This window comes from Thermobia domestica, chromosome 15 (assembly GCF_964235325.1).
Source record: "Thermobia domestica chromosome 15, izTheDome1.hap1.1, whole genome shotgun sequence".
NCBI lineage: Eukaryota > Metazoa > Arthropoda > Insecta > Zygentoma > Lepismatidae > Thermobia > Thermobia domestica.
In genome coordinates, this window is record NC_137468.1 from 180,059,940 (window position 1) to 180,132,028 (window position 72,089).

Sequence of the window (72,089 nt, forward strand, 5' to 3'; positions counted from 1 at the left end):
AATCGATTAAGCTATTCATTGGATCACACTAGGCCAAATATTACTTATAAACATAGTAATGTTAGAGTCGTCCTGTGCATTCCTCCACGCTATATATATCTTAAATAAAAGCTAATTTTTGAATTCTCCTTCTCTACGATAGATAAATAGAGCGTTTATCTCAGCCGAGTTCGTTAAAAGAGTCAATCCGTTAGTATCTACAAAGGTGACGGTGGCTTTAACGGTGGACATCCATATTCAATAACCCATACATAAGTATATACGCTGAAGTTGTTTTTTTTCCTCAAGGGGAAATGGAAAATATTGATTTAGGCTAAAATATTTCTGACGTGAAAATATTACTTTTGGTTAAACCTAAAATAAATTGGTATTTTTAAAACCTCAAGTACTGAAAACAAGAGAGGGTATTTTTGACACTGATAAGTATAAAGCAAAATTTTCCAATCATGCACTTTCCAAACTTTTTGTTCAAACCTGTCCATGCCTGCTTAATGTAATTTTCAAGCATTGGCATAGAAATAACACATCAAAACCGCAGGAAACCACTCCCAGACAACTCTAAATAATAATATTAATCGATAATTAATACTATTCGTTGCCGGGCAAATAATCAATCTAAAACATTATTGTTGAAAAGTTTAAGTTATTTTTTCACGTTTGAGCCGCGGTGGCTCAGTGGTAAAGTGTTCACTTTTGGTGCATAGGGTCCTTTGTTTGATTGTAGCACGCGCCAAGTGCCTTTTGTAATGGACAATCACCACTTGCGTGGGTTTTCTCGTGGTTCTCTCCTTTCCTCCCACTTTCTTCATCCCAGCATTTCATTAATTTCTCATCATCACCGTTCCTTTAGCATAGCTGGCATAATGGTGGGATGTAAAAACTTAAAGATTTCGTTTCATTTCATTTTACATATTTGTATTTGTACTTGTACTTGCACCCAGAAGTTTTTTTTTTTTTTTATCTGGAGGGGCCGAATAATATTAGACATTATGTTTCTGTTGTGCCAATCGCATGTTATTCTGCAGCCGAAAAAAAAACAAGTAATGTTTAATAACTCACACCTATATTCTCACGAAAAATGATAAAATTAGAATGTTTTTTTTATATCAAAAAGGAGGTATTATAGATGATGACTGTGGTCAAATCTTTAGACTGTGTCAAGCATTTATTTGCTAAACAAGTATATTTTTTATTAGGAAAGTGTAAAAAATATAGGTCGAGTTACGAAGGTTTAGGGGAGTCCGGAACTTGTCGACCCTATGTATGCTTTCCAGACTTGCATCACTCTTATAGGCAAAACATGCAAGTGACAGAAGGGATCATTCAAATTGATTTTCATGCAGTAATAGACAGCACATTTTATCCTGTTTTCGCTTTTTTTCTGTTTTTATGTTATGCAAATTTCTCCTTTGTTTTAAACGACACATTATGTAAAGTCCTTTTTAATACAACTAAACAACAGAGAGAATTTCCTAATGACCTAATTTACCCCTTTATGTAACTAACTCTTACCTTGCCTAAGCTTTGATTCAACACTTTCCTATGTATCTCAAAATCAGTTGTGACCATTAAAAAGCAATATCAAATAGTTTCTTTATAATGCTCCGTTTTTGAGATATCTTGAAAATTTACGGGCACTTTACAATGCTACAGTTTGCATTAGCAATCATACAATCTGGCAGAGACCGATTGTTAGGTTTTCTAAAAGAAATTCAATTCTAGATGACGATCTTTGACAAACCAAACAGAATACCTAGGCAAGACCTCATTCACTAAGAACAAAACACTATTACAAAAGTACAAGAAAAAACTTTAAAAATCAGCCATTTTCACAAAACAATCATTATCGAAACGCTTTCTATTTTATCTTTTTCTAAATGTTTCAGTCTCGTGTGTTTTTTTTTACACCTTTTCCCTTTCGTACTCTATTAGTACTCTTTTTCTCAACGTGTTTTAGTTTCATTTTCATTGCAAAGAAACCCATTCCTGATCTTGAGACGAAACTTCTAATAAATTTGAACCCGTCATGAAAGTAACACTGAACAACATGTCAAAACTGTATACACATATGTAATATCATGGGATCTAACACATTTAGTTCGAAATCTAACTCCTAATCAACAGCTGAGTGGGCACACCATTCAATGCAGTTGAAATTTATAAGGGATGCTACTTTGTCTAGCATTCACGTATGCGAACATAGAAACTGCTAATCTTAAATCAACACCAAATAATTCATTCTACTCTTACAATCAACGTAAAACAGCTATGTTCGAAACTCGTTTCTCATTTTTTTTTAAGTTGACATTACTGTATAAATTAGGAAGACAGCGGAAGAGAAGTGTTACTCGATCACAATTTTTTAACGAATGGAAAGACAAAACAATAAAACACGCAAAGCGGCTCTTACCAAAGGACGGAACGTCTAATAATGTGGCGGCATTTAAAAATATACTTTATTCATTGAGTAATAAGGTTGCTTTCATTCTGTTTACATTCTCAAAAACACCGATCGCGGCGAAGTCGGCTTATGTCAAAGTCCAAACCAATACAACCGCGATATCATTTAACAACATACTTTAGGCAAAGTTGTAATAAGGTCTATTTTACATTTTATTAGTCAATTTGACGGCGTTTACAAAGGATATTGGGTTGGATACCTATTGGAATCCTTTTTTTATTATTACGTATGTACGTACTGATTAGATCAGCGAATAAAGAAATCTTTAGCCGCGAATATAAGGACTGGGTCGCATTTTTTTAAAATCCGCGAATAGTGAAAACCCGAATGAAGGAAGCACGAATAAGGAGCTTTTTACTGTATTTAAAAAAAAAACTAATCAGAATAAGGTTGTAGTTGAAAGGCACAAAAAGGTGAAATACTAATCACGACAAGAATTAATCTTACAATTCAGAACAACAGATACCCAGTAAAGTCTTCAAATTGAGTCCGTGGCTCACTTAGTACTCAAGATGTGTTTCGCACCATCAGTGTGATGATACAGAAGATACAATCGAACCTCATACACCTCATACCTCATCCATTGTCACAAAGGAAGGTGAGACGAAATTGATGTCCCTTCCCGACAGAATAAGATTCAAATATGCCCACCTTCGAATGTTGAAGACAACTCTGTTCCTCTGATCCTCCACAGCATTGTTTCCCAACTTCATAAATATTTTGAACATCGCTATAGGGACAATCTTACCCGTCTCCCCGAATGTTTAAGAGAGACTTGCGCGTGTTGAATTCGAGTAGATATGACGCTCATATCATATCACGCTAACATCATATCTGCCAACAACCATATCTGAAAAAGGAATGCTTAGCATTATTTTATCGAAATATCTACGTCTGGCAAGATAGCCCCCCACTTTCGAAAATTGAAACAATGACTAGGTCATTCCTTTGTACTACGTTTGTACCGTTTGTACCGAAAATATTTTCGTTTGTACCATTTTCCTTATAGGGTTACTTGAGAGGTCAACTGGCGGACTAACTTGGTGCCAAGATAGCCCCCCGTATCACAGCCCTAAAAATTGAAATACATCATTCGAAAGCAAATCGTTTGTTCCGTTTGTACCGAAAATATTTTCGTTTATATAATTTTTCTTATAGGGTTACTTAAGAGGTCAACTACAGGGTCTATCTTGGCGCCAAGATAGCCCCTCCGTATCACAGCCCTAAAAATTGAAATACATCATTCGAAAGCAAATCGTTTGTTCCGTTTGTACCGAAAATATTTTCGTTTATACCATTTTCTTTATAGGGTTACTTGAGAGGTCAACTGAGGGGGGGTTATCTTGGTGCCAAGATAACCCCCCAGTATAACAGCACAAAAAATTGAAATACACCATTCGAAAGCAAATCGTTTGTACCGTTTGTACCGAAAAAATTTTGTTTGTACCCTGATAGTTTTCGAAAAAGAGGGGATGGTATTTGGGTGCTATCTTGTACACATGATAGGCCCCGTACTTTTTCCATGCCCATTAATATGTGTTTATTATGTGTTTATGTGTTTATTCATGTGGATTTATGTGTTTATTATGTTTATTCATGTAAATTTATGTGTATTTAGAACTCTGGTTGTACATATCCAAATTAAGAAAGAACCTGTTGAGAATAACTCAACGTTAAAATTGATTCGGCGAGTGGGAAAACAGTGTGAGTTCAAAATAAGCCATTTTGAGGTAAAGGCAAAATAACACTAAAGACGTAGAACTACAAGTTGTAATGAAGAGCAGTTTAATTTACAAGGTCTCGCATGTTATAGCAGCATGCTATAATGTCGACTGTACATTTGTTGCATTAACAAACGAAAGTTCTTTCTTCAAATATTTCAAAATGCGTTTTGTACACTAGTAGCGTTTATCCACTCACCGATTCAATTCAATTTTCTCTACTTCCGCCTTTTTCCGTAAATAAATACCGTAAAAAGAATAACAATGTGTGTACAAATTCAGAAAGAAACTGGATTTACAGAAATAATCTTAAACAAGAAAAATGAAAAATGAAATGTTTACTCATCTAAACTGCGTCCCTCCATTTTTCAGCTTTACACCAACTGAAGAAATTAACTGTTTATACCCGTCACATTGATGGCTCGAGAAGCTTGCCGCTTTCATAGATAATAGCCGAAAGCAAGTAGGCCATTGCAGAATAATACGTATTTACTTACGGAAAAGGGCAGAAATAGAGAAAATTTAATTGAATCGGTGAGTGGAAAAACACTACTAGTGCACAAAACGCATTTTGAGATATTTGAAGAAAGCATTTTCGTTTGTTAATGCCACAAATGTACAGTCGTCATTATAGCATTCTGCTATAACGTGCAAGGTCTTGCAAATTGTACTATTCTTCATCACAACTTGTAGTTTTACATATTTAGTGTTATTTTTGCCTTTATTTCAAAATAGCTTATTTTGGACTCACACTGTTTTCCCACTCGCCGATTCAATTCTAACGTTGTTACTTCCGAAAACTTCTTTTTTTATTATTTGAATATGCACAACCAGAATTCTAAATACACATAAATTCACATGACTAAACACGTAATAGTAATTAATGGACATGGAGAAAGTACACATTACGGGGCCTATCATGCGTACAAACCCCAAATGTCCCCTCGTGCCCCCCGTGGATACGGATCTCAATCAAATCAAAGTAACATAATAAAAACTGAATTCGAAGTAATTTAAATAACTGTATCAAAAATTAATTTTAAACGGTTCAACTGTTTTCTCTTGGCGTGATTTCAAGATTCTTGTCATTTTTATATAATAGACGTGTTGTGTCAGTAACGTAACATTGCGGTTTAAGAACTGTTTTAAGTACAGAAATCCTTAAAACAGGCATCGGCCCCAAGAAACCCAATCCTGTGTGCTTCCATAAAATTCAGTTATGTTGTAGGTACAACTTACAGGAAATACGTTTTGAATTTTGTACATCAAAGTCTAGAATTTCCATATAGGCTTATATTGTAAAAAATATCTTAAAATACCTTTAAGTAGACCTTCGTTATTTAAGCTGAAATTACCTTTTGCAACGAAAATAATGAACTAAGACAGTCAGGATCAATTCTCACCTATTATAAAGTATATTTAAAATTTACTCTAATTATTACGAATTTATTTGAAATACATATGACCATTTTAGCATACCATTTCCCTAGAGAACTGTATAACACATACTTTTGTTTAAAACTAACAGTTGTACAATATTGATGTACGAACAAACACAGAATGACTAATCTGTACTGCTGGTGCGCTCTCGTGTTCATTAATTTCTCAACTGAATATTCAATTGTCTATGTGCGATTGCAAGAGCGGATCCAGGGAACAGGAAAGAACCGGCTCTTTCGGGCGTTTAAGTACTTGACCTACATCCCCATTCTGCAGATTCGATTTTAATTGATAGTTAGCAGTTTACGCTTTATATGTAAAATATCAATGTGAGTCCAACTGCCATATCAAAGTGCTAAACATTTACATTGTTTGTACTCTTTTTAATTTATTCATGCCAGAGGTACAAATACACTAAGGCAATGCACATTTGCCGAACTCGACTGAAGACGCGCTCGCCATAGTGAGAACCAGCGAAACTACCCATCCAAAACAGCAACTGACTGAAACAACCAACAAGATTATAAAGCAAGAGAGTGGTTCGCGAGTGAGCGACGTACAAGATTGACATTCCCCAAACATTATCACTCCTAAAGAATCGTCCCTTCCAGACCACAGTGGTTCAAAAACAACCATGACTCCTGAAGAGCAATTACGAACCACGACTCCCGAAGAATCATGATTCCCGAAGAACCACAACTTCCAAAGAACAATGACTCCCGTAGAACAACGGCTCTCGAAGAGTAACGACTCTCGAAGAATCGTTACTCATTTCTAGTGAAGAACGACTCAGTCACTCATCCAAAAGAGTTAGTCAGAAGAGTTGGCTTACTCGCGAGCGATACATCAGTATTTAGGACATGATTTCACTGCAATTTTTACTTTGTTCTCGTTCTATGCAATTACATCTATGCACCAATACAAATATTGTCTATGAAATTTATGTTAAATATGCCCGAATAGATAAAACATATTACATTGTATTTTAACTCACACCAAATTTATTGTTAATAAGTATAAATGGCATTGAGTTAAAGAATATATTTAGGACCTAAAAATAACCCACAAACTTATCCTATTTCTTTGAATATGTCCTTCTCGTCGATAATTTTATAGAATTATAATAAAATTGATTATTGAATAAATATAAGAATGATATTAAGATAAAATGAAAATAATATATTGTTTTGTGAATTGTAATGTTTTTTTTTATATATGAAGGCTACTCAAAAAGTAAGGTAACTATTGTATATGAAATTTTTAACGGTCCAGAATTCTTTCTTTAATTTGTAATGAATTTAAAGAAGTTCCATGCTTCGGGAGACATACATACAACGATAATGTATAATTTGTATATACTTACTAAGTATTGTTCAAATTTACGGGCCAAAGTGCTATTTTAAAAGTCACAAGCAATTAAGAAGAAGAAGAAGAAGAAGAAAAATATGTGTATCATATCGAAATATTTTTAATTTTGTTGCTATGACAACTTGTTTATCTTTTTGGTATGGTTGTTACGGTAACTAAGAAAGATAAAACGGACCGACGGGTTATCTTGTAATGTGTGAATATATAATATTTTAACGTGACAAACACAATATATGTTAAAAGTGAATATATGCGAATATATATATATATATATATATATATATATATATATATATATATATATATATATATATATATATAAGTGTAATTCATGATAATCTGGTGACCTGTATAAATATTCAATATATACATTGGGAATCACGGAATGTAACGTAGCAGAAGAAATAACGTTACACGATATTATTGTTCTAAATATATATACAGAACATAAAGATTATATAAGAGACAACTTTTCAGAAGAAGTACAGCGAGCATCTGAATAGCTCCCACGACATCATATGAAAGTTCAATTAGGGGATTTCAATTCTAAGATAGGATGATAGAATATTTCTAAACGGATTATAGGGACTAAATTCTGATTGAGGAAAGTAATGACAGCAGCGTTAGATTCGCATACTTTGCTACATCCAAAAAACTTTTCGTGAAGAATACAAAATTCCCAAACGTGGACATTCTTGAATATACTGTACATGGACCTCTCCAGGTGGAAGTATCCATAATAAAACTGACCAATTTTTAGAAGGTAGAAGAAGACAGTATAGCATAATAATAATAATAAAACAAATTTGACATTAATAACACTTCTGTAACAGTTTCAGTAATATACATCAAAGAATAACAACTTAATACAGTCAAGTCCCGATTATTAGCGGAATTGGGTGGCAAGGGAACCATGTACAGTTAATATATATTAATTTCGATTCGAAAAAGTTTGCACATTTTAAAATTTAGATCTTATGGTGCGGAGCAAACTTAATATTACATATAGTGTAATGTGCTACAGCACAGGTCTATAATAGCGCCACATTACAATCTTTTGTGACTTGTCCTTAACTTTCGGCGATTTTTTCGTCATTTTTGGCATGTTTCAATAATTTTTCATTACTTTCGTCATTCTTTTATTTTTTTGTAATATGCTCGAGACTATGCACCGAGGTATGCTCATTATCTCATGGGATAAGAATTTAAAAGCATAGGAATGATAACTTGAACCACAGATAATGGTCTTTCTTCACATGTTGCAGGCAATGGTGGAATACTGCAACCGTACGTGAGGTAAGTTGAAACTATTCATTTTTATGAAATATTTCCAAAATTGTTGTGAGTGTAGGTAGTTTTAAAAATCATTTCTGACGTTTAAAGTTGTAACTTTTTTGACGGTCTGTATTTTGGCGGAAAGAGACAGCAATCCTAAGATGTCCCCCACTATACCGAATATGTCCCTCAACTTCACTCTCCAATTTATCATATACAATTTGTTAATTTCTAAGTAATAATTTACTTGGAAGCATTAATTCCTTATCTTTGCAGTGAGGCTCAGGACAGGAAAAATACACCTTACTAAATAGTAGGCCGAGTTGCGGGAAATAAGTTCATTTTATGCTGAATTGTTTGCCGCGTTTATCTAATTCACTACATTGTTTAAATTTATACTTTATTAGCTGAATACCTGTTCTTCCACGGGGAGAATACGCAAGGACGCTGATCCTGGGGGGCCGGGTCCCCCAAAGCTCATGTGGGCCCCCTATTGTATTTATGAATATGCAGTATTTGGTATAATTTGAGTGCAATTTGTCTTAAAATCTTCATATATATACCTTCTGCACCTGACTGGGCCCCCCTCCAAATTTACAAAGACATTGGTGCCCTTGAGAATACGTTTCATTTTTGACATAAAGGGTACCAAAACTGTCACCAATAAAGTTAGTTACCATAAAAACTGTAAATTCGACACTAATATCGGTCATTTTCTATTCTTTTTACATGCCATTATTTTCTCCCTTAAAAGTACTAATGGGAGCTGAATTTGATTTTAAACTAATCCGAAGTGTCCGTTAGTACATCGAATTTCTTAACCAAGTAATGCCGGAATCTAGCAATCTTCTTTATTAAACTAATAAACTCAATTTCATAAATGCTGCGGTGTTTGTCAGCTTCCGACAGTTTCTTACTGAAGAACGCGACGCTTTGATACTCCCCCTTGCTGTTCTCTTGTCGCAAACACCCAGCAATACTTTTTCCTGAACCATCCACGTTTACTATAAAACGTTGTTCAGGTCAGGAGTTTTTAACACAACATTCTCCACCAATAAACACTTTAAGTTGTCACCAATCTTTTGATGTTCTAAAGTCCATTCAAATTTCTTATTGACAGACTTAAGTTCACTTAAGGGTCCCATGAGTTCTTGCATTTCAGGCGCGAACTTAGAATAGTAACTAAAAAGCCCGAGAATTTTCATAAGACCTCTACGATTCCTTGGTGGAGGAATATTCTTGATTGCTGATACTCTTTGCGGATCAATTTCCATTTGGTCCCCTGATACTACATAACCTAAGTAATTAATCTTAGTATAGAAAAACAAACACTTATCAGGCGAGACCGTTACATTGTATTCTCTATATATATCAAAAACCTTTCTTATCGTGTCTTTATGTTCCTCTACAGTATCTGAAAATATTAATACATCGTCGAAATACGTTTTTACGAGATCCTTTTCCAAATCTCCTAAATTTGTTTTCATAACACGAGTTAACAAGTTACTTCCAGTTTTAATTCCAACTGGCACTCGTGTATAACGATATAAACCTTTTGGATTAACTATTGTTGTAATGTCTCTTGAGATATCGTCTAGTTTAATTTGGTTGTACGCACGTCGTAAATCTATGCGTGAATAAAGCTTCTTCCCTGACACCCTGTTAGACATTCCTCTAAGTTTGGAGCAGGAAAAGGATCATTAACAATTAAAGAATTAGCCTTAACGTAATTTCCGACAATTCTAAAAGTATTGTTTTTGTTCTTAACCAGGAAGCAACTGCTAGCGTAGTTGGAATGGCCCACTTCCTCTAATATACCCTGATTTACCAACTCTCGAATCTGTTCATCAAAAATCTTTTCCTTTCCTTTAGGGATTGGAAATGGATTTCGTTTAAATGGTTTATTTTCTATTAAATAAATGTGACCAATGAAGTCTTTAATGCATCCAACTCGTTCTGTGATAACATCTGAATATTCATTGTTAATCGAATCTATGAATGAATTAACTTCCTGATCGCGATATCTCCAGTTTTCTTCATCTGATTTTTCCCCCTGTGTGTTCGACGGGTTTTTCACCTGTGGAGATCGTTTACATTTGGTTTCTCCCTGTTGAGCATCCTTATTAATATACTTTTTATTTCTATTAACAAGTTTATGGAAGTTTTCGGCTTGTTCAATATCCACATCTGATGCCTCAGACGAACTTTGATGTTGTCCTGTTCTTATCTTCGAAGCAGAAGGAATATCTATATTGGTTTTATTAACCTTGGATCTCTGACTCTCATCCTTATTCAGCAGATTGTACTCTTCTTCATCTTTGTCTTCCCCTTCCTGGACTTCTTTGAATGAACCTTCTTTTTCAAACAACTTGAAGATTGATCAACCTTGTCGCTTCTCTCATCAACTTCATTGTTCTTCATTATGGCTATCTGCTCTTCCTTTTCATCTGGTTGAGTTTTAACTAAATATCCACCATTGCCATCAGTCGAAATCATAGCCATGTCGACACAAGTTGACCTACTAGGTATTTCCTCCGATTGGGTGGTTGGAAATCTTCCTAGTTCCAATTCTTCACTATTAACGCTAGGAGATCTTGATTTATTACGCACCGTATCCACTGGAGGTCCCTCGGTGTTAGAAGTTCTGAACAGATCACACTCTATCCAATTCTTCAGCTCCAATAATTATGATGAAGTAGGAACTTCAATGGTAAGCATCTGATCTTCTAAGTTATTCAGTTCTAGTTCACATTGAATTCCCCTATCACAATATCCATAAGAATTGTAATCCGCTCTAATAAAGATCGAAGAAACACTCGCTGACTTCTTATATACTGATTTCTTTCGCGCTGGTCCTCTTATAAATTGTCTCTGGTCTTGAGGATCTACAGATCAGAATCCACCTTTAAACACGTTCTTCTGAAATGTTAATCGCACTCTCTTCCTTCCTCCGTTCAAAACTAAGATATGGTTCTCATAGTCCAAAACAGCATATGTTGATCGAAGGAATGGCATTCCTAACAAACACTCACATGGGAGTTGCTCTACAACGCGAAAATTCACTATTTGGAAATATCCGGATAAGTTAACGTTCAACGTGATTTCTTCTCCCGTAGAGAAATGTAATCCCGAAGGGGCATTAACTGTTTTTTCATCCACGGACGTATATGTTGTTCGGCACCACTTCGACGACCTAAAGGTCTTGTGACAAGATTAAAACTAGAACCTCCGTCTACACAAACACTGGTTAAATTATTATTAATCTTGCCAATAACGAAAGTCCATCCATCTAATACTAATCCATCCATCTCCGAAGGAATTTTCTGGTTAACTTTCTTTTCCATAACTTCTGAACGATCTCTATTGCTATTCAATTTCCAGAATCCTGATGGTATCGAAACCTCGGAATTTTCATTCATTCGATTCGATTTTACATTATTAGTGGAAAAATTATGATACTTCTGATTATATTTACTCACTTTTGACTTACTATTTGAAAGAACCATTTGATTTTTACTTTTCAATCCCATAGCTCTATTATATTCGACTTGTTCGCGAGTACTCATTATAAATCTTTCGGCTATGTCTAACAGCTCTAATCTATTATTAGGAAAGTAACTCCCTAGCATCCTATTTCTTTGATTCGGGTTCATTACCATTAATATTATTCTAACTAATTCGCATTCTTCCATGTTTAAATCTAGAACATTCATTGAGATAATTACTGATTTTACATATTCATTCATAAGTTCCGATAACCTTTGTTTCTATAAACTCTGTCACTCACTAAAGAATGAACAGTAGTTGGACTAATAAACCTAGATAGTAAGTTATTCTTAAAAACATTCCAATCTAAATGATCATTTAACGACGATGTAACCATTCTTAAAACAACCCCATTACATTTTGGAATAAGAACTGATAATATCATGTTAAATGAATAGCTGCTCTCCATTAAAATTTCTTCAATCTTGAACAATTGTTCAAAAATTTGTAAGCTATTATTACCATTTACGTTCTAAATACTCATTAAACAATTCTCCAAATAAGTTAATGATCTCGCATGGGTATATTTTAACAATAATTTATGTTCATAATTCGCTTCTGAATGATGATCAGCTAAATTTAAATTAGATTGCACTGCTCTATCAATGTTTCTACCATCTAGATTTCTAATACTTGGACCAAAATTAGAATTGCCAGCATGTATATTATGTATTCCCACTCTTGGAGTAGAACTGAGAATATTGGAAACTCTACTATAATAATTACCCAATTCTAGGTATCGATTTCGAGATCTAATATCATTAGAAGAATTTAAATTAGGAGGAGAAGTCCCCATCTCTCTTCTTATAGGCGGTTCATTAAATATAACCCTATGTTCAGGTCTAGAAAAATTCAAGCTAGGAGGATCCGACTGAAACCATAAGTCCCCGCTGAACTATTAACTGAAGAATCTAAATTGTTCCCAACTGGTGTAGGAAAAAACCTAACACCTGTATTATTTTGCATCGGCGGCTTTAAACTCATACTCAATGAGCCGAAATTTGAATTGAAACTTGGGTGACCAGTTGCATCAATAGTAACAAATTCAGAGTCTGGCATATCAATGCTGATGTAGTCACGTTCACTTTGAATGCTCTCCATATCACAATAATAAATAAAGCAAAACAGCACAATATATAAACAATACTTATAAATGATCATATAAAGATACTAAATTGCAAATATTACTAGGAACATAAACTAGAAATTGATACGAAAAACTTGGAAGAGATCTGATTCATAAACCACAATAATGATCGACCAACTAATGTTCCACAAATCAACAACACAAATCGGAGTGGCGATATATTTTTGATAAGTATTTGGAAAAAATAATCCTCAATACGTTAGAATAGAATTTATATTCAAAAACACTAAATAACTCAAAATAATTAAATTTATATAAGTTAGATAATAATTATTAACGCCAAGTAGAATAATAATGTTGGAGGAAAATGAGAAATTTAACATTTATCTAAACAAAATTGAAAGTCTTTCTCATTAATCATCAAATGATTGAACAACATTCCTAAAATTTTGAACAAAAACACACAAAAAATTGTTTTGGTGAAATTAGAATGTAGGAGGAAAGGACTATCTCAATCTTAAAATAGGACAAATTATTTTCAAAGTTCGATTCTAAATAAATATTCTTAACTAACAATCAATATGTCAATATCCTAGCAATATTACAAAATTTGTAGAATGGGAATGTTGGAGGAAAATATTAACAACACTGTAAAAGGTGAAAACCTACTAACAATTTAATTTAAAACAGTCAAAACTCCTAAAAATTCCAAATCTTTTATCTTTAAATTCAACAATAAATTCAAGTGGAATAATGAAGTTGGAGGAATCTGAATACTCAACAAAGTTTTTAACAAGAATATTAAAGTCAAAGATAAATTACAAAAATTCAATTTAGTATTATCTAAATCAGTTATATTTCCTATTCTTTTAACTTTATAACCATTAGTGGAATAAAAATGTAGAATATTTTCTAAGCATAACATCACCATAAACTTACTCTCTTTTACGACCAAAAAAAATTATCTTAAGCCAAGATCTAGTTCCTTGTGAATTGTAACGCCCCCTTCCACCTAGCCTCGCCTAGTCGAAACCACATTGAGAGTTTATAAAAAAAGACAAAACGAAAATGAAACAAACTGTCAATCTGGGCTCAGATAACAAAGCCTGGCAGAGAGGGCTTGGGAGCGGGAAGTCGAGCCGTAACGCGTAATCAACTTAGCAAGTACTGGTTGGAATTGCAGATTCAATATTTCTCTTTTAAGGAAGGTAAACACCTCAAACACAAACTTAATAAACATGTACAACAAAGTTTCAATTTTAAATATAACAACTTTATTAACAATGGAAGGTGGTGTATATGCACTAAATCGTTAGGATAGCGCATATACACTCAGATGAAACGTGCAATAAACAACTATCGTAACAACTATTTCTCTGTCGGTTAATTTGAATACTTTTCAGAAAAATTATTTTAACTTTAATAACAACATCAAATCATCTCAATTCAATTTCAATAATATTATTACTAGAATCAACAGTCAATAATTATTTTCCTCACAAAAACTCGACTTTTAATAATGATAAATCTCATATCCACTTTTACGAATATCAACTACTCAATAGCAAATTCTTTCTAAAATTGAAAATTTTTCTAAATAGACTTCTGACAATATTTTCAGTTCTTAAATTGTTATTAATCAAAAAGATAGCAAACAAAATAGTTCTAGATCAAAAAAGTTACTTTTAAGGCTTATGACAACTTTCGAGAAAAAATGAGTTTATATGTCTTTCGAGAAAAATATCTAATGTCGCACTCCTTTTAAACATATAGCTAAATAGCTGAAAAGAAAAATACTTAATTAATTGAAATACTGGATCCGCAGATGGTTCAAATCTTAATTCGATGTTTACGGCCAAAGTAGAAATTAAGAATCGCCACAATTTTTGGGAGGAATTTTACTACTAGTGGAAAGCAAAGGCACGCGAGTTTAATCCCTTTGGAGACAAACTACTGACAGCCACACAATCCACACTTTCAACGAACACAAGTACTTTATGTAAAAATTAGAGTAGCAACTCACCCAGTTTCGGAAAAAAATTAATGGTTTACCTACTGACTTCCTTCCTCTTGTTGGGTATTTGGCCTCTCTGACTAACGAATGACTAACCACGTTAGCAACTCTTTGTTCTATGCCAGAAGTTTTGCTCTTCAAACTTTCAAATTTCTGACCAATTCAAATATCTGATCACGTTGTTACAGAGATTCACCATAGGACAAATCTTTAGGATTGCCAGAAGAAGAGTTCTAAACTAGCAATCACTTCAGACTCTAATAAGAATTGCCCAATACTACTAGAATTCTCTCCTTAATAAATTTCTTTTTTTGAAAAAAGAAATATTCCAGAAAGATAAGGAGTAAAGAAACAGGCACAAATACACTCTCTGAGTACGATTAATAGAGCGAAATGAGGGTACACTTACAATGCACACTTTCCCTCTCTGACTCTGCAACTTTTCACAATCACAAAAACAGCCTTTTTCTTTGCCAATTTCTTCTTGAAAAACTGTGAACTTGTTCCACAAAACGTAATTCTTAACTTCACTTAATTCCAAAAGAATATATAGTAATAGTAACTTTTCCGGCACGGAACTCAGATTTGCCCACGTAGACGTATTCAACAACATGTCCTACTCCACACACAAGCAAGTCGAGAACACGTAACCACCAGCAACTCCACCATCTCTGGCTGACCACAAGGAACTAGATAACGGAACCTTGAGTCACCGAACCAGGTAGAATCGGCAAGACAAGCCACGCCCACCGAACAAACACGCGCAAAAACTCTTTTTTCTCTCTAGTTGTCATATCATAAGCATTCAAAGTCAATTCCTACTTACATATTCCTTTCAACTATTTAACTACTTTTTTCTTTTCTCTTCATTTTTCAAAAAAGAAAACTTTTTACAACATTGAACTAATTGTTTTAAATACTGAATATTAATATAAAGAGAAATATTAATTAATTATATACAATTTTTCCTTCTTGTAAACATCCATACTTCGTCTTCTCAGAGCTCAGAAGGATGGTATGTTACAAGCTGAATTTGATTTTAAACAAATCCGAAGTGTCACTGTTTGTCTCAGGGACCCAGAAAACTGTAGATTATCACTAATATCTGGCATTTTCTATCATTTCTATATATACCCCTCTACTCCCTCCTCTACATTGCTTCGTCAAAGTGAAATGGTAAAAACCGTCCCAGGCGCGAACCTCATCTATAATGAAAATTTGATCAAGATCGGTTGGGTGGTTCAAGAGTTATTAAAGAAGGAGTTCGACTTAAAAACAAGTTTGATGCAATAGAAAGAGTAAAAAGAAATAAGAGACACATATGTTTTTAAATGTTCATAGGCCGTCTCGTTCAGCTTCTATATGCCTTTGTTTTTTATGAATCGCAAATGCTTACGTCACTGGTGGGCTGCACGGAATTCAGTGTGAGTCAGCAACCACTCTCTTGTGCGTAGCTGATAATCCTTTAATAGTGCAGTCGATTTTGTTGATTGTTTTGGGTTATTTAGCAGTCTTGCTTTGTGTTGAATTCTTGAGGGACGTTTTTGTTTGTTGTTTTTTCTTCAGCAGTACTATAAAAAAATTGAGAAAGCAGTGATTACGTACTGTTGTCCGAAGTAGAAAACAAGTGTTAGTACAGTGCTTAATGTGTGTGTGTGCGTAAAATGAGGTAGAAATGCCTAACACGTGCTGTGTTTTCGGTTGTAATTCTCGTGCGATTAAAACTGAGAGACATAAAATATCTTTTTTTTTTTTAGATTTCCCAATCGTGAGAAATCACCAGATCGATATAAACTATGGCTCAAGAAGATCAATAGGAAAAATTTTGAGCCAAATAAAAACACTCGTGTTTGTTCGAAACATTTTGAAGAGTCCGACTTCGAGCAGTCATGTTTACTAAAAGGAAAAGTAATGCCAGGAGAAACATCTACGGGCAAACTGAGAAAGAATGCTGTTCCAAGTATATTATTGAAAGGTTTAGAATACAAGCCATTAAACAAGCGCCGATGTATGTCCAGTTACCAACAAAAAAAAATCAAGACGCGATTGCCGGCTGTAGTCAAGACGAGTCATTAGAGGGTAATAGCGACGGTGTCATTCTTTATTTCGAAGGCATTGTTTTAGAAATAAATGTAAATACAAGTGCTATTCAATGTGAATTAGGGAGTGAAATATACCGCCTTGTAGAAGGAATCAGTGACGATGACAGTGTTAATCAGGACATTGATTCATCGTTTAATTTTTCTTTATCAAGTGACAATGATGAAATGGGTGACGAGGGTTCCGCGGAGAGTGATGCGAATAAAACAAATTTAACCGCTAAATTATTTTTCGTATTCTGCAAACTTTACAGATGTTATTTCATTTTTGCCACATATGCCGCGCTTCTGTACATATCTTGAAGCACAAAGTTATAGGGTCATCATTAAAAATTTCAACAAAATGTGAAAATGAACATACTTATGTTTGGGAATCGGAACCAAGATTAAAGAAAAGGTACTTAGGTGCTGTAGCGATCTCGTCCGCGATCGATTTAAATGATATTGGTTTCGAAACTTTTAGTTCTTTTTGTAAAACATTGAACTTATGCTTTGTAGGAAAAACTATGTTTTATAATAACATAAAAACTTTTGTGCAGCCCACCATCAGGTATTATTACTTTTTACATGCAAATGACATTTCTAAATCTTTGCATGGTTCCGATGTCTGGTTGTTAGGGGATGGGCAATACGACTCCCCAGGATTCTCGGCAAAATATTTAACATATAGTGTAATGGATTTGCGAAGCAATAAAACTGTAGATTTTACAGTCGTTCAAAAGGGTTTAGTGGAAGGTGATTTAGAAAAAGCAGGTTGTAAACAAGTTTTACTAAAGCTTCTGAAGAATTTAAATATTACTCTATTTTTCTCTGATCGCCATAAAGGAATTAGGAAACTTATCGCGTCGGAATTCAGAAATGTAATTCACGAATTTGACGTATGGCATGTAGCCAAAACCTTTGCAAAAAAGCTTAAAATTGAAGGTAAGTGGTGTACTAAACTACAATTATGGAAACCAAGTTTGGTTAATCATTTATGGTGGTCATCTGCAACATGCAACAGCGACTGCGACGAACTTGTTGAGAAATTTACCTCAGTGTTGCATCATATTACAAATGTACATGAATGGAGTAACAAAAATATATTTAAAAAATGTGAACATGGGCCAATATTAGAAGAAAAAGAATGTTACATCCTGGATCCCATGACTTTCAAGTTTTAAGAAAAATAGTGACTGACCCACAGCTCATACAAGATTTAAAACATACTAATCATTTCTGTCATACAAGTGCTTTAGAATCGTATCATAATGAACGACTCAAATACACTCCAAAAAGAAAACATTTTTCTTATGACGGTATGGTGATCAGAACTATGCTAGCGGTACTGGATCATAACAATAACGTAAATCGCAAAGAAACAGGCTTCAAAGTTCAATTTTCAAAGGCTACTAAACAATGGATAAAGAAAACAACGTACGATGGAAAATCTACATCATGGCGTGAATCACTACAAAGCAGCGTAATCAGGCACGTAGCCAGGATTTCGTAATAGGGGGGGTCCGCGATGAAATACTGTGGTTATCACATCACCGGCTCGATCATTCTAAACTATTTTACTGGGAACATCTGTTGGTTTGTTTATCCAGTATTTCGTAATAGGGGGGGAGGACGTGACATGAAATACTGTGGTTACACGGCAGGGCTCGATCCATTTAAACTATTTTACTGGCAACATACCATATTGGTTTATTAGGACACTAAAATGAGTATATGTTAGTAAGAATTTTAATAACTAACTATAAAGAAATCTCAAGTAAAAGAATATTTTAAAAAGCAAAAAGATATCGCCTTGCGAGATCATTCGAACTCGGTTCTTCTTGTCTTCTTTCTTCTTCTTTTCTTATCTTCATTTAAGGATAGCAACGAGATATCTTTCGGCAGTTAACACATCCTATAAAATAGATTAGTGTTGCCGCGAAATGGAACATTTCTTTAACAAGTGTTCCTGAAAGCTATGTTGCCAGGCTCATATCATTGGTGATTGGGAGCATTTCTTAAGTTCTACCTGAGAGTCTATATGATCGAACCAGTTTATCGATCGTCATTTCTGGTCCATAGGATTAGCATGGAACTAGACGGAATTCGGAATGCTCCATTATAATAATATCCATTATTAACTTACATCCCTCATTTCCTCCACGCAAAGCTCCTCATAGCAAAGGGTAACCAAACGCTTGGTGTGGCTTTTTATTTTTAACGCTGGTTCTTCTTTTTCTTGTTTCTTTTTTTCACCCTTCCTTAATATTTTTTTATTTTTGGTCTGAAGGGGGGTCCGGACCCCCCGAACCCACCCCTTGGCTACGTGCCTGGCGTAATGGATGTGGCAAGTGGAGAAAGATTACCTTTTTTCGAAGACACATTCGTAATTGAAGTTCCCACGAACATCGCTCCGATACCTCGGCCATCTAAATTCTTTACATGCGGTGAGGAGCAAGAATTGTAAATTTATGGCTAAGTATAAGAGTTTGCCTTTTTAACGTTTCTTTCTCTTTTTTTTAATATCGAATGCAATGATTTAGAATAGGATATATATATATATATATATATATATATATATATATATATATATATATATATATATATATATATAATATTACATGTTTGTATATTCGATACAAAAACTAATCAAAATAATCGTATTCTTCTCCGTCAACAGATGGTCTAAAACCGACATAAATGTTATTTACTTCAGGGAATGGTTCACGGATTTTCTTTACCACACAAGCTGGTATCACTTTTCATACATTTTTCTCTATACTTGCCGCGACCTTATCCTGATAGCCGAGATACGCAGCTTCAATTCAGGCGACTCCGCGCACATTACATAGTTCCTCCCGTTACACAAGTAAAACATTACTTAGGAGATCAATTCAAAGAGCTAATTGAGTTCAAGTATATAAAAATGTCAATACAGAAACAGTATTTAAAATAAATGATACTACATTTATTAGTAAAGGGTTATGAAAATGACGTCACGACTCAGAATCGGAAAGAGAGAAGGAAAGAAAGGAGTGAAAAGCCGGCAGCTAAGATGCGAGTCTCTTGCAAGTGTTGCAAGATTATAAACTTGAAAAATCTTATAACAAAAGCAGAGGACCAGTAAAATTACTTAATTGGTCAATGTTAGAAACCGTCCACAATGGATAGGAAATGGCTCAATATTTTTATATGATATATAAATTAAATAGAGTAACTACCTTGTAAGAAACTTCATTGCCTGCTGATAAATGAAACAAAAGAAATAACGGAACTCACATGTAACTTCTGCAATTTTTGTGCAGAGAGTAACACTGCTCCGCCAAATATCGTCTTCGCGCGTGCGTTAGAGTGGGTACGTGGGTGTACTGAAACTGAAACCATGAAGAGTGTTAAGCGCGAAGTTGAAAATATGAATGAATCCGAATTATCATCTTCTCAGTATTATCGCAAACACGAGGAAGGGTAACCTCTTTAAAGTCAAGCAAAGTAAATTGTCAACAATTTGTACGCTCGACTAAGAGAAAAATATGCAGACAAAACTATTGAAGAAATTGTTAATATGATTGTTGCCGGTTCGCTGTGGTTTACTCAGTGCCATTGTAGAGTTGCTGTGCGTTTAGAAAAAATTGGTATTTTTAATTTATTGAGTGGGAGGGTGGCTGCTCGTATGTTTCTGTTTATGATTGACCTTTTCCAGGTAGATATATGAGAATAACTTCATTTTTTATCCTTTCTTACCTTAATCAATTGAAATGAATAAGCAAAATAGTTTTCATGCTCTCGGGTTTTAATTGTGAGGATTGCAAATACATGACGTGCGAATTTCCAATACATTTATTACTATTGTCGTGTCTTCATGAATTATTAAAACAAATAAACCAAGAAACATATTTTTCGTAAGCGGCAGGAAAAGGACGAGAAATCATCGCTCCGCGCATATCAGCTGAAACTCAGAATAGCGCCAGTTGAAACCCAGGCGATTGAAAGCCAAACCAAAACACACACACACACATACAAAGGCTTCCCTGTGAAAAGATTCGCGCGCCGACATGTATTAATGCGCTTGTGATGCGGCTCTCAAGTTAACATTGCGTTTAGTATAGTGTATTCCATGAATTGACCCAGTATACGAACTGTCGGTAAGCTACAAATCGCCACATAGCATTTGTGTTCGTTGTCAGCTTATCTTTCACAATTCTGTCTTTGGAGTTTATTATCATGAATTGTCTGGCGGTATTTAAAGTATCAATATTTAAAACAACACTAGCAAAGTTTTCGTGTAATGTTACACACTCAACACTTCCTCTGACATTTATTGTCTCGCTCTCAACACAACACGTATTTTCTTCTTCGGTAGCCATATGAGAGCAACATCTGCAACTGCACCAGTCCAAATTTTTGTGACGACAACGAAAAGAATCATTTTCATTTGTTTTTCTTTCTCCGCTGCCACTAGCTCGAGGTTCGAACTGATAAGGTCTGAAGGTATCACTCATCGCAAGCAGTTCTGAAAAAGGAAACCACACTTTAGAACGTGCCAATGCACTGGACCACTCACAAACGAAACGCTTGGCTTTGTCTGTATGGAAACTTACTCTTCTTCGTTTCTATTGTAATGATTACCTAGGATTAGGACAATTAATGCTGAGAGAATGAAAAATATTTTCAAAATGTTAATTTTAATATTAAGCGAAATAAAGCTGTTTTTTTTTACAAGTTAACAAGAAACCGTTGGAAAATTTTCCGTGGCTGCATTAAGACACGGAACACAAGCTAAAAATTAACTTCCTAAGTAAAATTTAGTTATAAAACGTACTTCGTGAGCAAGCAGTATTTAAACTTCGGGTTTTGAGGTCACAGAGGTCGTTCTCAAATGGTAGGCAAAGGTGCTGCACGTTGGACGAGAAGTTATGATTAACAGGCTGGCTCGATTTCGAAAGAGAGAGGCCTAGAGTTCAATCCAGTTATATCCAGCTCTATAAGCCACGCAAAGAGGTTTGCTGTGGGCTACCACTAATCCTATTTTTAGAAGTCCAACTTTGATTTTAACTACGTAGCCACACAAAAGGGCTTGTAGAGGGCTGCAATCCGATCGCTGCTCTAGGCTTGGAAGAGGAAGACGTGAAGCATCTAGTGAACTATAGTATCTATAATTAGTGTGTGATTAAAATAGTTATCGTGGGACATGAAAAGGACACGAGAAGCTGACTTTCAAGACAATTCCGAAAGATGTAAGTAGCCAGTAATGGAATTTAATGCATAAATGATCGATTCACTCTTAAGGCAGTTCTAAGTGATATAGCCCAAAGTTTATCTTATGAATGGCGTATTACTTCAAATCATTTTGATAATATAATAATCTTTGTAAATCAAACAAAATCTATATTATTTAATTAAACACTGTTAAGCAAGTTTTTATTACACATAGTTTGACCCTGGTTTAGCAGATAAGCAGTCGTAAACAAGAGATTCCCTTTTTTGTATGTATAGTTTATGTAAATAAACAATCATCGTCATTATATGTTTTCTCTCTTATTCCACTTTGCAATTCTTATATAAGGTTAACAAAAAGTTGTAAAAACTAGTACCGTTATATTAGCAAAGATTCAGGAAGTAGTTTATAAAATAATTACATCCTTATTTATAATGAAGTTTGCAGGGGCTTATCGCTTAGCCTTGTTAGGAAGAAGAAGCATATACTATTTATTACATTGCAAATACCATACCCTACAGAAAAATCAAATCATAAGTCACACTCTATCATTGTACTACCACACCAACAGTAATAAAAATAATAATATTCTAAAACAAAAACCATTGTCTTGTTCTAGTATTCTTCATCTCCCAGGAACAAGCTAGTTGTATCATTTTGTTCTAAAAATGTAGATGGAAGTATTTTACATTTACTTATCGTCTTTTCGGTTGCAGCATAATGCCCGTTCAATACTACATGGACGTAGTGGCAGGCCCATATCTACGGGGGTACACGAGGGGCCGGATACTTCCTAAATTTTTACTGACCCCTAAAATTTTCACGATTGACTTGTAAATGAACTATAATCTGGCGATGAACTATAATATGGTTGGATTGGCCACCCAAACTTCTACTACTCCCGACTCTACATTTTAGGCTGGCTATATTCCTGCGTAGTGGATCCCCATAAACCTTGAACCTGTTCCAACAAAAATTTCTGGGTTCGTGCCTAGTGTGAGTTGGTGGTAGAATCTCTCTATGCTCGTTTTAATTAGCATTTTATAATATTTTTTTCCAATAGCGAAATTCCAGATACGAAGTTTGTTTCACGAATCTTATTGGCAACAGTAACAAATAGATTAATGTTATTACGCGCTGTGTTGTTTACAGATGGCAGTATGCGTGTATTTTATAAAATCGAAGTAATATAAATTGAGGAGAGAAGAATGCGCTTAATTATTATAGAAAACATTTGTAATGTTAGAGGTGCTTAAGAGGTGAGAGAAATTGCAATGATCCTTGTGACAGTATAGATTAAAAGAACATATATTTTTGTACAAGCTCGCTATAGTACCAATGCACTCTTTTCTATATTTGTTTTTGGTAGGAAATGAGTTTCATGGATGTGCAAAGCCTATCAATTCACATATGGTTCTCAGAGCTTTCGATACAGTGTGACCACCGCTAGTACTTTCGCAAACAAATATAGCACTTTTATCCTCCTCTTCTTTTCTCATAAATACATTTGGGAGAGAAAAAGGAAGCTTATGAAAATTTGGCAATGTACAAAAATTTCACTGTTAAGGTTGTCGGAAGGAAACAAATCCATTTCTTTCGATTTTGTGCTGTAACTTACAGTTCATTGTATTGGGGAGAATAGGAAGCACAAAAATGTCAAAGAATGAAGGGTTAAAACTAATAAATAACTACAGGAAACAATATTGCATATTTGATGTTCCGTTTAAACAGTAGGCTAATTAAGGATTTAAAACTCGATTTTCTCAATGAGTCCATTTTATGATATTTCCTGTTCTCTCCCGATAACCTCTAGATATGTAACACTTGTGTTACTTTCGTGGTTTTACAGTGAATTCTAATACGACAATTAATCAGGGATTTCGCCGGAACTTATAGTTTAGGGGTGTAAAGTCAAAATTGAAAGAGTGTAAGTGGTTTGCACTGTTTGTGGGTTGACTGTAAAGAAAGTAAAGTCGGGTTCATTCAAAATGTGGTGGTTCCCTCCTCCACTCCCCCACCCACAGGGGAGGGGAAGCTGCTGGAAACCTTCTAATAAGTTATTAATATCGTCAAATGTCATAAACAGCGTAAAACGGGAGGAGACAAAATTGTATTACTTTTTCCTCAGATCTAATACTTTTTTCCCGTATAGGTTAGTACGAAATACTTTTGTTGAGTGGTCACACTGTTCCCATATTACATTTAAGGGCTTAAGTTCAGAGATGCCCATCAATTAATTTAGAGAGTAAAACCGTTAGACATTGTAAGGTAAGGTTATCCGGTAAGACTTTAGTTAACCTAGAACAATGTTTGGAACAAGTTCTCACAGAAACTTCAATTATCACTTAAATTCAGTAAGCCGCGATTCTCATAAACGTTTGATATATTCTCTTCATTACTCTTATATAATTCTGTAAAACCCAATTCGGAAATATCACATTCAAACGTGCCGATTCGCCATTCTATACGACTTCCATGCTGCTGAACTATTGGAACCATCCGCGTCTTTCAAAAAGTACGCACTTATACATATCTTTTCTCGTTTTAAACATAACTTTTACTGCCAAAGTTACACAGTTAGACATCACGTAAGAACTCCAAATCACCATTTTTACCTTATTTCCCCTGTAAATTTTCCTAAATTTTATAAAAATGGATGGCCAATTATAACTCGTTTACTCTTTATTACAGTTATTTGTAACTAACTCAGTAAAATCAGTCCTGGTAACGAAATCACTCAAAATTCCGTCAGATTCGTGAACAAAATAGTCAGATGATCACAAAATATGGCGATGTGTAAATATCGCCAGAATGCTGATACTGCTAGTGAAGTCGCACAAAATTTTAATTAATGTAGTATATATAATTCAGAAATATTTCTTTTAAAAAAAATAAAAAGTGATTACAAATAATTCATGACTGGCGATAAATCATCGCTCAAATTTTTTCCTCAGTTTCTGAAGCAGAACAAGTTGTTTCATTTATTGTAGTAATATGTCGTAATTATTACTGCATTCTCAACTGTGCACTCAGTTCTTAAGATTTACTATTTTATAAATTTCTGTGAATAACTTGTTTTTGTTATTCTAGATTTAGGCACAAATCCATTTAGAGAACGCCAAAATTACAAAAACAAAACTTGTCACGATATGGAAATAGGATTAAATAACAAAAAACCTGCAACCATGTACGTACGGAAAAAAAGACCAAGACAGGATATGTGACATCCAATACAGGATAAGAGTTATTACATGATGTAACTGGAATTGTGCAATATCACGCAGTTCTAAACATTTGCAATGCTCGTCCTAGCATCCTTGACACTAGAATAGTTGCGAAGAAGTTTGTGTTATTGAAATGCCATTTCCCTGCGAAATCTGTTGCAAATAGCTTTTAAGGACATCGCCGAAAAAGTAAAAGAATTTTACGTACAAGATGGAGTTAGTGGTTGAAATCTTAGGGTACGTATTTTAATTACAGCGTGTCAGGCTTAGGCTATCGTAATTTGACAATTGTTATTGTTTAGTTTTAGCTACATTATAAACATGTAGTGACTTTATATCTCCCATTTCAGCCCATCGTTTGATGGTAGAAACAAAAAGACAGGAAATTTTACACTAGTTTCAATACACAAACGGTAAATTTACTTTTTTTTATGAGTAAAGTAATATTCAGAAACTTAGAACAAATTGAGCAATTTCTTAGAAGGGGTAATTTGGATAAGGGCGTATCGACCCATTTCCGGTAAAATGAGATATACATAGTTTCTGCAAGTTTGAGCATGTCTGTATGTGTCTAGCTGGTGTTAAGGTAATATCTCTGCTCCGTACCGAACGCCTGTCTCCAAAAGTAGTGTATGAATACGTTGGTTAATTGGATAAGAGCGTTTCTTTCTCTGCTCTCCTGAAAAATTGAAGAATTGCTAGTTACGCCCTTATCCAAATTTACCTTAAGGAGTAGCATGGCTCCTCAGTAATAGGACTTACGATGTTTGAATATATCGAATGATCTACCGATATTTTCAAATATCGAAATATCAGTATAGAATCTTTTTGGAATAATATGTAGATATTTTTGATGTTATGATACGTTCCAATATATCCACCGATCGACCGATATTTTGAACTATCAAATTTTTCTGCTCGATATATCGATATTTTAATATTCATGGTTTTGATATATTGATCGTTTGATTGACACTTTCAAATATCGAAATATCAATATCGATTTTCTGTTCAATATGTCGATTATTCAATATTATCATATGTTTTAATATGTCAATAGATCGACCAATATTTTTAAATCGAATTGAATCATATCGATGTCGAATTTTTCTGGTCAATATATCAATATTTTCGACATTGTGATGTGTTTCGTTATAGATCACGTTTCGACATTTTTTGTAGATATCAATTTCCGATATCCAAATCCGGGTATTGTACAGCTCTGCTCAACAGTGATGCTTCGTAAGACATGAACAAACAGCATAACGTATGGGCTCAAAAGTACTAGAGTTGTCGCCGTAAATCAAATCCAAATATTTTGCACCAAAATCGGGTAAGTGAATTATATAGCCAAGATCTCCGATTTTTTTTCCCCACTTGATTAATGGTAGACCTCGCTTGAAATAATAATGAAACTGGTTGTACTTAAGTTATTAATTTTACGTGCTTAAAAATATTTTGTACTGACAACGTATTCCAATGAATGGGACCAATGTTAAGAGCATACCAAGTCTGCATGACCATTATCATCAAAGTTTATGTCTGTGTTGAAATAGCATGCCAATTCCCACTTTCTAAGATATCCCGCAGGATTTTCAGCGGCATATTCAACGAATTCTGTGGACCATTATACCATACCAGTAATTCAGCTTAAAAGGATTATTATTATTATTATTATTATTATTATTATTATTATTATTATTATTATTATTATTATTAAACAAATATTTTCTAAGATCCAGATGATAAATACGTCAAATTCATGTGACAATTGTGCTCATTTTACAGACAAAATATTATGTAACTGGCTCACATACAAATTTATGTTAGCATTCTCATTTGGCTCAGAAGTAACTTACTGCAGGGATTCTCAATCTGTGGTACGCGTACCACTGGTGGTATACGAGCCGCCATTGGTGGTATGTATGACTTAGGGTACTATTAACAATTAATATACTTTGGTGGTACGGCGGTAAAAAAATATTGAGGACTGACGATTGAGGATTGAAAAGGACGGTCGTACCTTAACATTGGCTCATTCTTACTCCTACAAACACTGACACTTTTAGCATTACAAGTGAAAATTACAGAATAATTAATTAATATAATTGAATTTAATTGAAAAGGTTGGGGTGGGAAGTATTTTAGCACCCATCACTAGGTGAGAGGAAACGCAGTAAACGCGAAGAGACGCAAAAAAAAAAAAAACAACCTAAAAACCAGACACTCCGTACGAGAAAAGGTCATAAGGAACACACTAAAACAGTCACTCAGGGCACCAGTCTGAGTGCAGAAAAAGAAAAGCACAAGATAAAATAATAAATAATGCAAGAAATGTTAAAAACGGTGCACTCACAGAACAAAACACTGCACAGTTACAGAAGCACACAGAAAAGTCAAATGGCTGATAAAACTCGCTGATGTCGCAGAAAGCGGAACACCTTCAAGATAATGCCAGGATCATAACTGAGTAGAGTTCGGTCAGCGGGCAGGCCAAACTGAAGTAAAGAAATATTCAAAATAGATGTCGACAGGATTATAACAAAATATTATCATTGATATGAAGGACAATAGAGATCAAAGTATACAACGGAATTCAAAAGTATATAAAATACCAAATTCTCATTAAAATATGAAGGACGTTTCTTATTTTTCCATTTTTCATTCAGAAGCTTTTGCCCTGGTACCCCTTTGGCCACTGTTACATTAGTTTTTTAAAGAATTGTTAATATCCTGCTTCGAATAGCTATGAAAAGGTTTGTGATTACTTTTTTTAGTCTTGCACTTACTGTTGTCACACTTGAAGGAAATATCTTGATGCAGTGTACGAAATGGTTTTAGATGAATTAGTAGCCTAGTAATTGCTATATAAATTTATATGAACTGTGGAATTTTGTCGTTATATAATTTGGTGGTCCTCGCCGAAGGATTGCTGTTATAGCGGGACCAACACTAATATAAAAAAATGGTTTCTCTTTCCAGATGCCAAGCTTATACTAATTCACAGCCTTTTCTACTTCGGCGATGTTTTCAGTTGTTACCTGTCGTTGTGTGTAGCCAGTTAATGGGAAGTCCTCCCAAAAGTTGCAACTTTTCCATATTTTGTATGCTACCCTCACACTTATTGTTGGGAATATATGAATGACTTACTGTATTTTCAAAGTGCCTTAAATTTCTACACAACTTCATTACTCAAAACAACACATCCAGGATCTTTGCTCCAATACAATGCGTGTCACCTATTTGCGTCCATCTTTCCACACTGATGATGCATCTTCGTACAGCGTTCCTCCATCTTACAACATACTAATCATTCTTGCAACAAGAACAACAAATTTTGAGAATTTTAAAATTAATATTACAAATTTTGGAGTTATATATTATTTGTATTTGATTTGTATTTGTAATTTGTATTTGCACTTTTAATATTTGTATTCGAATCATCCTCATAATTTCATTCTTGACTTCATCACGAAATAAATTCATAAAATGACACTTTAATTTATATTAGGCTGGTAAGATAGGAATGTCCGTTCCCAGGTTCATTATTTCCTAAAGCGCAAGATAAATCTAAGGTATATGTTTAATCAAGTCGACATCGCCATCTAGCAAACAATTGGATTTCGTGGCGAAAGAAGTGATCCGAGGATCAGAAGTGATCAGAAGTCTGTGATCCGAACAAGTCCTCAACTACACTATGTACAGCGCGAATATCAGGAAGAGTTTCCTCTCCCAAAAAGTAATCGAAGTGCCGGAAGAGACGGTAATCAGTGTGAGAGATATCAGAGGAATAAGTTGAATGTAAAAGATTTTCATATTGCAGCACATGGAGAGCCCATATAGACCTCATTGTCGTACAGTAAGGAACACTTCTGGTTGGTACACTTTTGTTGTAAATTTCCATATAAGTGTACCATCCAGAAGTGTCCGTTACTGTACAAGATGAGGATGCAATGTATGTTCACTATCTGTTGATACTTTCAAACAAATTTGCGGTGCATTTCATAGATTTCAGCCCTGTAATAAATTACACGGATGGTTTCATCTCACGTGAAAACATTCCAATAAACGGCATACAAGCAATCATTTGTCTGTGTTTGAGAGGGTCTAGGAAATCGTCCTGAGGTTTATCATGATCCAACCATTGCACTGTAGGCCAGAAACAGAATCTGACTGGAAAAGTAGTTTTTACAACTATATTGAATCTACATTTGAACAGCACAGTTGTTTTAAGTGACAACCAAGGTTGCTTGAAGCATATCAGTAAACACGGAGAACATGCTATAGTGGTCGTAGCAGCACGTGAAAGTCGATAGTTCACTATCTGCTTTGTAGCGCGCTAAATTGGGGTGGTATGAATGTAAAGTTTGTGATTTTATTATAAATGTGAAAAAGTAGGAAATATTCTCGAAATAAGTTATGTGTAAAGTTATGTATGTGTACTTGCTATTTGACTAAAGTTTTGTTTAGTTGTTTTATGTTGCTGTTCTATAGAAGTATCTCTCGAGAGTGGAAGTAATTACGTAGTAAAGAACTGGTGTTGGAAATTCAAATTGACATTTAAAAACGTACGTTCATATCTGTACCGAGATCTTTCGTCATAGTGTAGTTCGAAATACAGTTGTGATATATTGCCCATTCTTGCCTGATTTTTATATTCATCTTATTTTCAAAAATATAGGTGTAGAGGGCAGGACATGCTCTTCGGGACACGCAAAGACCTGTACGAGTTTCTTCACCATCAAACGAACCATTTTATAATTATGTGATGAACAAATATGGAATGGAAAGCCTTTCTGCAGCTGTTCTTCGCAGTGTGAAAGTGACGTTATGTGTCTTGAAAGGGGATTTAGACGCTGTGTAATAGAATAACTGATAGATTTTTATCCAATTTAATGATTGGTTAGAAGGAAACATCAAGTTTTCTGATAAAGTGATTATTGCTTTCAAAACGACCTCCAGTAGCCAAGAGCATTGGCCTTCGACAAGCAAATCAGGCAGACCTAGCAAACCCTTCAAAGATTCGGGAATGAAGTTGTAGAAAAATCTTGTACAGCCACTTGTTACAAAACATTCTGAGCAAGAGTCGGTGTTAGCTACCCAGAAGTCATTGAGAGCTGCTGGTAAAAGAGTTGTCGCAGTTGTATTAAGAGAAATCACTCAAGGGACACCTAAGAGAACAAGAAAATACAAAAAGACTTATCATTCGCCAAAACTGTACCCAAGCGCTTCTTCTTCCGATGAATCCGGGGTACTTTTTGTAGATAACAACTTATCAAAATGACAGTATTTCAATTTGATCCTAGGTGCATTGTGACATATATACACTTCATATAACATGGTGCGGGAAGCGAAATTAAAGTGTTATCCCAGAGAAATGATATTTATAGTAACTGACATGTCAGCCGAAATTCATTACAAGCAATAATATATCAGACAATTGAGCGTATCGTGACTTTACAGGAAGATATTAAACAGTGCATCAGAGATGGAGACATAATCAAACTGGTGTGTAAGAAAAGTTACGATGGAAGCAGTTGTCTTGTGTATATAAGCAGAAAGTTCAAACGGAAGATGAATCGAACAGTGTATAAGTGATTCAGATATTTTGCTATCTCCTTCGTTCCCTTACGATTGTGTTCAACATCAGATGGGGGGATGGTTGACAAGGCAATTTTATGGCAAAATCCCAGACTATCTTCCCCTAGATTTTGTCGAGCCGCTAAATTGATGTATCAGAAAGAGACAACTGAACCGTCGAGAAAGGAGGCACATTCTATGAAACACAAATACCTAATTTAAAGTCTAAAAACCTACTAATTCAGGTGAAGGAAGTCAATGTTATTCCTGAACTTGTGTTCAAAATGGTGGAGAAGTAGATGTGCACCTTTGTTACAGAAATTTCCTCTCAAACCTGCTATATGTGTGGATTTACTCCTAAGACTATGAACAATATTAAATTACGAACAAAACCTATAGATATTAACAGATATGGATTTGGAATCTCCTCCTTACATACTTGGATCCGAGTTTTTGAATGTGTAATTCACATAGCTTATCGGCGGGACATTCAAAAATGGCAGATAATGATTTCCGAAGACAAAGTCAAATTTTCTGCATGGAAGGAGAAAATTATTCAAGAGTCCCGAAAGAAAATGAGGTTAATTGTAGATGAGCTTGACCTAGAGAAGTAGAAAATTCTAATAGATGGAAACACAGTGCGACGTTTCTTCCAAGATCCTTTACAATCCGCTGAGATTACAGGAATTAATAAAGAACTGGTTAAGCAATTTGGTGTTACATTGCGAATTATCTCATTTTTTTTTCAATTAATGAAAAATGTCTGATTCTTTCACATTAGAAACTACTACACTGTATCTTAGTCTATATCCATGGTTCTTCATGCCAGTTTCTGTTCATAAAATTTCAATTTATGGAGAAACAATTACTGTCAGCCATCTTGCTTATAGGTGTGTGTGTGTGCTTTTTAATAATTAAGTTAAAACCTTGGTTAACCTTCCACGATTATCCCCTTTAGGCTATAGAAGACGGATGATTAATGGAAGAGAACGAATTTGGAAGAAATGATGGAATAAAAATGTTGTAGGAAACGGGGAAATGTCTAGAAAAAACACTAACTCTTATAGCCCGAGATCGAACCAGGGACACTTTGCATTAGGGGTCAGCTACCGTAACCAAATTGTGATTATTAGTAAACCAGGACATCACGAATAACTCTTGAAACCAATGATAGTTAAATCCGTGTTTTCCCGTATATTGTTTATGTAACAGCCTTTAGGTAAACCATCTCCGTGGTTTTCTTACCCATTTTTAATGCGACTACCCAGTCTACTACGGCGAACCTTATTGATACCGTCAGCATAATCAGGCAGTAAAAATCTATTACATTTGCTGCTTCCAGTTTTAAGGAATCCCGTTGTTTCCAACTAACATACCAGTGCTAACAATATGTTGGTTTCTGAAAGTTTACTACCACCAAATTCCCTTTGATTTTGGTTCCACGTCCTGTGATTAAATTATTATTCGAATTATTTTCCACGGAAATGCCGTTCCTGTATTAAGTAATGCACCTTGACAACGAGTAATAGAACTTTAAAGAATAGCTACAGGTACAGGTACAGTAAGAATAGGTACAGTTTTGATAACAGATGTTTTCTGATAACATCTAAATGATTTACAGAATGTAGCTAAAAATGGTTAAATCTTTCTATATTCTGCCTAAATTTATAGTGAAAAATAATATAACAATAAAGCGAGCAGAAAATTACATAATTTTACTGTAGTCACCTAAAGCATACTGTAATAATCTTCCCTACCTATGGCTGCTCCAGAGATCTACGATGATACAAACTTTACACCTCCTTCCCTCAAAATCACTCCCATGGCTTAGAGTCTGGACTGAATTGTTTGAAGACATTCCCTAGTTTCCACTCTGGTATTACAAGAAATAATGAATTTCCTTCTGCATAAACATATATCCAATATACATCATCATACAGAATTATTTAACTTAATTTCATTTATTTACTTAATTTGCACAATACATAATTGGTATTCACGATAAACAGGAACTGTAAAGTAACTAATGTTGCCAACATCGTTTGACTTATTTCTTTAATTTAAATTTGTCAATCGACTCTGTGGAATCACTCAGTTAATTTAGATACTTATGAATAGTATAATTTAAAACGAACAGGAAAAATAAATAACCGTACAAAATTAACTAGATTCACTCATAGTATAAGATATATTAACTATTAAGTGGTCCAACTACCGAAGTTGAAAACGCTTTAAACTTTGTTGCGTGCAGTCTCGGAATCGATTGGTCGAAAAAGCATAACAGTCTTTTCTCAGGTCAGAAATTCTGAGTAAAACTTTTCCTGAGTTTTCCTCATTCACACGCGGCAAATGCCGGTATAATACCTAGCATACAGATCCCTCATGCGTAACGGGATTAATACCGTAGATGTCAGTAATGACTACAATAAGCAGCTTGGGAGAACATAATCTTATGTCACATATTCTAGCTCTTGAGCAAACAGGCAAAGAAAACCTGACCATTCCCATACACTTCAATGTAATGACACATCAGAGAAACTTCTTTTCAACTGAAGCAAGACTAGGCATACAAGGATTGTTTCAAAAAAGAATCAGTCACTGTCTGTTGAAACGTCTGTAATTTCATATTAGTTTCCATCATATGATGTACTCTTCTTTTTCTTTGAGATAATATTTCCATGATGCTTTAAATTTAAAATATCCATTCGATTTCAATCTTTTTAAAGCAAATTCATTCATTCATTCGACCATTTATTTTCAGTCACAAGACGTAGATTTACTATTTGTCGTAGAATCTGAATGATGCGTGTTCTTACCGGGAATAAACCATGGAATCTCATTTGAAAATCCATTGGTTAACCATGTATTCAAAAAGGAATTTCACAATGTGCATGAAGTTCCGCAAGCTTAGTTGGGACCGATTTCTTCGAAACGCCACGAGCATTCTCAGGCTTAAATATACCTCCATTATTTGCCAAGTGTAATTTCTTCTTATTGGTATGAAGCTTTACATATGTGCTTTCACAATATTATTTCAGATATAAATCAATTTAAAACACTGTTCAGGAATATTTAGTTCTTCCTTAAAAGCTTGACAGAAAAAGAAACTAATGTAATCATATATGAGGTGTTGTTAAACTCCATTATTATTAAGTGCATTACGAAAATATTTTATTCTATTCCTTCATAACAACTTCTATTTGAATTACGAAAAACAAACAATATTTTGAGAATCCCCTTGGGAGCTCCCTTGTCTTTCAAATAATAAGACAGGGGTGCTCACAAGGGGGGGCTATGACGCAAAGTGCGTCATTGAAATATTTGGGGAGGGGGTAAATATCTGTATAAATATGTTTGAGGGAGTGTACAAATTAATCGAAAAGAAGATTTTTTTCATGAAAGAACACCTACGGGTAGACAATTGGGCGGGTGCGTCATGGATATAAGGGGGGAGGTGGGCACCACTGAATAAGAGAATGTTTATTTTCTTTCGTCCGGTAGAAGAACTTCGGCCAACCTTTAAGATGACAAATTATTGGAAAATAACAAAAGTCTATATGGAGGTAGAATTTAGTAGAACAGTGTCGGCAATATTAATGAACGAAACTTTATGTTAGATAGATTTTGTCATTTTTGTACGGATCATAGTAATTTAGTTCGTCGTAACTAAAGTAGTGAAACACTACAATTAAAAAAATCATGACCCAATGGTTCACAAGATGTCTCGTAACGTAGATATGTTCCAAAGAAGAAACGAATAAATTGCCCGATTGAACAGTACTTGTGGACATGATATTAAATGCATTCCTTCCGATGATACTCAAAACTTATACCTAATCTAAAGAATTTGTAATACGTTGCACACTTATTGTGTGAATTCTAAATGGTCGTAGTAACTTCTTCCCTTCTTGCAACCATTACGTTATTTCCTGCAATATTTTTCGAAGTAAAATTCATTGTAAATTTTTTATACAGTTTTAATGTAAGAAGAAGAATGGATGATAGAAATGAGTGAATTTGAAAGAAAATCGACAAACACGGTGTTGTTCGCCACAAACTGATATTACATAGAGTTGAACGATAGACCCTTCACATTATTTTTGTGCGTTCTGCTACTGAGCGAACGTGTCACATCCAGGTTGTTCAACACGCATACACAAACTGCGAAGGAAAAGTTAAGACCTGAAGATGTGAGTGACTGATAGAGAGAAGTGGGGAAAAGGCACCCACAAAGAATGACACTAAATTGGGAAACTATTCTGTAACCTATGAAGCAATAAATTATCATTGTATATAGGCTATATTGAGCTCTTTCCTCTTCGTACGATGAGAGGAGAAATTATTAAGCTTGTGTTAGAACAATTATAATGATGTAAAATGAAAAGATAGTTATTGTATAGCGCGGAATAATCCATATATTTTAGTAATACCACGCAGATGGATGGATAATACAGTATAATTGGCGAAACGTTTAAGGATATGACTAAGGAAAGTTTAAGGATGTTGTCAAGCACAAACTTACTTGGCCGTGGAAGGAACCAGAGGTAAGCGCTACCAAAGAAGCCTCATGCCTCCGAGGACTTTGGTCCGAAAGTAGCGCTAAACACATATAACTCAGTAGTTTTAGACCTAAAAGGGACTCAACATGAAATAATTTTTAAAAAGCTCAATTTTTAGGATTTTATCCTTGTTTCAAATACAATGATACTTTAGAGTTCCTAACATATCACATACGGGCTTCATCCTTAAAGCGGCGGTCAAACTAGCCGCCAGTTTATGCGCGCATTTTTTTATTGTAGGCTGTATCTGGCCAATATAGAAGTCGTCATTTTACTCTGCAGAAACTATACTTTAATTTCCTATATTATACATTTAAATGCAATCACACTCAAAACGGTTATTAGTGATTAAATTTAATAATTTCAAGTGTGTCAGAAAGACATTCTGTACAAATGCGTTCAAGCTTCTAAACTGTTATGAAATAGGAGAAACACGATCATATATCCTTAATTGTGTGTTTCTAAAGGTACATTTAAAAAAAGGATAATCAAAATCGGATTATAACTTTTCGACATATTTGCTTCATTGTGAGCTCAAATGTTAGTGATAATTTTAACCCTGTTCAGGTCATAGTGTATTTCAAATTCACAAACTACGTCATAACAACTCACGTGATGTTAGTGGTGAATATGCTGCGATTCTTCTTGAATTCTTGAGCGTACGGACCTGCTTTCAAGAGTGAATACCTCTACTGAATTACTAATGAACTATTGACGCATGTGGAATGTGATTTGTTGGAGAGCCTACACCGTACATAGCGATCAGCAGTATTGTGATTTTTAGTTGCGTTGTATTGATGTTATAAGTGAATAGCAGAAGGAACAAAATTGCTCTTGTAGGTATGTATCTAAAGAACATGAATTCGTAATTTGTACTTTGATAAAATAAATAGTGTTTGAGAAATGGATTGAAATGTGGTCTGTGATTTAAAAGTCACACTGAACGTTTAGATCATGTTTTGCTTCGTTGTAGCAGGGTGTGTTCATTTTTTCACTTCAGTTTGCACGGAAAATCCAATGTTACCAAGTCTTGATAATAAAGAGAAAGATCTTAGCCCAAGAAAACTCAATTGAGGTATGTGGTTTGAAAGCCATATCTTGTGACTTGTTTCAATATTTTTTGAATAAATATGTATATAGTATGTATGCAGTTACCAATAATTTACAGCATTCATTATTCTAAATGCTAAACTTTTCGTAATAGCAATGCAAACGTTTGGAAAAATAGTTTTATAACAATTTAGTAGTTGTTTGCGTGGATTTAATTTCATTGAAACTGAAACATTATTTCTAAAAATAATACGAGGGCTGTCTAAAAAGTATCCGACCTTTGGCCAGAAAAATAGTTGCGAATACCTGACAGATTTGGGACCCTAATCCCCTTCAAAGTAGGCCTCTTGTGCTTCCGCACACTTAGCCCACCGATCCTTCCACTGCTGGAAACACCGCTGGAAGTCTTCTTTTGGAATGTTGTTCAGCTCCGTCGTCGTGTTCCGCATTGTGTCTTCTCTACTCTCAAAACGGGATCCCTTCAGAGGCGTCTTCAATTTTGGAAACAACCAGAAGTCACAAGGAGCTAGGTCTGGAGAGTAGGGAGGTTGGCGAACGGTTGTAATTCCATGCTTGGCTAAGAACGTGTGGATCAATTGGGATGAATGTGCTGGGGCGTTGTCATGATGGACGTGCCAGTTCTTCGCTGTCCACATGTCTGGTCTTTTGCGCCGGACTGCGTCACGGAGTCGCCTGAGAACATCTTGATAGTACTCCTTTGTCACTGTTTGTCCTTCCGGTGCGTACTCGTGATGCACAATTCCACGGGCATCGAAGAAAACAGTCAGCAACACCTTGATTTTGCTTCGCACCTGCCGCGCTTTCTTCGGTCTTGGAGAATCGGGATGCTTCCATTGAGACGATTGTTGTTTTGTTTCTGGGTCGTACCCGTACACCCATGACTCATCTCCAGTTATCACGGTATTCAGATACCCAGGATCAGTGTTGGTGGTGTCCAGAAGGTCCTGTGCAACGTCAAAACGGGTGTCTTTTTGTTCCTGAGACAACAACTTGGGTACAAATTTAGCAGCCACTCGTTTCATGTTCAAATCGTCACGCAAAATTGCATGTGCAGAATCTTTACTCACTCCAACATCTTCTGCAATCTCCCGCACTGTCAAACGGCGATCTGTCATCACCAAATTTCGCACCCGCTCAACAACAGCTGAATTCCGAGCAGTTTGGGGCCTGCTGCTACGCTGCTCACTCTCGACTGATGTGCGGCTATCTTTGAATCGGTTGAACCATTGTTTAATTTGTGTTACACCCATCGTATCTTCTCCAAACACCTGCTGAATCTTACGAATTGTTTGGCTTTGAGAATCACCCAGCCTTTGACAGAATTTGATGCAGTATCTTTGCTCAATTCGTTCAGTCATCTTGCGAGAAACACTAAATCCGACGAACACTACCAACAGCACCTCACATCGCGACCACCAGCTCACGACTGGCACACGCGAACGCGGTGAAAAAATTCAAGCATGCGCATTAAGGTTCCTCCTTCCACCGTGCACGGTGGCGCCGCCTGAGAATCACTACTTTGCGTGGAAAAAATTAAGGTCGGATACTTTTTAGACAGGCCTCGTATTATTTTTATTTTAGAAATCAATCAAAACACATGGTTACTGTCCAGAAAGAGAAAGTAAAAATGTAATGTTTTTTTAATTCTTTTGAAATACATTGTACACAGAGATATTTTTTGTGTACATCGATTGATTTCGTACAGTTTAGAACTCTCTTTCTCACAGGATTGTGATATGGATCCTAAATATTTTTTATGGGAAGTAGACAGAAAAACCATTACCTGTAGAAAGTGAAGATTCCGATCTTTGATAAGATAATTTTGACACTGACACTTATTATTGTCCGACCAAAGATACGAGTTCAGGTACTATTCTTTGATGTTTACTGTCCTTTAGAATAATTGTCTTATCTATTTTACTACACGCCTCCTTTTTATACCTTTCTTTATTCTGATGTAACTTCCCCCTCACATTTTTGCAAAGATCTCTTCAAATATTCATGTTTATGTTCCTTGCCTTATGTTTTAAAATGTATTCATGCATCCGATATCGCTGTGTATTCGAGCTACAATAATATATTTGTTGCATATTTTGTCATTCACATTACACTTATCAGATACAATTTGATTGTGTAAAACTTTTTTGTTCTTCTGGTACCTTATTTATCATACGAGGAGACATCTCTGCTCTAGGCTAACATATTTGAATTGCTTTTGCTTTCATAATATGAAAAAGACTCCTGGATCGGGCTGCCTATTAGCAACAATTGAAAATCAGGAACCTGTTGTAATGTAGTAATGTCTGTCGTATGCTTCTCTCAAAACTGAAGTGTGTTTTTCTATGAACAAATTCATACACTTTGTATTCGAATGAAACGTATAACAAGTTATTCATTTATTATTGCAGATTCCGATAACGAAAGTAATGATCTGGATTCTTCTCAGACATCAATTCGCAAGCCAGAAACATCATCCTAGCATCAAGGAGCATCATTCTAGTACCCAGAAACATCAACCCAGCAAACCAGGAACATCAACCCAGCAACCAAGGACATCAACCCAGCAGCCAGAAACAGCTCAGTGTGCAGACAGGGAAATGGAACAGCTCAGTATGCTGCGTCACCAACAAGAAGTCCTATTTGGCGAAGCATTTCTGGAAAATGTTTCTGAAATATATATATCCCAGAAAATGTTTCTGGAACATTTTTGGAATATATTCCTTCTACAAATTTACAAAGTAGTATTGTGCTAAGTCTCTATATTTCTATATTTTGTTGTTTCACCAGTTAAAATTTGTAATTTTACAAGCGTAAATGAAAATTGATTAAACGTGTCTGTATGTATATTTTTACCGGTATTTGTAACCTTACCGTCCGATGCGATTTTCATGACACAAAGCGTTTTCTGCAAAATGTGCATTCATTTTTCCATAATGATTATTTTTGTAGTTCCTAGGGACATAATTATATCCTTTAAACACAAAAAGGATGTTTTGAGTGCTGCTAAATAATTCGACCGGTAGAAGGTTAAATAAAAGGACTAACTGGTGGTTAAAACCATTATTCATACTTATTTCATATGGTATTGGCTAGATGGTAGGAAGTGTGATCAATCATTTTGTTGTATTTTGCAAAGGAATTATACCCTCTAGAATTAATTTCATTTATTTCTTTAACTTCAATTAAGATATGTTGCATAAACCTTATCCTTCCTCTGCAAAGAAAAGATAGTTTTACTACTTAATAATAATGAAATAATGTATATGTATGTTTATCATCAGCTTTCCACATAGAAAAAAGTGACCGTGAACTACCATATTTTGTACACATAGATTTCTGCTAAAATTTCTGTCTTAAAAATGGTTTTGTATATTTTCAACTTGATAACTCTGATTTAGAGGTGAAAAATGCTGAAATGTATGTATGTTTCTAGTAGATTTTAAAACCTCCTTGCATATATGAGACCAACAATGTGTCATAGTTGTGCAGGCTTATATAACATCACAGGATAAATGACAGCAATTTAACGGTTGTGAAAAAATTTTTAAGTACATTCCTCTTCCCATTCTTTTACTCCGGTTTTGAATTAAGAACCAGCAACAAGATATGCTTGCAGCTGGTAAGTAAATTAAATAGGTAAAAAAAATGTTAGTAATATCTTCAGTATGTATGTTTGATAGAAGCACCAAGTTAATATAGTAGATTACAAAGATATTTCACTTAGTTATCACCACCGAAAATGTTGAACGTTTTATGTTGATTATGTTATAAGAAAATCCTTTTTCACTCATTCTGGTATGATTACGACTTACCAACTTATTTCCACTTAAGGACAAAATTATGGAATCGGCCTATGTTTAGCAGAAGGGATCCATCTCTTTTCTCTAAAAAATGTTACAATTTTGGTAATTTTTGCTCATATTCGGTTAGTTTAGAGTACGTTACGTTAGTTTAGGCTACCTTACGTTAGTTTAGTTTAGGTTAGGTTAGGTTATGTTAAATTAGCGTAGGGGTCCCGCATAATTTTCCAAAAAACGATAGAATTTCGCTTATTTCTACTAATATTAGGTAAGTTTAGGTTAGTTAAGGTTATCTTAAGTTAGTTTATGATAGGTTAGGTTAGATTTGGTTACGTTATCTTACGTCGAAGTACTTGCATCATTCATTTCTCCTGTAAATTTTGTGTTTTTTACGTGCTTCTGGACCCCTTGTACTAAACATACTCCATGGAATTATTATTATTATAGTATTCAAAAAAGCTAATTGTAAGTTAATTTTAAATATGAGAGTCTACAATATTGTTAGTATTTAACGTAAACGAATCTCCAAAGATAAGATCTATAGTGAACTTAAAAAGCTAAGGAAAATAATATACTTGAGTGTAAACGTTCATGCAATGCATTAGAGAAATATGAGTACTTTTGTAAACCTAAACATTGAATCTGTACATGAGCCATGGGCATTTTTGAGTTGAAAATGATGATGAAATATACACTTATTAATATCTTGATTATGACACAATTGAAATGACAGGACGCAGCACAATTAATGAGATATATTCTAAAAGTATCATAACTTTTAAATTTATTTTCTTTTTAAGTAAAATAATGTTCGAATATAAAACTTGTATCAGTAAAGAGATCACATTGAGCTAAACGAAATAGCATCCTTGAAAATTAAAAAAGTTCTCAAGTGTGATTTTCTAGAAAATCGAAAAATGAACTTTCTTGGAACTGAAAAGTGTCCCCTTCGTTACAAATAACAATCGAAATTATTTTCTCAGAAAAAAAAAGTGTTATTTATTTGTGAACTGTTTGTGTAGCAAAATGTACTGTTCATTCCCAGATCGTAAGTATAGTTTTCCTTTCCCTAACGGTGACACTATACTTTTTTTTCGTCCCTATTACTTCCATTTTCTCTTCCACTAGAGCTGTTCAATTACTTGAAAGATATTTAAGCTACAACTTGCAGGGAAAGATTCTCTAGCCTCATTAAAATGCAATTGTTTTATATATGTATTCTGATTTTGATAGGTTTGCAACGGTCTCCTTGGTACGAAATCAATCTACCAACTAGGAGTCCCGAGGTTTGATCTCCACACTCTAAAAACAGTACACATAATTTTGCATAATGTACCTATGAAATAGAACGTAATTTGCTTATGTATCTATGAAAGTTCAATGTACCAAAGACTTTAGTGGGTACACATCGCATGCCACCTCTTTACCCATGAATAGGTGGTACGGGGATGATTCATGGGTATAGTAAATTTGTACCGAAGAATGTACCCATGACAATAGTATAAGATACATTATATCACTAAAACCAACTGAACAGACGCCACATTGTCTGTTATATATAGTGCGTTGTGTGTTTACGATTTGCGTGAAGATTATAAAGATTGAAGAAACCAACCAAACGGACCATATATTAATGTAAGTAGAATATTTTGTATTCGTATTTGTATTTGGATATTGAATATGAATTGACTATATTTCATAGTTAAACAGTAATTGTATTAATACAAAACACAATCGGATGCTTAGGCCGATTATGAAAGGTAAATTTTAATTTGGTCTTTAAACATGCACTACACGCTAATATTCGTGATATTATCGTAACATTCTGACTTTTCCGTGGTTGTCATGCGCTAACATATCTAGTAACATGTCAAGAATCATCCCTGAAATTGAAATTGCAAGGGTTATCCGAGAAAATAACAAAGCGTAAGTATTACAAACTGGATTTCATACATATGCTTACGTACACTTGCACTTCACTGGCTTGAATATTCTGCATACGGCTTCTGATGTTTATGTTTAAGGAAGAATTTACCAATGACTCCTCTTAGATCAAAGGGGCTAATATAATTTCGTTAACCTTCCCTAATCCGTCAATCACAGTCTGTAAGTATTGTGATTCTCCTGGTGTGTAACTTATGTCCTCCAAAATATGTTATGCTACTAACATCGGGTATTATTTAGTTTTCCCCCAAATCACTTGGTAGTGATTACGGTTCATCATTTCTAACTATGATATAGTCACGAGTATAAATATAATGTGGATATATAACATAAAAACTATAGAACATAAAACACGAACTTGTGCTAGATGGCCACTAGAAAACACTCTGTGTCATGGTAGGAGCGCAGCGAAAAGCCCGACCGGTAAAGAGGGTGTACCGTAGGGAACACGGTCAAGAAACAGACGCGTCAGCGACGGTAGGTATACACATACGCATAAACGAGGTGGTTAACGAAGGCTCACTATAAGTCACAGTACCGGCTCCGGAGTGTTCGATAGACTTGCTGGAGATACTAAATGTCATTCCTAATATCTAATATTACGCATGATTATCGACAGCTGAAGGAATATATTTTGTTGGGTACTAGTATCTCGTATCTGGCTGCTACACCGGATTGGCAGAAACCACGTTAAAAAAAATTGATTCGGTATTGTCACTACACTAAAGTGTATTAACTCAGGGTTCCCACTGAAACTAAATAATTGAAATCGAGGCTTTCTCGGTTTATTATTTTTTTTTTAATTTAACGGTCGAGAAATTTATAAAACTAATCTTTACTGAGCGCACAATGATAATAAAACCTGCCCGGCATGGGATTGAAGCGTGAGTGAGACTCAAAGTGCAGCGCATCGGTCGGTACATTGCTTGTAATAATTAAACTTGACCTTGGTGAACTTTAAGATGTCAACTGTACACTCACCCACATAAGTACCTGGACCCTGGACGGTTATAATTCTATTACTGGGGATTGAAATACATATGTAGATGACCGCACATGCAATAAACGAGGAAAATGCTATAAAAATAGATTTTCAAGGCTTGACAACGAAATTCACAACTTATTTCAGATTTTTCATGGTACACGAAATTCACGGCTTTCTCACGTTTTCACTGCAGGGTGTGGACTATGTCAATATTAGAGTGACCCAATCAAACCAATGTAGTCGGTTATGCATCCGCAGAAAATCAGAGGCGTCATTTAGGGCGGGCAGTTCGAGGAATTGCCCCCTCAAGAGTTTAAGGAACACATATACTTTAATCGATTGTCTACCAACATACTAGTACAAAACGTGAAAACCTTATGTCGGTGGTGCTTTTGCCCCCCTCAAGCGAAGTCTAAAATCACGCCCCTGCAGAAAATAGATCCAATTTTAGACTGCTACTTTAATGCTTTATATATTTACCATGGAAAGTAGTGTGTATTTTTTTTATAATACATTGTTTCACTCTGACACGATTGTCAAGTGCTATTTAATTAGACAGCAAAGTTGGCGGGAATGCCGGAGAGATGCAACTGCATTTTGCTTACATTAGGACAGTGGTCGGTTTTGGGGATTGGGTCACAGAGGAATGCCATTCTCCCATTCGTGCACTTTCCACATTTCTTTGGACAATATATTGTAGCCGTTGAAAATCCCTAGGTGCTTGATCAGTTCATCACTAAGAGTTCAAAATCCTTATTAAAACGGAGATTAAACAGCCTGAGAACACAACAACAAAACAAAGTAAAAACGCCTCTTATGGTTGTTTTTATCGATTTTTTTTATTTAGAGTTTTAGAATAGCTAAAAGGCACAATTTAAAAGTCAGTTTCGAAGCACTGAAGACTTGGAAAAGGATATAAGCCAATAGAAATGTTATTTCGATGACAAACATGCTTTCAGTGACATACGAGGTGTTGTGCCCTGCGAAGCAACGTATATAATTATCTTTTTGTTCACCTCAACCATAGGTTGGTAAGCAAAATTGAAATTTTAGAACTTTTCTCTCGCTTGGGAGAACTGTTTTACACTTTGGTAAGGCCTCTTCTTCGTAATTTAATCTAGATATTCCATCCTTGGTCTTTCTCTTCCTGGTTTTACTTCTGCCTTTCCCTCCATTAGCACAGTGATCGAATCGGAGTGTCGAACAGAATGACCAAGCATGCTGTTTCCCCTTTTTTCCTATGATCTTCATGATTTGTATTCCTTCATTAGCTTCCTTTAGTACGGCTTCATTCCTTTATCTTTCGGTCCATGATATGCGCAGCATTCTGCGCCAACACCACATTTCAGCTTTTCTCAATGTCCATGTCTCTGATCCCTACAACGCCACTTTCCATACCAGTGTCTTAATAAATCATTTACGAACGTCCAGCGTCACATTTCTTGATGTTAGTAGTCCTCTTTTCCTATTGAATGCTTGTTTAGCCTGCACTATTCTGGAGTTAAGTCTCTGTCACTTCTTCCGTCGGAGTACATTAAACTTCCTGAAGAGGAAAACGTCTTAACGTCTTCGATTTTCTCTCCATTTAGCCATACGTTTGTCCCTTTCTGTCCTGCTCTTGTACACTTTATCACTTTCGTTTTTTTCTTATCTTCATTTTGCATGTTTTTTTTCAGTTCGTCGTTCAAGTTTAAAAGTGCTTCCTGTATGTCCTCATCGTTCTCCGCTATCAATGCTATGTCACCAGCAAATCTTATGGTGCTGAAAACCTGACCATTTACTTTTTTGCCTTTCTCTTTTTTATCCAAAAATTCTTTCATAGCCTCTTCTATATAGACGTTGAACAGGAGAGGTGAAAGTGTACATCCTTGAATTACTCCTTTACTTTTCCTTGCTTCCTTCTGATCTCTTCCTATAAAAGCTGTCTATTTCCTATAAAGTTGGTATATTATTCTTCTGTCTCTGTATTCTACTCTCAGCTTCTTCAACGCTCTGAACATGATATTCCAATCTACGTTGTCAAAAGCTTTCTCTATATCTACAAATGCTATCACAATTGGTTTGTTTATTTTGATGTGCTATTCCATGATCAACCGTAGAGTCAGTATTGCTTCCCTTGTTCCTCTTTCCCTTCTGAATCAATACTGGTCCTTCGATCTTCCCCTCTATTCGTTGTGCGATAATTTTGCACAGTAGTTTTGATGCATGGGAAAGCAAACTTAACGTTCTGTGTTCTTCGCATTTCCTTGGGCCTTTTCTCTTCGGGATAGGAATCAATATGCTGTGCTCGAAGTATCTTGGTATTTTTCCAAAGATGTATATTTCATTAATAAAATCAAATAGTTTCTTCTTTATTGCTATTCCGAGATTCTTAGTCACTTCCGTTTGTATTTGACCTATTTCTGTGGATTTACAGTAATGCATTTTCTCCAAAGCATTGTCAAATTTGCACTGTAAAATTGATGGTCCTAATTCATTTTCATCGATGTCTTCTTTCTTCTCTATCTTCTATTCATTCACTCTTTCTCCTTTATAGAGTTCTTCAATGTATTCCTTCCATCTTTTTGTTATCTGCTTCTCTTCTATTAGCGTTGTTCCGTCTTGTCTATGATAGTGTCTGTGCGTTTCTTTTTCGCACCGAACTGTTTTCTAACCTTTCTATACGCTGTTTCTGTATTGTCTTTGACTACATTTTCCTCAATTTCTTTGCACAAGTTGTTTATCCAGTTTTCCCTGGCCTTCTTTACTTCTCTGTTCACGTAATTTCTGCACGTTCTGTATTACTTTTCTTTATTATCTTGAACTGTCTTATTTGCTCCATCATTTCCAATATTTCTGCTGTCATCCAGGGTTTACATTGGATTCTCCTTTCTATTCCTATATGCTCGTCGGCAGCTTTTGTTATCCCTGCTTTCATGGCTTCCCATTTCGAGTTGATGTCATGACCTGCTAAAGCTATCGTAGACGTCTCTTTGTCTGTCGCATTTGCAAATTCCCTTTTCATGTTTTCATCTCTTCTTAGCTTGATTGTGTCCCATCTTTTGTTTGGTGCCACCACTCGTTTCTTCTTTAGTCGGAGTTCGCTCCTCATCAAAACTAAATTAAGGTCTGAGTCAACGTCTGCTCGTGGGTAACTCTTACTGTTCTTCATTTGATTTCTAAATGCTTGTCGGAAGAGTATATAGTCTATTTGATATCTTTCTTTGTCTACTGATCTTGTTCATGTGTATCTTCTTTGTAGTGGTTGTTCGAAGAGAGTGTTTCTTACAGTCAGATTAAGGCTTTTGCAGAACTCAATTAATCCTGTACCTCTCGCATTTCTTTCTCCTAGGCCGAAATTTCCAGTTACATTTTCTTCTCTGCCTTCGCCAACTACTGCGTTCCAGTCACCCATGATGATTAAATTGTCCTGGTCTTCAACGTTCATCAATACTTATTCTATTTGCTCATAGATTTCTTCTACTTCCTCATCTATGAAGCTTGATGTAGGCATATATATTTCGATTATCGTCATACGCGTATTCCTCGCTTCGGTTGCTATCTTCAACATTATTATACTTTCATTGTATTTCCAACTGCCTATAGTTTTCTGTTCTATCTTGTTATTCAAGACAAAACCGATTCCTGCTATACCGTTTACAGCTCCTGAGTAAATCATTCTGAAGTCTCCGCTCCACATGTCTCCTCCATCAGAACATCTATCTCCGCTGATTCCCAAAAATCTATCTTCATGCGTTCCATTTCTTTCTTCAGGTTTTCCAGTTTTCCACACTATAACAGCGATCGCACATTCCCGGTTCCTATCCTACAGAGGTTTCGTTTGATGACGACCGAGGAGGCTCTGCCGTGTTTCCCATTACTGTCGCTGACGACCCTCTGTGAAACAGTAGTGTCGTATTCCCTAATATGACATTCACTTATTTCTCTTTCCATATTGTTTTGTAGGGACTGAGTGAAGTGGCGGTGTCCTAGGTCCTTCAACCTCGCAGTGAAACAGCCATAGAGGACATCCTGTCGCTGCCCTTATTTTCCCATATCTGAGCCTTGCCTATGTCAATCATCTTAAGCCTTAGTGTGGTAATGGTAGAGCTGCTGCCTACTACCATAATATCTCTCTTCGTCTGACTCCTACCCCTAAAGACCTGTCCGGCATGGAAAGCCCTCTGATAGCGAAGCTATCTCCGGCATAGCTCTTGGTATCATTAGAGTACACAAGCCCTTCCCCCCGCACCGCGGCAAGGTGGAGATATTGAGGGAGGGTATATAGGTATAAGCGAAATATTAGTACTACGTGGAAGGATCCACAAAAGGGCTATTTCTGGTTTGTGAAAACACCTGCAAGAAACATCACCAGGCACAAGATGGAAGTTATTGCACCTGAGACCTATTTCATTAGGACAAAAAATTTTAGGATGAATACAGATAATGGTATTCAGATAAGATTGAGATGGTATCATATCTATTTCATTAATAGGAAACTGTCTAAGGTTTAGGGTTTATCAAATTCTTCACAACTATCACAACTACTCTTTTGCTATCTGGACAGTTAACCTGTTATAGTCGGCCTGTCCCTTTCATTCAAAGAACCTAGGCTTCTTTACAATACTCTTAACTTTAATAATCAACAGTGAGAAAGTTACAAAGCCCGGTGCAGATGTAGCACTATTAGGCCAGGAGGATGTTTCTGATCTAAACCAAACTTTCACTATGAACACCTTGCATCAGCAAACTGAGGTGGACTATTTACAAGGAATCGTGCATGAGGAAGATGATGATTTAATGGATTTAAAATGTTAGTAGGCGAATCAAAATCAGTGCCCTCTTGTGGTATGAATACGGAGGAAAGTTCTTCTAGTAATTGTTCACTAAAGGACAACAATGCAGGTTTAAAGATACCTCAAGAAGAACAAACAAAGGAACAAAATCTCAGCTTTAAATATAGATGATTATCTGATTCAGAGGAAGAAGAAGATAGGTTTAAAAACGACAGAGAGAGAGAGAGAGACGTAGAAGGCATAAAGCTAGAAACCTAATAAGAGGTCATGGGAAGAAGGAAGAAAGCAAGATGACTACTGTATTTCAAAGTAAAGAAATGGAAAAAGAATTGAAGTGTAACATGAAACAAGAAATATTGTTTTGTATGTTGTCAGAGCTTAAATATAGGGATAAAGAAATACAAATTCTGAGAGATAAAGTTCTGGAACTAGAACAAAAGTTGATGAGTGTAGAGGGAAAAAGAAAAAGAAGAAAAGTAAACAAACTTAAGAAATGTATTGCGTTGGGTATGTTAGCTTATAGTAGTATTATCTCTTTTCTTTTTTCTTGGCAAACTCCGGGAGGAGTTAGGGTTTGTAAAGGAATTAGAAAAATATCGGACAAAGTGTTAGTTTTTAAAAAAGAGACAATTGAAGAGCGTAATTATGTTTATGTAGAATTATCGGTTGTGATGGAAGTTATGTCATGTTGACGAATTCAGTATAAAGTGACTCTAATATTGGTAATAGTGTTTTTTGGAAGTGTATGTAGATGGAAACAATATTGATTATTAAAGTTGGTGGTATTGTAAAGAAGCCTAGGTTCTTTAAATGAAAGTGACAGGTCTAGTATAAGAGGTTAGCTGTCAAGATAGCAAAGAGTAGTTGTGATACTTGTGAAGAATTTGATAAACCCTAACACTAAAAAGGGAACCTTCCGAAAATGATAGTTGCTGTGAAAGATGTGACCTATGCCAATTGAAAGAGCTGTAAAGGAGATGAGCATTCCCAAAAAATTATCTGCCCATAGCAATAGGTTCAAGAAATATAAGGTGTGGAAGTTCGGGAAACAGCAAGGTTGAACAAGGGAGGAAAAGTGAAAATTCCGCAAACAAGGGGGACACGGCAAAATACAGTGCTGACAAGTGATGTATAGAAAGAGGCTTGCCACAATAGGGAACAAATGAAAGCCACCAGTGGGGTTAACAGTGTTGCCAACTGCAATGAAAAATACATGTTTTGCAAAGAGCGCTATATGAAGTGAGTGCAATATTCAGTGTCAACTTGTCATGTAGAACATAAGATATGACGTGTATAATCAGTGATACAACCTAACCAAAGAAAATAGAAAAAACATAAGTACGAAAATTACGGAAAAGACGGAGTTGGCCATAATGCGCCACATTTGATCACGAGCCGTGCATATTAGAACGAACGAAACAAGAAAGCACCAACTATGCAGGAAACCGACATACCTAGAGTCGAAAAGAAAAACTAATTCCAAAGTTGGCAACACTGGCCATGAAAATCCAGACAATTCTAATATAGTTAGGCCACTCGCTTCACAAAAAGAAAATTCCGGCAACATGCATACTTGGAATGCATCAATGTTGGAGTGATTGAGGCAATGTCAAGTCGGAGAACATGAAATGGTTGGGCTGAGCCAACAACCGATAATAGAAGTAGTGAGCATTATGTCATGGTTGGGTCGTATGTGGGAATATACAGGGTGTCCCACCAAACTTTGTGACCTGAAAGATTTGCGAAACGAACAAAAATGTGACGGATCCAGTTGTGCAGGAATGTGCCAATGTCAGGGGGTGATAAAAGTCTGTGAGAAGCAAGTGCCCCCAGGATCCCCATCATAGGGCCCCAGGAGCCAACTACAAACTTTGAAATAGCAACAGGGACCGAGTGGTACCTCTTTCGATAGATCATGGAATGTGCAACAACAACTATAGGAAACATTTGCTATATGAAACATGGTTTTCAAAATGGCCGCCACATATATATGTTGTGTCTTAACATGGCATCGAACATTGTGATCTCAAATTGCTGCGAAGCGAAAAGAGATGTTGCAAATCCAATTGCACAGAAATGTACTCATGTCGAGAGCATAGAAAACGTTATAAGAAGCAAGTTCCCCCCAGGGCCCCCATCATAAGGCTCGAGGGGTCAACCGCAACATTTCAAATGGGAACAGGGGGCAGATGATATTTCTTTGGATAGATGCAACACCGCCTATAAGAAACATTTGCTATATGGAGCCAAAAATGCACGTTGTTCTTGTCACCAAGAAGGTATTTTGGCGGCCATTTTGAAATCCCATATAGTAAATATTTCTGATATGCCTCGTTGCATACTCCAAGATTTATCGAAAGAAATATAACTTGACCGATGGTGCCATTTGAAATTTTGAAGTTTTTCCCCTGTGACCCTATGATGGGGGACTTGGGGGCACTTGCGTCTCACAGAAGTTTATCGCCGCTGACATGGGTACATTCCTGCACAACTGGATGTGCCACCTTTTTTTCGCTTTGAAACTATTTCAGACGTAGAGTTAGGTGGGACCTTGATATATCATATAGGCGGTGATAGTACTGCAGAAAGCAGCACAAGATGTTTCCTACATCACTCCACTTGTGTTGAAAGGAGGATGATGAACAAGTAAGAATGATAAGATCAGTGGGAGGGAAAAGATGTAGAAAAAAAGACAAATGTTTCCTTTCCACAGGAAAGGAAAAGAGTGCACTGCAAACACTGGTAAGTCACTTGCTTTGCTGCAATTTGCTGGTCAAGGTGGCTCATAACCTGCTGCTAAAGGTAAGCATTAACCTCTGTACGAATGATCATGCTAGATTAGTAGTAAAGGGTAGTACAACAAAAACATTTGTGGTGATGAAATGCAAAAAAATTGAACTTTGTGTAACATATGCACATAATCAATACAAGGAGTTCAGTAATCTCAATGTCAGCGTTTGGGGTTGAAACGAGGAAAGAAAAAAGGAAACAAAATAGGTAGACGCATATTATGTAAAGCGGAGTTCTTTCCAAGTTATATGTGAGGAAAAGTACAGAAAACTCAACTTTGAAGGATAAAAGTGCATAGATGTATGTGCAAGTGGCAGAAGGCAAAGGAACATTTCCTCAGAAGACCAAAGACTTTTTGTCAACTCTTCCGAATATTAAGGCCTTCCCAAATACAGCCGCAAACATGCGGAAGAGTGATTTAAGCGTGTTTTATTCCAACGTGTTTGGCCAAGTTTGGCAGAAAGAAACCTAACTGATGTGTGCTACTCGTTGACTCTTGGACAGAGAACAAAGACACCAACTTGCTGTACGAGCATATACCATCCGGAGTGAATTTCAAAGTTGAGCTGATTCCTCCTGGTTGTACGGGTCTGATACAACCACTTGATGTTTATTTTTTTAGACCATACAAGAACTTTGTGCCCTACGTTACAGAGCTTGTGTTATCAGATACTTTAACATTTGGTCCAGCGAGAATTTTCTGAAACTTGAAGCCTTAACCCATTACCAGTTTACGGCATGTTTATTCAAGCCTTTGATTGTGTTTGCTTTCTACAGGTGTGAATATGTGATAGAAAGACCACCAAAGGTTCCGACACCTCTAGAGTACTGTTTCGAGACATTCACAGGCGATCATTGTGCCATGTGTGACGGATTGGCAGAATTCCACTGTGCTCACTGCAAATGTATCTTCTGTTTGGTCCATTGTCTCATCGAACAATTACACGTGCAATGTTGACGAGCATGCACAAATGATGCAAAGGCTAATGCCTGTTATCGGAATTTTCTTTTTGTGAAGCGAGTGGCCTAACTATATTAGAATTGTCTGGATTTTCATGGCCAATGTTGCCAATATTGGAACACGTTTTTCTTTTCGACTCTAGGTACGTCGGTTTCCTGCATAGTTGGTGCTTTCTTGTTTTGTTCATTGTAATATGCACAGCTCGTGATCAAATGTGGCGCATTATGGCCAACTCCGTCTTTTCCGTAATTTTCGTACTTATGTTTTTTTTCTATTTTCTTTTGTTAGGTTGTATCACTGATTATACACGTCATATCTTATGTTCTACATGACAAGTTGACACTGAATATTGCACTCACTTCATATAGCGCTCTTTGCAAAACATGTAGATACTTTTCATTGCAGTTGGCAACACTGTTAACCCCACTGGTGGCTTTCATTTGTTCCCTATTGTGGCAAGCCTCTTTCTATACATCACTTGTCAGCATTGTATTTTGCCGTGCCCCCCTTGTTTGCGGAATTTTCACTTTTCCTCCCTTGTTCAACCTTGCTGTTTCCCGAACTTCCACACCTTATATTTCTTGAACCTATTGCTATGGGCAGCTAATTTTTTGGGAATCCTCATCTCTTTTACAGCTCTTTCAATTGGCATAGGTCACATCATTCACTGCAACTATCATTTTCGGAAGGTTCCCTTGTAAGTAGTGAGTAAAAATTGTTTTTTTTTTTCAGTAACTCTTCATAGATTTATTATTGGTATATACAAATCAATAATTTGCTCCATGTCTGATTTTAGAATTACGTAAACTTGACAACATGTATATACAGGGTGCGGCACGTAAAACCGGCCCGTAAAGTGAACACATAAAATGAAATGTAATGTATTGAATATGATTAACTACAACACATAAATGAAATGTAATGTATTGAATATGACTACTCACCTTCACAGCAGCCTTCACAGCAGGTGCTGAAAGTGTCCTCCGCCCACTTCAACACACATGTGAGCACGATTGAGGAGATTCATATATACCCTTGTCAGTTCTTGTGTTGTAATGCTATTGGTGACATCCTGCATCCTGGTCTTGAGTTCTTCAATTGTGTGTGGATTTGTTTCGTATACTCTTCCCTTTAACAGTCCCCATAAGTAAAAGTCACACGTCGACAAGTCTGGTTCATTGTTCACTGTTCACTGTCGTCTCAAAGAATATGGGCCCAATAACGCGTGTGGCGGAAATGGCACACCAAACACCAATCTTCTCATCATGCAAGGGTACCTGGTGGATTGCGTGTGGATTTTCTGTCTACCAATACCGGTTGTTTTGGGAATTCACGTTCCCAGACAGGTGGAACCACGCCTCGTCACTCATGATGAGCATTAGTGGATCCAAGAAACCACTGGCAACATTGCTCAACAACCATGAACAGAAACGCACCCTCTTCTGCAGGTCAGGCTCCTTCAGTTCTTGCACAACACTTATCCGGTACGGTTTTAACTTCAATCCCCGTAAAACACGTTTGCAACTTCTCTCACTCGCATGAATCTGTTGACTCAATCTCCTGGTTGACTTTCGAGGAATTCTTGTCATTATCTCCTCCACCTGCATCTTTAATTCAGGTGTGCAGACAGATGGTCGTCTGTCCTGGGAGCAGTTTCAACCAATCCTGTACACCATTTTTCAATCAATTCCTGCATGGTGCTTTTTGCTGGCACAGAACGTCCTGGAAATTTTTTCCGAAACAAATTCTTTGTTTTCACAAAAGATCCAGTGATAATGAACCCTTCAACAATGGCAACACGCTCGGGTATCGAATACGGCATTATCACACACTGACACTCACCCGGCTTAACCCAACGAGGCCTTTTTCTCAACTGGTTTCGACAAGTTTCACTGGTTGCGGCTGCACGTGACTGCTGCAGGTCACGTAAGTCGACCCGACCTCGACGCGCCATCTCTTGGTAGGAAGGTAGATTATTTAAGTGTTGCCAAAAACACAATATACAAGAATATTACGACGGGCCGGTTTTACGTGCCGCACCCTGTACATTAAAGAACTGGAACTTACTTTATTGATGTCTACTAAAATATTCTTATTCTACAACAAATACTCTGAAATTACCATTGTGTATTTGTAATCTAATTCAATATTATTTAATCCTATGTTAAAATATATATTATGAAGCTAATAGTACACATTGTTCTTAGATTTGGTCCCATCGATGAAAGATTTTTCCTTGAAGATGCTATAATAATAAGCTAATCTCCCTGTTGTTTCCTTAATGTTATCACCCTTTATTCTACTTTGAAGTCTATCTGTCAACATTAACTTTGATTGGTTGGCTATTGAAATTTAGAGTACCTTTTCAGCTGCAAGCCTGTATAATACAAAGACAACAATTTAAGATTTAATCCGAACCACCAAAATCGTTCAAATTTTTCCAGGCTTCCCACCGCCAATCGAACGCGGAATCCTGTGTACCGAAAGTGCCCATGCTATTCATTAGATCAGAGCGGAGTTCAATTTTAATTTTGTTGCTACGTGGTAACCAAAATGAACTAATCATTCAACAAAGTGCTAAATCCGGAAAATTGTATCCAATTGCTTAACATTTAGATTTACAAAAAAAATCTACTAATCTGTCTATAAAAAGTACAATCTAAAAGAAGATTAAGGGGACAAATGCATAGGAGTATCTAATAATACTAATACGAAATATATTAATTTATACAACATGAATCATATCTTTATTTTAAAGTAAATGTTTGAAAATGTCTTAAATGAAATTAAATATCTTCCAAAGAAAAATAAATGATTTTATTGTAGAAGTATTCACTTTCGATGCTTTGTGCGTTCAATTACGTGAATTTCCCAAGCATTTGTTTCACGACGGTTTATTCCCGATAATGCAACGTTATATAACTTAGGTTAGGAATTAAGAGTTCTGAGCTGTCGGCCTCTATGACCATGTTATCCCGTCACATATGAGGGATAATGTTCCTCGCGATCACACCATCCTAGGAAAAGAAAGGACGCGGCCTGGTACCTCTATGTCACGTACCATCCCGGCATTTGCCTGGTATGAATGAGAAAACACAGGAAAACCTCATTATGGATGGCTGGTCTGAAAAAGCTTTTGTACTTTTTTGACCGAGTGTCCCCACCGGAAATCGAACTTGGGGTCATTTGTAACTAGTTACTGTACGTCAAAACTTTAAATATAAAATTACATATTTTACTTCAAATGGAGCCGCGGTGGCTCAGTGGTAGAGCGTTCCCCTCTGGTGCATGGAGTCCCTGGTTTGATCCCAGCTCGCTGAAAGTGGGTTTTCTAGTATAAAAACTCCGTGTGCGTGGGTTTCCTCGCGTTTTTCCCGTTTCTTCTTACTCTTCTTTCCACCGTTTCATTAATTTCTCATCATCGCCGTCTCCTATAGCCACAAACCATAACCATGGAACGTAAAACTCAAATATTTGATTTCATTTACTTTAGTTACAAGCGTAATTCATACGCATAATTTGTTCTATAATTATCTCAATATTTTTTTCATTATCTCAGTGGACTCAGAACTTTAGAAAGGTCCTAGAAACGATTAGTGCATATTGAATGTTGTAGTATACCTTAACGTTAAAGCGTTTAATTCGGCCAAGAACAGTCAAAAATTTCATTAAAAAAAAAAAAAAACTTTCAATGTGATCAACTTAGTTGTATCACTAATACACTCACCAAAAGCTCAAAAAGCTAGGTGAATTTTTCAGATCGGTCCAACCCGAAAAATCTTACCGGGGTTGTTTGGGCTAGACCGGGCCCACTTGGTCAAACTCTGTCGAAAATAAAGTTGTAACAAGAAGAGGCAAATCACAAAGTAAAATTACCAGTTTTTGCAGTGTATTACCACTATAAATGTACCAAAATATATTTCTAAAGAATATTTATATAGGGTGCGCTAATCAACTAATCATTTGTTTCAGTTAGCAACAGAAGCCGAATTGGCATTTACCACATGTTTGGACACACTGCAAAACAAATCACCAGCTGCAGTGAATAAGCTAGACAATTCAAATATTCAAAAGGACTTGGTGGCCTCTTGGAATGATATCTTGATCTAGCAGATGTATCAATTTGGTATGCTGCGTTTTAATTGATATTTCCCATAATTAGTTATGAGCTTTCCTTTCCTTTCCTTTTATCCTAAAAAAAGAAAAGAAAGTTGGAAAATTATTCAATATTAGCCCCCTCCCCCCGCCCGTTTCAGAAAGACTTCTGAAACTGAAAATATCATGTCTTTCAGTTTAGCAGGACTATTTGAAGATCTTATGTAGGACTATATGTTAAGTATCTTTATTTTCCTTCTCACCCGCCCCTGCTAAGCAAATGTAGTGACTTACACACCATAGAACACAATATCTAAATTTCGTGATTTCATCACTTACCTATGTTATTAAAAGTAGCATCACACTGAGAAAAAAAAATGTAGGTGGCATACTTAAAAAGATAGGTTACATGCGTAATTCCTGTAGTTTTTGGACTTAACGTACACTAGACGTATAACTGAAAACGCATGTTTTATAATACTTTCTGTATAAGTGTTCCATCTATACGTACTTTCCGTATGAAACAATGTAGGCGGTCAGGATCTCACATACAAGTGGACGTATATAACATATAGCTGACGAAGGAAACATAAGTATATGCATGTGATATACGGAAAACTGTTAGATGTCAGTGCCTATGTAGCATACGGATAACTTATGCTCCGTACTGATTTCTATAGTGAGCAAGAGGATACTGTATATTTGTACAATATACCGCTGTCCGGAGAACGGATTTTTCTCTGTACAGTTGCAGTAATAATACAGAAGTAGTTGTTGCTGAAAAGAGATGTTACATGTTTTTTGTTACATATTTTTAGTCCACTTCCCTTTATTAAAAATGAGGGAAAGAAGCTCTCAAAGTCGTTCGATTTCATTCTATTTTTTTCCCTTTATGAACTTCTAAATAATATACTAATACATCCAAAATTTTCAGATGTTATGGTAGTGCACAAAGATGAAGTTTTTAAAATATACTTTTATCATCATTTGCGACTAAGGAGTAAAGGAAAGTTGAGCGAGTTAGAGTATGTCTACATTTGATTTATTATTATTATTATTATTATTATTATTATTATTATTATTATTATTATTAATCAGTACACCTAGTTCTGTATGCTCACTTTTCCTCACGTTTATATAACTGCACTTTGACCATCTCAAAGTGTTATAATCAATGTAAATGTACCAAAATCTATGGCAAAGAGAGGGCGTAACTCTCTAATGGCTGGGAGTAGAAGTATCGTCTTTACCAAATCATCTAATAATTGATGAAAAGAATTACCCAGTTTACTCATAATTCTATTCCCATCACATAAGTAGCACTGAACAGGGGTGTTTTTTACCTATTTTAATATTGCATTTTTTGATGCTATAACATCATTAGACATGTGGTTGAAAGAATACAAATTATTGTAACAAACAAACAAAAAATATGTTATGTTAATGAAAATACGCGGTTAGAAAGTTGATGCTGCCTGTTTCGTTTACCGAGCTGTCGGTTGTTTTCACATCGTAACTAGGTTACCAGTTACAGGCTATGATTGATAGTCGTAACTACGTGATCGGTTAGCGTACCCCTGTGAGTTATTACACTGCAACCTAGCAATATTAACTTGTAACACAAGGTTGCAATCAACTTCTCTCGTTAACCTTTTTCGCTTGTCTGGTGGGACACATGACTTTGTTGTCCCTATATTGACAAACTAACTTGGTTACTGTCCACCTTTTTCTTGTTTACTAGTAACATTTCTTTCTCTTTTTTTTGCGTGTATGCTTCCACGTCCAGGAAGTCCATTTCTAACATAGTTAACAATATCATTTAATTTCATTTCTTATGCATTAGGGAGGCACATAGCCAAGGGGGTCCGGACCATCCCCTTCGAAACTAGGAATGAAAAATACTAAGGAAGGATGAAACAAGAAGAAACGAGAAAAAAAGAATCAGCATTAACAATAAGAAGCTAGAACAATCATTTGGTTACTTTTTCTTATGACAAGCTTTGTGTGGAGGAAACAGTGGCGGAATGTGCTTTTGTAAATATTTGTTAGAAACAGAATGAGAATGTTATTGTGTTTTACTGTCTGTTCGAAATGACAAGTTAAATAAGCAGTGGCAAATAGCCAATGAAGTACAAACTTGAGGACAGCGTAGTTGGCATATGGTCTTATTATTTACTCTCCCCTCCAGCCTCACGAGGAACACATTAGCAAAATTACATCCAATACATGGTGACCAATGAGCGGGATACCCTTTAAAATTCAGGGAATTTGAAATTTCTTGAAAAGTTACGGTATTCTCACAATTTCTGCTACTAGTCAAGGAAACTTCAAGCTTTCGAAAATATAGTGCCGCTCTGTAATAGTGTGGACATTTTTTATCATAATTTTTCGTCATCGCTTCTCTGCAGAACCAACCATGTTATTTCACAAACAGTTTTCTATTACTCCTTTAACTTGTCATTTTAAACAGACAGTAGTTGACGGAATAGTAAAAGCAAAATGTTATGTGGAAAGTTCCAAACATCTGATTTCCAAAGTGCTAACATTTGATTCAACAGAAAAAGGAACGTAGATATTATAAAATATTTTACATTATTGGATATGTACTTTTTATAATAGTTGAGGTCATAATGAAATAAATATTGTTATGTTTAAATGAACAGAGGAAAAACCGTAGATATTGTACAATCTTTTTCAGTACTTTTTATTTTCTCTTACTCGAGTTTTCTTCATAGTTTGTTATTACCTCTTCCTTTTATTGTCCTAACAAACAAAAATATATTGCCAGTAAAATAGTTTAGATTGATTTACTGGTGTGATAACCACAATATATCATGTCACGCCAACTAGCCTTTTTTTTCGAAATCGTGGTTAAACAAACCAATATAAATGTTGCAGGTAAAATAGTTTAAATTGAACAAACTCCTGGTGTGAAACCATAGTACTTTATGTCACGGACCTTCCCCCCCCCCCCCATTACGAATTCCCGGCTTCATGTGTCCATTAGGAATGACATGTCTATATTTTGTTATATTTTCTATGGTACAATTAGTTTTAAACCAGTAATTAATGTGCTACTTTCGAATGGAACATTCTATTTCATTCAGCAAAGAAGTAAACCATTATGCTTGGATTACAGCCGCACACCTTCCAAAGATGGGGAGTAATTTATAGTGTTTGAGGGGAACTATTTAGAAGCAGAACTAAACAGTTTGTTTTCTCCTAAACTTGCTCCTCTAAATATCCTCTATAACTTAAATTACAAATTTTATGTCTTTGGCTGATTTTCTCTGTGTTAATTGATCAAAGTATCATTTATTGGAAGAAATCACATAAGGTATAACACTTTTACTCTGCTAATATCAGTAAGTACACATGCCATACATGCGAATTAAATATTCCTGATGTTGCCAATAATGAAACAGTGTTTGCTCATCAAGGAATCATGTATATTGCAAGAAGATTTTTATTCTTTTGTAGTATATAGCTACAGTCTCAATGTCAATGATTTTGAGAACTTTTTTGATTGAGTAGTTTTCTTATTTTCTTGTTCATTTGTTTGTTTTGAATTTGTCCGACTGCAATCGAAAACCTGGAACTAAGGGGCGCGTCTACGGGGATTTGGGGGAATTTACTATTCTTTCTGTAAGAGCGAGGAAGAGGTGCCATCAAATAACGTTAAATCAAAATTAACATGGGTTGTTTTACTAATTAATTAAACAACAAAGAACATTAGAAAGTATACAAATATGCAGGCTGCATACAAATAAGTAAATAAATTCCGTATATATAATTATTACTGTGAAGTCCGCTACTATTGTGATTACAGGAAATCATCCGCGATTATCAGAAATACAGCTCTAGAAATGTTGGAAATTTAAATTCTATTACCACCTTTTACAGGGTGAGTATTATTAACCACAAAACATTTTTCGATGATTATCATTACTAGTCAACCCATACAAGTGTTCGTTTAAAATAAAGGAGCATGCAATACTAAAATATCGTTTTATAAAGTTATTTTCATGATATTACTTAGGGAACCAATGAATTTTATGTTGTATAAAAAAGGTGAAGAAAACAGCTGTTGTATTTTCATTGTCACATTAAATCCAGAAAAAGTTTGGAACATTAGTTGGGATGAAAACATTTTGCACTGGAAAGAAAGAAATAAGCAAAGATAAACATGCTTCCTATGTTGATGAAGTCCTAATGGAGTACAATACACACAATTCAGTACTTTGTAAGTGCGAGGATACTCTGTGAGAAAAATGTGTTTGGTTGAAACAGAAGCACTCAAGTAAGCCCATTTCAGTTCTTCATTGATATGAAAATGCTTATCTCCAATGGCCTTTTTAAATATAGCAAAGTCACTGGAGGCAAAATGTAGAGAATGTGGCGGCTATGTGAGACAATGAACGTTGGTAATCCGTAGTAAGGGCCCCACTTGGTCGAAGTTTGGACTTTGACAGCGATATTTGTGACGTCATAGGTCAAAGGTCAATACCCTTAGCCCGGGGACAATGACCGAGGGTACCTAGGAACACTTTCTAAACATTTTGGCAGGGATACTTTGGCCCACCCCCTAAATTTTGACAGGGGTACATAGGACCACCCCTTAAATTTTGGAAATTGATAAATTTAAAAATTTGGTATGGTTGCCTGGGACCAGGGTATGTACCTCTATCAGGGGTCTATCTTGATCCCTTTTATGGGGAAAAATTACTAAAAATTCAAATTTCAGAGGTTTTCGATCTAATTTATCCCTTTGATGAAGTCTTATTACCCTATATAGTTATATGGGAGTATATGGGAGTATGGGAGTATACAGAGATTCCCTTTCATAAGACATGGGTACACTAATGCACCTCTTTAAAAATTGAGAGGGGTACCTTGGCCCACCCCCTAACATTTCAAAATTACAAAATTTAAACATTTGGTATAATAGTATAGGACCGAAATATATACCAATATAAATTTGGGATGTCCATCCCGTTCCCTTTCATGGGTAAAAAATTGTAAAATATAAACGTAAGCAATACGTTGCACAACGTGTTGCGTTTTTAGCCCAATTTATCCCCTTGGATGAGGTCCTATTACATTATATAGTTATATGGGCATATATAGGGGTATATTCCCTTTCATAAGACATAGGTACATTGGCGCAACCCTTTAAAAATTTAGAAGGGATACATTGGCCCACCCCTTAAATTTTGGAAATTGCCATATTTAAAAATGTGATATAATAGTACACGTCCCTAATAAATACCAGTATAAATTTGGGTAGTTTATCTCGTTCCCTTTCATGGGTAAAAAATTGCCAAATATTCAAATTTCGGAGGTTATTGACGCCCTTTGATGAGGTTTTATCTTATATGATTATATGTACAAGGGTCTATTCTATTTCTTAAGATATAGGTACATTGGTGCATCCCTTTGAAAATTTGGGAGGGGTACCTTGGCACACAACTTATATTTTAGAAATTGCCAAATTTGAACATTTGGTATAATAGTATATATGCATCACTATAAATTTTGGTGGTCCATTTTGTTTCCTTTTGTGGATAAAAAATTGCCAAAAATTTAAATTTCGGAGGTTATTGACCGAATTTATTTCCTTTATTCAGGGCTTTATTCGTTTATATGATTATATGAATATGTTCAGGGGTCTGTTTTCTTTATAAGACATGAATACATCGATGCTTCCCTCTTAAGATTTGGTACAAGTACATTGGCCCACCCCTTAAAGTTTGGAAATTGCCAAATTTAAAAATTTAGTATAATAGTGTAGGTTCTTAATGCATACCACTATAAATTTTGGTTTCTCATATCGTTCCTTTTCATGGGTAAGACTTACCAAAAATTAGTACAACCACGTGTTCGATTATTGATGATATTTATTCCCTTTGGTAAGGATTTAACATGTTATATAGGAGTCTACAAGGGTTCATCGCCTTTATAGTACATGTATACTTTGATGTTTTCTTTTTAAATTTTGTTGAGATACATAGGACTATTCCTTACATTTGGAAATTACCAAATAACAAAATTTGCTAAACGTTCTCTAGCTCCCATTGTAAATGTTTGTGTTTATCTTATGGCCAAATATTCATATTTCGAAGGTTATTGACCTATTTTCTTTTCTTTGATATAGCTTTATTACCTTATATGTGTGCTGGGTTTATTACCTTTCGTGAGACATAGGTATATTTGTACGCCAATTTTAAATTTTGGGAGGGGTACATTCCGTATTGTCAAATTAATAATTGGTAATTGTTCTTAAAATTGGGTGGTATCTCATTCTTTGGTTAAATCGTTGTCAAATATTAGTATGGTCACGTGCTCAGTTACTGACCTATGATGCAATTATGGTTCCATGTCATTGGTACATTGATACGTTCCTCATAAACTTTGTAGGATCACTCTTCTTAAATTTAAGAATTGTCAAAATGAATTCACGTCATTGGTCTTGATTATTCCCTCCTATGGGCCAAAATATAAACCCCGTAAGCAATATGTTGTACCACGTGGAAGGTATTGACCTTGATAAGATATTAGTATATAGTAGTGCACAGGGATTCACTTCCTTTTTAAAATTTGTTGTTGTACTTCTTAAGTTTGGGAGTTATCAAATAATACGTTTCTAGACCACAGTTGGTTCTGCTTATTTCTTTCTAACGTGAACAATTGCCGGAGGTTATTGACCTAATTGAGAGATAACTGGAACATATTATATGCTTAATTCTAAGACGTAAGTATATCGAGAGAGGTACATAGGACCATTCTTTAAATTTGGGAATTGTGATAAACAAAATTTTAGTATAAGGCGCGAAGTTTGAATGTTCAATACTTGATTAATATGAAACAGTGCTTTGAACTTTAGTCACAGCTCATAGTCTCAGACCATTAATGGTGGTTGATTTTTTACCTTGAGTTTTCAGAAATCTGGAAGGTAACCTTACTGAATCTTATAACTCATAGTCTAAGGGCAATACATGATACCTGATATGCTACAACACTGAAATTTCGTCACAAGGTGATGTAATCTGATCACTGGCAAAGTTATTGTTGATGTAATGTGATTGGTTGATCACTATCTTTCGTGCAATGTAATTGGTTGATAATTTTCAATTCTTTGTTGCATTCAGTTTTAAGTTTTGTTTAACATTTATCGATTACTCTTTAAAAATCTTGGTTTGAACATTTTCGTTCAATATTTTTCACTCACTGATAAATACAATCAAAACCGTTTATTGGTTAATCAAATAGTTAGAAAACGGATAAAGTTTGACGGTTAACTGTGAGACGTGAAACTTTTAATTTTGAAAATTTTGTTTTCAAAACTTTGTTTGATTTTTTGTTTTAAAAGTTTGTTTGAAAATCTTTTGTTTGAATTTTTTCAAAATTTTATTTGAATATTTTGTTTCAATATTGTTTGATATTTTTTTAAATTTCGTTTGAAATTACTCGTTCGAAAATTTTGTGTAAAACGTCTGTTTAAAAGTACATTGTATTCAATGCACCATGTTTGATTATGTATGTCGAGGAAGTTTATATTTTGGGTCGAGAGATTTCCGCAATTTTTTAAAAATCTTTTTGAATCGCCTGGTCAGTGAACGAAGTTGTTATAATATCTAAGACTAACCATCCGTTATTGTGCACAAAACTCATCTCCACCATTCAGGTGCAGATATTGTGCACAAAAGTCAAAACTTTCAACCAGAAACTGTCATTTCAGATTTTACTTGGGTAGAGAAGCAATGTTTTCCACCGACACAAGAGTTTCATGTTTTATTGTATTACTGTTTTAATACACAACAGGCTAAAATATCTTCGTCCCTACAAATTACTGTCTTATGACGTGCCTGATTTCAACTTAAGTACAGATTGTTCCTGAACAGCTAATAGGATTTGGGCAGCCATCATGAACATGATTTGTGAATTGACATGTCCACACAAATTGAACAACGCATCGTCAGTGAGCAATATCCTTTTTAAAAGATAAATATTTGGTTTTACCTCCCACGGTTATCCCTTTTAGGCTATAGGAAGCGAATGGTTACTTTGAAGAAATGATGGAATAAGAATGTTGAAGGAAACGGGATATTTCCTAGAAAACCACTACATCGCATACTGTCTACCATTAATTCGATTCGCATTGCCTCAGATCGAATCAAGCACACTTTGCATTAGGGGTAACTAATTTATGATCCTCAATAAACCAGGATATCTCACGAAAAACCCTTGCAATCAATGATAGTGAAACCCGCGTTTTCGTGTGTATGGTTTTAGTAAGTAACCAATCGCAATGCCTATAGCTAAGCTCTCTCTGTAACTGTTTAGTCCATTGGATCCGAATATCCTTCGGCGAGCCCTGATATCCTCAGCTAAAATAGACAGTAAAGATGGATGATGTTTGCTACTTCCACTTATAACCAATTCAGTTGTCTCCAACTAACATACCAGTGTTTTCTGGTAGTTTACAACCATCAAATTCCCTTTGATTTGCCCTCTACATTCTATGACTGAATTATTAATTCAAATATTTTCCACGAAAATGCTGTTGTTGTAATTTGTTCTGTATTTTCACAAAGATTAATGGAAATGTTCAGGATAGCTAATACAGTGCTGTCCATAAATGCCTTCTGGTAACATCTAAAAACCTTACAGAATGTAAAAATGGCTAAATCCCATAATTATGCCTAAATTTATAATGAAGGTGATGTAACAATAAAGCGAGGAAAATATTCTATAATTTTACTGTACTCACCTACAGCATACTGTAATATTCTTTCCGACCAGTGGTACAAGGGACAGATATCTACTAACAAACCAACTTTACTCCTTTTTACTCACAAAATCAGATTACACCTCAGCTTTATGACACCAGCCAATTTTCATTGAAAGCAATCTTTAAACATCAAAGTCAGGTACAAATATTACAGGCAATATAACGAATGTCCCATTGCATAATCATACACAAAGGATTATTTAATTTCATTGTATATCCTTTGCTTAGTACAAAGTGGAAAATAATAAAATCATCAAAAAGTGGAAAATAATTTATATTCTCGTTCAACTTCGAAACATCGTTCAACTTATTAATTCAATTCAAATTTATCAACCGACTGTGTAGAATCACTCAGTTAACTCTTTGTTAATATATATGCTTACTAAAAGCGTAATTTGAAACTGACACAAAAACTCAGTAATGGTATAAAATTAACTAGCTTCATTCATGGAATAAAAATAATGGTTAATAATATTTTTATACTTACTAACTTTTAAGTGGACCGCATATCAAAGTCGCCAACGCTTTCGACATTGATGCGAAAAATCTCAGATTCGATTTGTTGTGTTGCTGAAATGGTAGAAAAGTTTTTCTCAGGTGAGTCATACTCAGTAAGGGTTTTCCTATGTTTTCCTCATTCACCCCCAGCAAATGCCGGTATGGTACCTAGCATACAGATTCCTAATGCGTAACGGGATTAAGACCGTAGATGTCGGTGATGCTCAGAAATATAAGAGCTCAGGCGAACATAATAGTATGTCATATTTTGCAACTCTAGCGTAAACTTGTACAGAAGGTTGACCATTGCCATGCAGTTAAATGCAATGACACATACCAATAATTCTTTTCAACTAAAGCAAGTTAGCATACAAGAATTCTTATGAAAGATGAAAAATCATTGTCTGTTGAATGTTCTGTTCTTTTCTCTTAATTTTTATCATGTAATGTGTTATTTGATCAAGACGATTTATTTTCATGATGCTTTGAATTTAAATATCCAAAGCACTAGTATTTATTAAGAAAATGAATAATTCATTCGACTATTCATTTTGAGCCTAAATATACAGACCTACTGTTTAACGTAGAATCGGAGTCATATTTGCTTTTACTGGGAATGAACCTAGAATTCTACTACGAAAATGCGTTTGGTAACCTTATATCCACAAAAAAAAGTTTTAATGTATGCATGAAGTTTCACAAGTCTAATGGGGACTGAATTTTCTGAACCCCTTGAGTCTTCTCGGGCTTAAATCTGCCTACTTGATAATTGGCTGTTTTTTCTTATTGGTACGAGACTTTCATGCATGCTTTTACAGTAAGATTTCAGAGGTAAATCAATTTCAAATGTAGCTCGGGAATATTCAATTGTTTTATAAATAATTGCAAAAAAAAAAAGAAAGAAAAGTTACTTAAACATATTTAAAGTACATTAGAGCGTCGATTATCCGAACGTCGGTCAACCGAACGACCGCTTAACCGAACTGTGTACTCGCTCGCACCTGTTACTTTCCCACCCTACCGTCCATCATCCCCCTCACTCCCAAACCAAGTTTCCCACAGTAGTCGCCGCACTGAGCCACCGCTGTCGGAACATTGCTTCTAATGGGGCCTTCATAAGACGCTGATGACCAGCACCGCTAAAGTTGCCTTTGTACATTACTTTGTAATACTTAAATAGATGCCTGTTTTTATGAATAAATTTACTGTACAGTACTTCTTTTTGGCAAATAAACATGTACAGTTCGATTATCCGAACAAACCAGTTTTCCGAACACCCATGTCCCCCAATTACTTCGAATAATCGACGCTCTACTGTATTGTTGAACTCGAATATTGTTAAGTACATTATGTAAATATGTTTCTTTTTCTTCATAACGACTTCCATATGAACGTCAAAAAGCAAATAATCTTTCGAAAATCAACTATGAAATCGTCTCTTCCTTGGAATAGTAAGCGTATATGCAAGTATAAACTTTGTATTACAAGTTTTTATTAACTTATGAATTGTTCAAATTATAAAACTGTTTATAGTATACCTCTTAACTTTTGATTTCCTTAAACAGATACAATTTATAATTTTGGACACCTTGTAGTCACTAATCACGTTTGCTATGGAACCTTTTTGAAAAGAGTTACAACCATCTTTTGCTTTATATTTTCAATGGACATCAACATGGGTTATATTACAATAAAGCTTTAATTTCCTGTTACCCTGCGGTTATATTAGTAAAATTTTATTCCAAATGCTACACCAATAAAAATGTTTTTTCAATAATTGGCTTAAGATTACTTAGAAATATTACAGAGAGAGTCATTGGAAGCATTATTTTCGGGTTTACTCGAGCAGAGGGCTCTACCAAAAACAAAATTTACAGGTAAAATACGATGTCGATGTCGATACGATTCGTGCTTTTAGTGGCCACCAAGCACAAGTTGGTTCGTGGTTTTAATGTATTATCTCCTCATATAGTGCATGTTCTGCAAGAAGAAATCGGAAAATGCAATAAATGTGTGCAAATTTGATAAAGCCGTCTGCTCTAGTAATGCCTTATTTTCATTAATGGTTAAATAAATGGTATCAATGGGAAAATGTCAGGAATGACAAGGCGTCACATGGTTTGGGTTTAGGGAAGAAGGAGATATGGGTGCGTAGACATGTTTTTTGCCTAGTGTATAAAATATCCTAGAGCCGTCCCTGCAGATAGATTTTGTCATTCCTATAAAGGTAATAGTAATATAGTTCGTTGTAACTAAAGAAATGAAAGACTACAATTGAAAAGCATGACCATATAGTTCACAAGATGTCTCCTGATGTAGATATATGTTCCGAACAAAAAATAAATATACTATCCAATTGGAGAATACTTGTGGATATGGAATTAAATGCATACCTTCCTGTGGTACTCAAAACATAAACCTAACTTAAAGAATGTGTAATACTTTTCACACTTAATGTGTGAATACTAAATGAACAAAGTAACTTCATTACTTCTTGTATTTATTACGTTAGTGCCTACAATATTTTTTAAGTAAAATTCGTTATTGGACTTATCGTACGCTCTAATCTAAGCATATGGACGCATGAGGGTACTGAATGAATTTGAAAGAAAATCCAAAAACACTATGTTGTTTACCACAAACTAATATTGGATAGGAATCAACAAATGACCTTTCGCATCACTTCTGTACGTTCTGCTGCTGAGGTAACGTCCCACATCCAGGTTGAAGTTCAAACGCATACACAAACTAAAAAAAAAAAAACTCCATATTAAAATGGAATATTCTAGTTAAAATCTGAAGATGCGAATTCTGGTGGAAAGAAGTGGCGAAAAGTCAGCCACAAAGAATGACACTAAATTGGAAAGTTATTTGTGACCCCTGAATCTCCAAATTATCATTATATATTTTGAAGTCCGTCCTTTTTGTACGAAGAGAGAAAAAAGATCTTACACCTGTGTTAAGACAAATGTAATAATGAAAAATAGAAAGTAAATATATTGTGTCGCAGCTCGGTGGACAATAAAGCACAACTGACGAAAAGTGCAAGCATATTAATTGCTGCTTCAATTATTCAAATATACATTGTATTGAAACACAAAGTTATTGTTACAACTAAAAGTAATTTGAAATTATGAAAATAAATCTGTCTTCAACGTTAAGGGGAGACGGGTAAGACCGTTCCCATAATTTATTTTTAAGCGATGTTCAACATATTTATGAAGTTGAAAAATAATGTTGTGGAGGATCTGGGTAGCAGATTCGTCTTCAATATTGGAAGGATGCCACATTTGAGGCTTATTCTGGGGGACACCAATTTCATTTCACTTTCCTTTGCGGCAATCGGACACAAATCATTACATTTCTTCCCAAAATTCCCCGAAACACAATTCAAAGCAGGTTTTTTGGGGGACCCCTGAATTCCAAGCACTGGCGCAAATCCCGGGGGACGAGGGGGACATGTCACTCCAATCTTGGACGTGAGGGACTGCGCCCCCAATAATCTGACTTAAAAAGTGCTTTATGGGATAAGTGTGATGATTTGTGTACGACTGCCACAAAGGAATGTAAGATGAAATTGATTTCTCTTGGTTTATCCATTTAAAAAAAAATGTATTCTGTAGTATATTTCAAACTGAACTTCGTGCTGTAGTGCGTTTAGTATTCTCATGAATATGTATTAATTCCACTTCCGCTACTTGGGCACAAATTGCAATAAATGCCAGAGGAGGATATGCCCCTCTCCTCATGCTGGAAAGGTGTCTCAGCTGTAGGTACGGGCACAAATTCCGGGGAAATAGGGATACATGTCCCCCAACATTAGAACCCCCCAATAATCCGACTTGAAAAGTGCTTTTTGCACTTAAGTTGATGATTTGTGTCCGACTGCCACAAAGGAAAGTGAGATGAAATTGGTCTCTCGTGTTTTTTCCACTTTTAATGAAAATGAAAGTGTGCGACTCTGTGTGACGTAACCTGATGTGAAATCGTATCTCCTCCTCTCCCCTAAGTCCTAGAACACGAAGAGTATATAGACGACCCAATGTCAGTAGAACCCATCTTTTCAGAAAATGCGCATTTCATCTATTTATAGTATCAGCCTAGAAATCTACCCATGGTTCGTAAGCTAACTAACTCCATAGCCTATGGAACCCGGAGGTCCAATCAGGGCCGGATTTCCCAATAGGCCCGGTAGGCCTGGGTCTATGGGCGCAAGCTCCCAGGGAGCGCACGGCCGACAGAATTTTTTTAAATATCTAGAAATAAAATTAAATAGCCATAACTTAACATATTTTTTGAATTGATTAAAAAATCAGGCTAATAAAGCATTCAAATTTTGAAGTTCATTGGAACATATAATTGCAACATTATGCATCAACTTCGTTAAAACATTGATCTCAAACACGGGAGAATTGGCTGTAGGGATGTCGTTGAGCGGTACGCATCGTATTGCCACTGCCACTAGGCTGGCTCGGCGCTACTGCTCGGAGTGATTAGGGGCGCACGCGCCGTGTGCGTGCCAATGTTCAAATTACTGCTCCACGAGTACCGCTACGAGATTAAAACTATTTTATAATGTATTACAGATTTTTTTTTATTTATTTGCCCAAATGGCTAAATTGAACACTACCAAACTTATTCACCAATCTCTTGTTAATACATACATTAACGGTATTTTGTTAAGCCCAGAACCAAATAAATTCCTCGAAAAACTTGCAATGATAAAATTGCATCGTGGAGTGGTGTTTAAGCAATTAACATATAGGCCTGATATATTTTTTTAATAAAGGTTTTTAGGAAAGTAACTTTAACCAGACTAGGGGGCGGAAAAAATTATTGGGCCTATGGGCGCCAAAATGCTAAATCCGGCCCTGGGTTCAATGCCGCGTTCACAAAACCTCTCCACCGACTTCTATCCTTAGCTATCTGGATCCAGTTCCTACTTTGTATTCCTATTTTTTCCGAGATCCATCTTAATATTGTCTTCCCATCTGCGGCTACGTCTTCCTAATGGTCGTTTTCCGATTGGTCTAACCGCTAACACTTTGAAAGCGTTTCTACTTTCTTCCATCCTGGCTATGTGTCCTGCCCACCTAAGCGTCCTAGACTTGATGACCCTAACAATGTTTGATAAGCCGTATAATTTATGTAGTTCCTCGTTATGAAGTTTTCGCCATTCCCCATTCCCGTTCCTCTTGGATCCAAATATTCGTTTGAGGATTCCATGATTTCGTTCTCAAATACTTTCAGTCTATGTTCTTCCCCCAGAGTAAGCTACCATGTTTCGAAACCATGCAGAACAGGCATGATTATCGTTTTGTATATTTTAAGCTTCAAATTCCTCGACAGAATTCGCGACAAGAGATTTTGAACTGAATAATAACACGAATTCCCTGTTTTTAGTCAATATTTAATTTCTTGGTAAATATGATTTTCGTCTGTTAATATTGATCCTAGATTTTTGAAAGTATCCACTTTATCAAAAGTATTATTTAATATTTTAACGCATTCATAATTTACCGTGTTACGGTCCCGACGCACTTCCATGTATTTAGTTTTCTCTGCATTTCTTTCTATTGTTCTCATATCATCCGCTATTAAATTTACATCAGCAGCGTGCGCCTAACCTGGTAAACACCGTTCAACTCTAAGCCCTGGTTGCTATCTTTGATTTTCCTTATAGTGTGTTTTCCTAATAGCGTATTCCAGTGCAAAGTTGAATAATAATGGTGACAACGTATCTCCTTGTTTCAGTACATTCTCGACGTGAAAGCTCGTGACCAAAAAAAATTTCCTACCCGTACTTTACTTTGGGATTCATTTAAACATGCCTTAATTAATCTAATTAACTTTTTCGGTATTGCAAATTCTGTAAGAACGTTGTACAATATTTCTCTCCTAACGGAGACGTAAACCTTTCTAAAATGAATACATAGTTAATGTACCGGGCTACTGTATTTCCACTTCTTTTCGAGTATTTGGTGAATGGTAAATATTTGGTAGATACTTGATCGATTTCGTCTAAATCCGCACTGATAATCTCCAATAATTTCATCTGCGTATGGGGTCAATCTTGCTAATAGAATGTTTGAAAGGATTCATCTACCGTAATATGAGTTTCATCTCCCTCAATGGCGTATTTAGGATTTTGTTTCGAAGGGCTATGTTTAACACAAGGAAGGAAGTGGGCAATTGCCCACCTGAGTTTGAGAATTAAATATATTTTAATTTGTGCATAAATTGAAGTTATAGTGGCAAGAATTGCTGACCGATAAATCCTATATGATATACAAAAATTTAGAAGTAAATTTAACCCTTTTATTCTATTCATACAAGAAAAAGGAAGCATCCTCTTGGCCTTCCTAATTTCCCGGTCTAGTTATTCCCCTGTTTTGATTTTCTTTAATTCAAGCATTTCCTTCTTTTGAAAATAACTAACCGATATAATTTTTCATTTGTTATAATAACCAAAGTCCTGTCATGTTGATATCCGAGCAAGTTGGTGTGGAACATCAGTTTCGCTAATCAACTCTTCTTAGTTTTGGTGTTACTGATGACGATCGACTTGAATCACTACTGACAACGGTCAATAAAGTATGATAAGCGAAATGAAAGAAAGTAAAATAAAGAAAAAGAAACAGAAAAGTAGAAAGGACGAAAGAAAGAACAAAAAAACGAAGTTCTTACATATAATGAAATTTGACAAATACAGCATTATTTCTGAACAAAGAGAATACAAAATCGGAAGTCAATGACATTCTTAGAAATGGTAAAGAAGGATTATTGTTGTGCGTGGAATGTGAAAAACTAA